The following is a 72,089-nucleotide window of genomic DNA, read 5'->3' as shown; positions in this document are numbered from 1 at the left end:
AACAGAGGTTTTCTTAAGTCTAGAAAAACAAAACATTAAAGAACCAGCAATGTTTTAAGCAAAAAGTCATAAAAAGTTATAATCATCCTTCTCAGCTCATGTAGTTCCATATAATTAATATTTATTCTGCTTGAATCCAGTTTTTTCCATTAGTTATAGAAATTCTCATCCAGTTCAGTTTTATGATCTCAAAGGCATTAGAGACCTGTATTCTAGAATAGTTATCAGAGTCCTTTCCAGGAATCTCCTTGAAGATGAAGCATTAATAGGAACACTTCTACAAAAGCATCAGGGTAAAACAATAACTTTCTGTCAATGACAAAGACTTAAAAATAGTTATGGTTAAGAATCTAATGAGAATTCATTGTAATACAACTGGCAAAGAAATTTGGTTATTTCTTTGACACATGACATTTCAAGATGATCACGAATTACAAGCGATGGCATACCAGGACATGTCAGTTCATACAATTTCTGCAATATTTATATTAATAACATGTATTCACACAAATATAAGAAAATTTAGCCTATTTTACAACTATTTTAACCACCTATTTTACAATGCTTCTCATGTAATTTAAGATACCAAATAAACCTGATTAGTGTAATATCTGTTTTTTTTATAAGGATAGAAAATAAATCTTTTGAGGTGTTCCAAGGACCCTTTGGAAAATCCCTAAGGTTGAGGTCAAAAAGACTTTAGAAGTTGATTTGGGGGAAGTTTGTAGAAAACATCTATATGTCTTAATACACTTAGTCAAATAGAATTATAGGTCATTGTGAGATAATGCTTATTATCCATTTACCCATAGTGACATTTCACATGCAGGGGCATCTGGGTGACTCAGTCAGTTAAGCATCTGTGTTTGACTTTGGTAATGATCTCAGGATCCTGAGACTGAGTCCCACCTCAAGCCCTCCACAAAGCCCCCTACAGAGCCCCATATCTGGCTCCCTGCTCAGTGGGAGTCTGCTTCTCCTTCTGCCTCTCCTCCCATCCCTCTTGTGCTCATTCTCTCTCTCTCAAATAAATAAATTCTTTAAAAACATAAAGGAGCCAACATTAAATACTTGGCTCCTTTAATAGAGAAGACTCAGCTTAGTTCAGTATTCAAAGATTTGATAAAGATAGCAGAAATTATTTGGACAAGACACAGAATCTTTCTTTGTTAGGCAGATTACTTAAAAGATAAAGAAAACCTTTTTACAATCGCTTGTCAAGAGCAGGCCAATAGTTCAAGAAAACATTGTCCTTTTAACAGAGGGAAAGCCAAATTCTAATTTGCACCAGCTTACCTTTGATATAAAATTCATAACTTAATTAAATTCATCCCAATCTTAGCAAGCCCTGACCACTCATAAAATCCCTTTTTGAAGATTCCAGTTCCATAAACCTTCTACAATTTTTTTTCCTCTCAACATAAATTGCATTTCCATTTCTCATGCCTTTTTTACCAAAAACATGCACCCTATTTTTCTCACATATGAAGATGTTTCTCTTCTTACTTTTTAGTAGTTTTAATTGTATATTAGAATTTTTAACCTCAAATCCTTTATTTCTAGTGACAATAAAGAAGAAAACAATTATGAACTGCTTTTTATATTAGCATTCTGTAGCTTGGCAAATTTATAAATACTTTTTATAACTTCTAGAAACATTTTTTATGTAAAAACTTTTGCTATGGCACAGGACTGTTGATTAATGGGCCCAAATATCTTTAATTTTTCTATAAAATGAAGCTTATGTTTAATAATTAATGTTCTAATATTTTATCTTGTTTTGAAATGATCTAGATGTCTAAAGATCATCCATCATTAAATTTACCTTAGCAAAACCTAAAGGTTTCAGGTTATCAAAAATATTTGGGAAGCTCACCTAAAACCGTTTTAGCCTACTTAAATCTATTTAATACACTGCTTCTTAACAATTATGTTTAGATTACCTACTGTCAGGGGTACACTATGAAGACAAACACAAAAGTTTTGTCTTTCCACAATGACAGCTTTATTCAATCATAAAGTAAAGTTAAGTCACAGTTATAAAGCAGGTTCAGGATTCCAGACTGAAAGACAATTCACCATGCTTAATTAAGCCTGGCTTCTTACACAGCACACAAAGCAGGACAGAAAACGAGCTACACAAAAAGATAACGGAAGGGTGTAGGAAGTTAACGAACCAAATTGGAAGTCAGTCTGTGGGCGTGCAGTTGAGATAAAACCTCCGTCTGGTCTGGGTCAGCTCTCAGCACTTGCTGTTTCTGATGTTCAAGCAGGGAGGGATCTCGGTTCTGTCGGGAGATCAACCAGGCAGAGCCTCGGGTGGCAGTTGCCCTTTTTAAGTAGTCAGACAGAAGGGTCATGTCTGAAGAGTCTGAGAGTTTGCTCCCCAGATCCTCCCCTTTTGATGTGATCGTTTTCGAGTCCCCACAGTCCTCCTCTGGTCCTGTCTGTTATCTGTTCTGAGGTGTCAGCTGACGCTGGTCCCAGTGGTATCTCGCAGCTGCCATACCTTAACTGCTTGGGTCACTGCCTGCACCCACCCACGCTCGACCCACCCATGTCAAGCACCCACGCCTCCTTGACAGGAGACACTGCATTTTGCTCTCTGCACCTACAAAGTCTTTATGAGACTTTAGACAAAGCCAACCATCATCCCAAGCTATTCTTTTTTTTCCTTTTTCTGAAAAAATTTATAAGAGATAACATGAACTCATTTGACTAGCAAACCTAGGTAGACGTTGTATGTATCATTATAGTTAATGGTGGTGACTCTGAAGACATGCCTATTTCAATTAAATCAAACTTAAACTATCTTTTATTTGCCAAAGATTATCCCAGATTGTGTGAACATGAAAAATAGTTTAGTTTTTATCGTTTTTGAAGGTTTTTTTGAGTACTTAATTTATATAAGTAAGGTTCTGATTTTCTTTAAACTAATTAAATAGAGGGGCTCCTGGCTGGCTCAGTTGGCTGAGCCACGACTGTTTGTTTCGGTTCAGGTCATGATCTCTGGGTTGTGAGATAGAGCCCCATGTCAGTCTCTCAGCCCCGAGTCCACTGGAGAATCTCTCCCTCTGCCCGTCTCCCAACTCACGGTCTTTCTCTAGCTCTCTCGAATAAATAAATAAATAAATATTGAATATCTATCTATCTATCTATCTATCTATAGATGGATAGATATCAATATCAATATTCAATATATGTATTATATATATAATTTTATATATATGTATAATAGAGTGCTTTTACAAATTAATTTTGACAAAACCATTCGGAGGTAGAAAATACCACACACCTACAACACATGCACATATGATAGATAGATAGATAGATAGATAATAGATAGATATTAGAGACATACACAGAGACCTTACAACTTCCATACACTTAAGATTTCCCATTACCCTGAATTCCAAATGACTTCCCTGCCCCCCAAGAATTAGTTCCCTGGAGTTTGTATTTTAACATTTACATCTCAGAGACATCAGGAAGAATGTAAGTTACAAGCCTTTTAAGATAAATAGGGGAAGATTTGCCCTTGGTAAAATGACAATAGATAAATTCTGAACTGCCTCTAGAGTTGCATTTCTAGTTTTGTAAATATTTGTAATATAAAGACTTGTTCCTCTCATTTCCTCAAGGAATGGGGTTGCAACTTAAATGACCTCCTAAGTCGATCCACCCATAAATCTTTTAACAACGGCTTTAGAAAGTTTTTCTTTGCCTCTCAGTTTATAGTTTTATTTTACCTTGGGGAGAAGGCCTAAAAAAGAAATTTCCTATCAGGCTCTGTAATAGACCAATTTTCTGACCACAGAGTTACTTTGTAGTTTTTAGCCAGAACAAATAGAAAACATTTTTGACAGTATTGAATAACCCCTTGGACTGAAAAGGTGTTCTCAAAAAGGGTGAAAAAGATATTTTATTTTTCTCTTTCTACTGGGTACTATAGCAGAGATCCAGGAGAGCTGACTCTGGTAAGAATTCTCATCCTTAACCTGCTTCTGCCAATTTTGCTAGGATCCCATCTGTAGCTCCAGTATTTACCAGAATTTGGCAAGGTTTTTCATCATTTTTAATTTTAGTTTTCCCTTCTGAGAGAATAACACAGCAGTTTATCAGAAAATCTCTCTGAGTCAGGTCAGTTTTGGGAGGGACCCATATAAGGGCCCAGCTTTAAGAATGTATTTGAAGTCATTTGAATTAATATTGAAAAATTTGCGTAAGCCTTTTGAGCACAATCTTTTTTCCAGCTGATTACAACCGAGGCATGGATTCCTGGGCCAACATTTTAAGGATGGATCCCTAGGAGACTGGGATGTGGGGGTTGGAGAGGCAGGTGTTATTTTATTTTAGGTTTTAGGTGTCTGGCCTTGGAGCTGTTGTAGCTGTAAAACTAATAGTTTGGCAGGCTTTTGTTTATGATTTTGTGTCTTTAAATTTCCATTAGTCTTTTGCAATGAATTTCTTTTTTCTTTGCAATGATTTTTTTTAATTAAGCTATTTTGGAATCTTAAAGCCTTTAGAAGCATATATATACCAATTAAAACAGGAATCCCATTCTGTTTGTTTGATATGGGAGCTCTTACTTTTTAGTGTACTTCTTAAGTAAACAATCCTATCTAATAGGAATATTCCCCATAATGGCCATTCAATTCTAGATTGTCTTTAGTAAAATTTTGCCATTTTTGTGGATATTAATAGCTAACAGGAGCACAATTCTTAGACCTAAACTAAGCAGGTATGCTAGAAGATGGTGGACATAACTTGTTGAATTTTGAGAATACTATTATTGTTGTTGTCATTTTAACTAAGCCTTTGGGTCTCTTAAGCCAAACTAATACCTAAGAGGATGTGTCACCCGGTTGGGGTTATGTGGTGTCTCACAGTGCACCTCATTCCACACAAATTATCTTGAGGTTGGTGGGTGGCCTAGTGTCAATCTAACCCGTTCTGTGACCAACTAATCCCCACATAGGAGTCTTGGAGCTAGCTGGTAAGCACTCTAAGACTGCCTTTAAGTGTTCAACTTTTGCCTGCCAATTTTTGTGGCTTTTTCCTTCCCAAGATTCCCATTAGCAACTGGCCTTTATCTACACAAAACAGGGCAAACAAACATGTAAATCCCAATTAGACTAGCAGTAACTGAGAGATGTTATCATTTCCTGGCCAAGAGAATAAATAGCCTATGTATACCAATAGCAAATTCCAGCATAGATGAAACTAGCAGACTTTAGTAAATGGGGATTATGGACCAGAACTGGAAAAAGAGATTCCAAACAACTGGGGAATTTTGGACAGAACCAAGGGTTAGGAATGCAGATTCCAGATGGAATCATCTGACAGCACAAACTGTCTCCTAAGCCCTGAACCAGAAAACCAATGAGGTCAGAAGCTCAATGTATAGACAATGGAGCTCAGAACCAAGTGGACTTGCCCACGGCCTTCAAAAATAGCGAGAAAGACTGTGAACTCAAAAGGGTTCACAGAGTACCGTGCTTGTTTTTCATTGTCTCTGAATGCCATCAGAAGTTCATTTTAGATCCAGCTGACATCAGCAAATCCATTCAACCAAGTTCAACCAAGTAAATCTGAAAATCTAACTGGCTTTATTCAATGATTCATGAATCATGCCTCATCACATCTAGCAAACCAAAGGAACTCTGAGGAGCTGTACAAGATGGAAGGCTGTTATAGGCAGAGGGGGAAGGGATTAGGAAAGAGAAGTTTCATTTACCTTCTTTTGGGGAATAGAAAGGTTTTATGTGGCAGATTACCTCATCACTGCTGACCAGAAAATTCTGGACTGACTGGTTAAGACTACATTCCCAGGAGAAGGTTGAAAGTAAAATTAGGTTACATCTTAAGCATTGGTTTGGTGACATGGGCTTAGCATAAGTGACTCCATTTGGGGCCTATCATTTCTTCTTAACTTGATGCATAGATGAACCAAATTGGTGGCAGCACTGCTCACATGAATGTGTCCCTGGGTTAGAGGTTATTTGAGGTTAAGTAGAGATTCAGAAGCAATATTAGCCCAGGTGGCTTTGAGCTGTGTTGATGGAATAAAGAAAAGACGTTTAAAAGGTTCAAAAGTGTAAATAGGTATATAATAATGAAAGCTAAGTCTGATGAGCCCAGACTACAAAAAAATTATATCGAGTTCACCAGAATAAAGGGTTAAACAAGAGATTTATAGTCTAGTTTGGGTTTGAGTATGGTTTGTGTTGAGCAGTTGAACACAGCTCAGACACCACTCCCTTTTTCGGAAAACTTCTTTAAGCCTTTATTTCTAATTTTTGTTTTTAAAATTATACTGATATATAGTTAGATTTTGTATTTTTTTGGAACAATTTCAGAGTAGCTTTAAGAATAGTATGAAGATCTCCCATTGACTGTTTATGCAGTTTACCTAAAATTAATATCACCATAATGGCAAAATTCAAACTTGTGTGTCTTCTGATGTAATTCGCTGATAGAAACATAGCATTGTCTTTGTGATATCCTTACAAAAGAAATATATTACATGAACCAAATAATGAGAAAACATCAGAGAAACCCTAGTTAAGGGACAATCTTCAAAATAACTGCCCTGTTCTCTAAATAAATAATTGATTATTGTGTACAGTTGATAATTTTGCTTATGCATAAAATGTTCTGAAATATTTGAGGGTATAGAGGCATCATGTCTGCTGCTAACTTTCAAATGGCCTGTGATCATATAGATACATGCACAGACACATATGTATATGTAGACACGTGAGGTGAAACTGATAATATATAGTAAAATGTTAACATTCTGAGACCCTTTTTAACCTAAAGCCGTGAGCTTGTTGTGGAAATTGCCTTGCTAGGAATGGTATAATCTCTCACTCCTATCCCTTCCCTTTTCTGCTGTAAACACAGAATTGCCTAGGTTGGACTGTGCTTGAGGAGGCTAGGGGCCCTAGTTATGCCCCCTCAGGCCCATAACCTATCCGGTGACCAAAGCTGAATGTCAGGACTGGTTTGAGACAGAGGAATAAGGCCATATGGAAATGTAAGGCATAATAAAGAATGAAGGAAAATGAAACTGATATACAAAGTGAGGGATTTTAGGCAAGAAAGTGATGAGATTAATAAAACTTGTTCTCTGTTATGGACCAAGAACCTCGTCATTCACTTTGCAGCAGTTTGTGGCTTTCTTTGAATTTCCTTCAGCTCTCAGCGGAGCATGTCTTTCTGGGAGGTTTTGAGGGGTGTTTGGCCTTAGCTATAAAAGAGTGCGGTACAGTAGGGGAACTCTTTTAGGTTTGGAAGGGCAAACGACTGGGAAAGTCTAGGGTCAAGGCTATATAACTGTTACTTTGAACACAATGGACTCAAGCAGTGTAATCCAGAAAACAAACCTTACTTCTTCCATTGTCCCATTAAATCTGCCCAATGGGAGCAATCCTTCTGTTTGTGTGAAAACTCAATTCCTCTGACTTTCCTGGTAACTGTGCTATAAAAGAAAGTCCTATGATTTTTTTTTTTTAAGATTTTATTTATTTGTCAGAGAGAGAGAGCACAAGTAAGGGAAGCAGCAGGCAGAGGGAGAAGCAGGCTTCCCGCTGAGCAAGGAGCCTGATGTGGGGCTCGATCCCAAGACTCTGGGATCATGACTTGAGCCCAAGGCAGCCGCTTAACTGACTGAGCCACCCAGGTGTCCCTGATCTTTTAACATGGCAAACAGAAATAACAATGTCTCTTACATAAAAACCAAACCTCTAAATTTGATTTCAACATCAAATCTTCACACTTCCCTCGAGATGAAGCCTTTTTGAGCTGATCGCTGAAGTAGGAAAGGGGACATGGTATTCCTTTTCTCTTTTATTCTGCCCTATTCTTTCTCCTCCTTTTCCAGCTTGCTATCACTCTAGTTTCTCTGGTCATTCCTGTGTTGCTGGGAAAAAGCAGAGAGAAGAAGGAAGGCAGATTGAGGGTGGGGTGGGAATCACAATCCCCAACTTTCCATCCATCAACTTTCTCCATCAAAACCACTTCCTAAAATCCCCTGTCCATCTTTCTACTTTTTCATATTTCTGATATGAGTAAGGAGAATTTACGGTTTTTGTAAATGAATGTTGGCTGTTTCCTTTGAAATCCCGCTTTCAAGGGAGTCTAGCACTTTCTTGAATGCAGCGCCACCTATATTCTGCTGCTTCATCCAAAAATTCCAATTTAACATCCTGTTAGAAGTATGCCATGGAGTATTGGTATCTTAGTTTGGGCTGCTAAAATGAACTATTGTGGACTTATTAAAAACAAAAAAATTATTTCTCACAGTTCGGAGGCTTGAAGTGTGAGATCAGGGTGCCAACATGCTCTGGTTCCAATGAGAGCTCCCTTCCTTTTTTTTTTTTTTTTAAGGTTTTTAAAATTTATTTGACAGAGACAGAGATCACAAGTTGGCAGAGAGGCAGGTAGAGAGACAGGGGGAAGCAGGCTCCCTGTTGAGTGGAGACCCTGAGATCATGACCCAAGCCAAAGGCAGAGGCTTAACCCACTGAGCCACCCGGGCGCCCCGAGAGCTCCCTTCCTATTTGCAGAATGCTCACTGCTTTTTAAAATCTCAGGAGGCTAGAAAAGGAGAGGTGTTCTCTCAGGTCTTTAATCCAAGCCCTCATGATTTAATCATCTCCCAAGGGCTCCACTTCCTAATTCCATCACATCAAGGATTATGTTTCAACTATGAGTTTTGGGGGCACACAAACATTTAGTCTACAGCAACAGGTATACATGAATTCTGTCTCCAAGGAAAGAGGTAATCCTATAACCATGTCTAAAGGATTTGTTTCCCTGGAGACATTTTTCAAGGACCTGTTATATAGTCCATCTAGTTGTTCTAGTAGCAGTGGGCAATGGGAGTATCTATTTGTCTTAAGAGAGCTTTGAGGAGTCCCTGAAAAGACTGACATCAACTGAAATTTTTAAATGCAGTGTGGTTTGGAGGACTTAAAAATAACAGCATGAAAACAGGGGAGAGGATGATCTAATGCAATCAACAGGGGATTATTTTCAAGTGTCAAGAATAAGATAAAAACAGAGGGAGGCAAACCATAAGGGACTGTATAGTTAAGAGAACAAACTGAGGGTTGCTGGAGGGGAGGTTGGTGGGGGGATGGGCTAAACGGGTGACAGATATTAATGAGTACACTTGTGATGAGCACTGGGTGTTATATGTAAGTGATGAATCACTAAATGTTTAATGCTGAAACAAACAAACAAACAAATATGTGAGTTCCCAAGGTGGTCTAAGATAAAGTCTCTGGTTCCAAATCTCAAGGGCACTCAAGTATTAGAAAATCACATTCTGTATATTTTATCATATCTGAGAACAGTATGTTGAATGTAAAATTCACAAAATTTCCAGTTCAAGAGAAGGGAAACCAGCCCAACTTTTACTTCCCTGTCTCCATGCTTTGCTCAAAATAGTTTCTGACAACATCTTCTTCATTTTCATCATCACTTCTTGGGTGACTGATTTACAATTTTATGTTTTCAAGCCATATTTAAGAGTTTTCATTTATCTTAAGACAATGGTGAATTATTGAAAGATTTAAACCAGAGAAATTATATGATCATATATGCCTGTCAGATATCTTATTCTGGCAAGAGTGTAGAGGATAGGTTATAGATAGGTGAGACTAACCAGTACATCAACAGTTAAGAGAGAATGGAGAAAAAGCCAAAAATAAAACTAAGAAAATGAAAATAAAGCAGAAAGGGGAGAAATATAAGAATGGTATCACAAATGCCACAAGTGGAGGGAGTGATAAACAGTGCTTCTAATCATTATATTGCAAATATTAGGAAATCTATTTCCATTTAACAAGGGCATTGTACACTTCTAACTATGCATGTGTCTATTCATGTATTTTTAAACAAAAAAATAAACAGATCAATCACTGTGTCAGGATATTCTATAAAAATTCTTGAATTCAAAAAATTCGAAAATAAAAACCAATGACTATATGAAATCACATTTCTAGAAAAGGTCTTAAGTTTCAATTATTGGTGGTTTTTTTTTTCTTTTACCATTAAATCTTTTCTTCAAATGAAATCTTACTTGAAACCCAACACATGTAAACAATCTGGAATGTTCACTTCCGATTCCCTAACTCTCACTTTGGTTCCTGATACACTCTGAAAGGTCTGTTGAGCTATGTTCTTGTGACCACTCATCACTTAAAACTGAAATTTTATATTGTGAATTCCATGAGCTCTAGGGCCTTTCCTGTTTTATCACTTTATTCCCAATACCTAGTGCAGCACCTGACACAAATACGGTGTCTGGTGGATATTTATTGAATGAATGAGTAAATATTAGACACAGAAAATTAGGTGACTTGGATTAAATCACACAGCAAATTGATGTGGGTCAGACTTAGTATATAGTGAGTGGCTGGGTAGATATCGGTGGCATTACCAGAATAGGAGATAAAGGAGAAGAAATATAGGGAAAAGGATGCTGTGATCAGTCTTGGATATAAGAGCATGAGGTGCCTTTGGAGCATCCAAGTAAACATAACGACAACAAACTGCTCAGTCTGTTTGTTTGTTTGTTTATTTATTATTAGAGGGGGATGGGCAGAGGGAAAGGAGAGAGAGAATCCAAAGCACGCTCCACACCCAGTACAGAGCCCTACATGGGGCTTGATCTCAGGACTCCGAGATCATGACCTGAGCTGAAATCAAGAGTCCGATACTTAACGGACTGAGCCACTCAGGTGCCCCTGATCATTTTTTTAGCTTAGACTCAATGGTCTAGCACTTCAACTCTTCTTGCAAAAGGCTTCCATTCATTTTGCTTTTAAGTACTACGTTTGTCCAGGAAGGTTTCCCACACTTATGTAGCCACCAGAGCAGTTTCCTAAACTTTATTGCACCTGCAAATCACAGGAGGAATCTTGTTAAAATGCAGATTCTAACTCAGAAGGCAGAGCCTGAGCGTTGGCCATCTTTAACAAATTTCCACATGATGCCAAAGCTGTTTATTTACATTTTGATAAGCAAGACACTGCAAATCAGTGAAAATGGCACTAAGAGCTGCTTATCAGATTCTTTTTTGTTTTTGTAAAATTTCACAATCTTTATGATAAGTGGAGACGGGTGAGCTTGCAAAATTTTGAGACAAATGAATTTCCTTTCATAAACCTTGTTTTTGTACTTCAAAAAATATGTTTAGGTGTCTCACAAGTTCGCTTTGAAATATAATATGGCTTTTAATTAATTTAATTCAAGGCAAACTTTCTTAATTTGAATAGTGATCTCATAAACTACTTATTCTTTCTAGGACTTTTTTTTTTTTTTAAGCTTTTAGCCTGAGGCTAAAGATTTCAGGCTGTTTAGCAGCTGTTGGAAGTAATGCAGTAAGAGGGGCACGCTCTGGAAGTAGATAAATTCAAGGTATTTTGAAACATTCAAGAGCTCAAGGTATTTTGAAATATTCAAGAGCTTAAAAAAATATCAATCACAAAATAATAACATAGTCTGAATCTAAGCAGAGGTATGGCCATTCTTTTTATTTTATTTTATTTTATTTTATTTATTTATTTGACAGACAGAGATCACAAGTAAGCAGAGAGGCAGGCAGAGAGAGAGAAAAGGGAAAAGCAGGTTCCCTGCTGAGCAGAGAGGCCGATGTGAGGCTTGATTCAGGGCTTGATGTGGAGCTCAATTTGGGGCTCGATCCCAGGACCCTGGGATCATGACCTGAGCCGAAGGCAGAGGCTTTAACCCACTGAGCCACCCAGGTGCCCCGGTAGGGCTATTCTTGTCCCAAAACATGGAAAGCATCCCAACTGGAAAACAAAAAAGAGATTTTTATTCGGAACCAGTGGCCTTTCTTAGATATCATTAGATTCATTTAAATTGAATGAATAACTTAGGTATCTGTAAGTCATTTCTCTTTTTACTGTGATTGTTTCATAAAACTTCATTATTTGTTTTCTCTTTCATCTATTTAAAAAATCTTTTTAGGATTTGTTATGGTTCTGGACACTGACAGTTGCGAGTTAGACAAATACCTTGAGTTCATCAGACTTAGTTTTGTAGGAAAACAGACAACAAAGAAATAAGTAAATGTGATAGTTTTTAATATGTACTATTAAAAAAAAGAGCAACCAACTAGAGTGATTGGTAATAGGTGGTATTCTTAGACTGGGTAGTCAGGAAAACCCTATCTATGGTGTAATATCTTAGTAGAGAAATGAGGAAAATGAGTTCATAAACCATATTAATATGAAGAGAAATAATTAGAGCAGAGTGAAAATGCCATATATAAAGTATCAGCTTGGTGTGTGGAAAGGAGATTAAGACTAGTGAGATGAGTGGCATAAGGGAGGGGAAAGCAGTAGGAGATGGAAATAGGAGAGAGAAGCAGCAGCTAGATCAAGCAGGGTAAGGAGTCTGGCTGGATTTTATTCTGAGTGACTGCAAATATTTAGAGATGTAAACAGAAAATTACATGTGATTTCTCTCTTTCATATTCCCATTTATACATTCCCTACTATAGTACATGCTTTTATTATAATACATTTCTGAATGAACAAATGGATATTTTAATTGCTCCCAAATTTATGCTTCTGAATGTAATCTTTCTACTGGATTCTAGTCTCATATTTTCAAATGCCTCCTGGCATTTTCAATTAAATATCCAATTTTTCCTCAAACTCAACACCACAAATTCATCATCTCATTCCAACTTCTCTGTATTTATTGGTAATACCAAATTCTTTCTGGTTTCCTCGGTTAGAAATTTTAGAGTACTTTGATTCTTCTGGTGTTGGGGATTTCCTTTACTCTATTACATTGACTCTAACCCTGGTTCAGACTTTCCACACTTAATTCCTGGAAACATGCAACAGACTTTTACTTAGAGGGAAAGCTATTCTGACTTAAATTTCTTTTTTCTTTGCATTCATACAGCATATCTTTGCAAGATCATTGTTGCTGAAGTATCATTTTATTCATAAGTTCATTCATTGTTCTATTTATCAACCATTTCTCACACTAATTTGTGTATGATACGTGCCATTTTCTTCTATAAAAGCTTAATTAGTGCTCACATGAACTAAACGAGATAGTATTTTTTTACATTCCTTTTTTAAAAAAATTTTAATTATTTGACAGAGAGAGAGCAGAAGTAAGCAGAGCAGCAGGCAGAGAGAGAAACAGGCTCTCCCTTAAGCAGGGAACCCCATGTGGGGCACTGTCCCCAGACCCTGGGATCATAACCTGAGCTGAAGGCAGCCACTTAACCCACTGAGCCACCCAGGTGCCCACAATACAGTATTTTTATCTCCATTTTATAGGTAAGGAAAATGAGCGTTAGGTATGTTAGGTTACCTGCTCAAAGTTAACAATTACACCAACTAGGAAATGGTAGGGCTGAGATTTGAACATAGGTCTATTTAACTGGGAACACTGAGATTTAGTTAATAACTGCATTAATGACTGGTATCTCGAGTTCAAATTCCTGTTTCTCTTTGGAGGCTTTCAAAGACACAGCCCACCAGTTTTACTTAACTTCCTATGATGGCTGAACTTGCATCCTGTATTCCACATTTCAAATATCTTTCTAGTTATCTCCCCTGCATTTGACCTTTCTACTTGCAATTAGAGAGTAAGCTCCTTACAATAAAAGACTATGTCTTACTCTTAAGTCCCTATGAAAGTCTGCTACTGTGATGTGAGCAGAATACATTCTCAGTGAGTAACTGATAAAATCTTTAGCACTGTCCCTGGCACATATGCATGCTTAATAAATGGTAACGAGAATTATTATTTATTACTGCTGGAGGGGTTGATGCATCGAACTGAAGATCTAAAAGGAAACGGTAAAATTCTGATCTCTGCCTCATTCCGAAGAATTTTTTGCTTACCAACCTTATGAACCAGAGTAATCGTTTCCCAAGCAGTTAGTTCATTTTACTCCCATCCCACCCTTTCTATGAAGTGGCGTCAACTACCATGTAGACATTGCCATAACATCAACAAACGGCAACATTACGTCCACTATTACCGCTCTTTTTGAGAATGCTTTGGAAAAACACAAGGAATAGTTGTAGTAATTTTTCTGAGATGAATAGTTAATGTGCTTGCTATCTACCGATTTAACTTCATTTAACTTGAATAAAGTTTACTGGAAGTGTCTGTTGAAGATTTCCTGGCTCAAATTTCTTACGAAGAGACTCTCCCCGGTCCACAACCCCTCCTTCAAACCTCCGCTTCGAGTATAATTGGCCCACATCCAGCAATAGGAACGCCTAGCCACTTGAACCCACCACGCCAACCGCAGCTCTAAGAGATAATGAAATCGGCGGGTTTAGGGCCCCGCGAGACCTTGTTTCCAAAAGCCCTGCTCCCCGCTCCCAATGAGCGCAAGCGCGTTACGTCACGTAGTACGCTCCCCCGGAAGTGCCGCTGTGTAAGCGGCGGGGGCGTGTCTCCAGGCAGCTCAGCGTGCAGTTACCGGAGAAACGCGGGAAGTGGGGCCCAGGTGTGGTTACAACCCGCGCGGTTGTTCTATCTTTTCCCTAGCGAGCCGCGAGCCTGTCTGAGGGCCCTGAACGTGAGCCTGACTGGGTCTCTGGAGCGACGCCATGGAAGTAGTGGAGGCCGCCGCCGCTCAGCTGGAAACTCTTAAATTTAATGGCACCGGTTTGGGGGATGGCCAAGGTCAGGCGGTGCAGTCCCCGGGCTCTGTACCTGTCCCAGAGACACGGCCGTCACTGCAGTCGGATGAGGCGTCCCCGGACACCGGACAGGCCGCGGAGTCTCAGCCTGCGGAGGAGCAGCCGCGTGAAGTCGCGCCGCAGTCAAGGCCAGAACCTCCACCCGGAGGGAACTGCGTCACCGCCCCGGGCGCAGCGGAGCAGGGGGGGACCCCAGACTCTATCGAGACTTCGGACTCGGATTCAGACTCGGACAGGTCGGGTGCCTGGGGGTTCTGGAGCTATGCGGGGGAACCGGGGTCGGGGACTGAGAGGGTGCCCGCGTGGGCCTGGGAGAGAGGAGAGGTAGCTGAAGCTCGCTGCGCACGTGCTGACTAGTAACTTGGACCGCCCATTCCTCGCCTTTACTCTGCAAATCACGTTGCGAATCCGAGATTAATAATCAGATCCCTCTTCTTTCCTCAGTTTGGTAGTCTGAAAAGTCTTATGTATAGATCGCAAAAACAAAAACAGACCCTGAGGATATTGGATTATTTCGATAACCACTCAATTTGACGTGTCTTTTTGTGGTTTTAACTTTGAATTTTGTGTCAGATCCTTTTTTTTTTTTTAAAGGCAGGTTTAGAGTGTGGCCTTGTTTTTTGATCCAGATGAATTAAGGACCAGTTAAAGGATTTCATACGTTTCCATTTTGGCTCCTGATAATTTTTGTAGAATCCTTGCAGGGAGCATGTGTTCACGAAATTAGGGAAACATTGTTATTTCGCATTGCTGTATGATCTGGGTAAGTTTTATAGACAGCAGCCCCACGCCGTCAGTGTCTTTTGAATGTGAATCCTATGGAGAGAGAGGACTTAAGATCGTAGGATGTTACTAAATCACACTGAACGTTGTTTACAAGTATTTGAGAGTTTAACGTGGCATACTGAATAGATGAACAAAATATCCCTGCCCTAGATACTAGTGAGAAGGATGAAAAATAAAACTAAATACATCAGTGCATAGATTAGAGGTGGTGAAAATTACAATGAAGGAACGGACACGGCATGGAGAAAGTAATAGGAGAGCCCAGCCGTGTAAGACTGTGTAGCCTTGTTAAAGTTTTAATTCTAAGTGTTAGGGAAGCTACTGAATTTTAAGCAGAGAAATGGCATGCTCAGGCTAATATTCTAATAAGCTTTGTCCTGTAGAGAAGGAATTGGACTGGGTTCAAGAGTGAAAGCAGAGAAGCACGAGTGTAACAAGGCTTAGTGTGGAAAGAGTTGGAAAGATGTTGCATGAGTCCATCAGGTGACCATGGTCATCAGGGTTAAGTATTTTGAAGTCACCATACTAGATGGGGTAATGGGCTTGATAGGGAGGCATCAACTGGGTGGATGACAGTACTGTTTAAGGAAATGGGGAGTAACCTATCTGGGATGAGGGCTGCAGACTAACAGGAGTGTTTAATTTGGGCAGTTAATTTGAGATTTCTTTGACAGCTAATTGGAAATAATAGGATAATGAGTTTAAAGTTGAGAGGACAATTTTAGATTGGAGATATAAATTTGTACAGATTACAGATAGGATTTACTTTAACTTCTTACTATGTGCTTTTTCAAATTCGTTAAAAGTAGAGAGTAATATAATACACTTATAATGAGTAATAAAATAAGTGTACTCATCACCACATTTAAATGGTTTCCAGTATTTTTCTAATCTTGTTTTATCTAGTATTTCTAACATTTATTTTTTAAAGATTTTATTTATTTATTAATTTGACAGAGATAACAAGTAGAGAGGCAGGTGTGGGGGGAGGGGACGGGGCGGGGGGAGGGGGGGGGAGCAGACTCCCTGCTAAGCAGAAAGCCTGATGCAGGGCTTGATCCCAGGACCCTGAGATCATGACCTGAGCCAAAGGCAGAGGCTTAATCCACTGAGCCACCCAGGCGCCCCTGTAATATTTTTTTAACCTGAGATTTTTAGTGCAAATCTCAAACGTATGTCACCTTCTCTATATGTTCTTTACATTCTAACGGATAAGAAAGTACTTGTTATGTAACCACCATGTTATTATCAAACGTAGTAAAATTAACCCTAATTTCTTAATACCACCTAATAGTCAGCATTCACATTTCTCTGGCTGTCTTTTAACAGTTGGTTTGTTCGAATTGGCATTCAAACAAGATTCTCAAACAGTGCATTTGGATGTTATGTTGATGTAGTCTCTTTTAAGTGAAGGTCATATTTAAAACCAGGGAGGGGCGCCTGGTGGCTCAGTGGGTTAAGCCTCTGCCTTCGGCTCAGGTCATGATCTCAGGGTTCTGGGATCGAGCCTCACATCGGGCTCTCTGCTCAGCAGGGAGCCTGCTTCCTCCCCTCTCTCTGTCTGCCTCTCTGCCTACTTGTGATCTCTCTCTCTGTCAAATAAAAATAAATAAATAAATAAAACCAGGGAAACAGGAGAAGATACGTGAGGGTAGAATACCACGGTGGCATAGTGGATGCCAAAATAGGGAAGTTTTTTGGGAAAGGAAGGGGGAATCATGTCAGATGTTGTTGAAAAGTTAAGATGACAGAAAGATGTCCACTGGACTTGACAACATGGATATTGTTGGTGACCTTGTAAAAGAATGGTGGTGATGGAAGCCAGTTTGGGGTAAAGACTGAATGGGAAATAAAGGAGCAGAGATAGCATATGTTAACAACTCTGTCAAGAAACTTACAGGAGAGAAACGAGACCATTGCTGGAGGAATTCAGCAGAGGTACTGTAGAATTTGCCAATAGGAATGATACAGAAAAGAGGAAAAGATTCATAATATAGTAATAATAGTAAGGAGTCCGATTGTGAATGGGATGCCCATTTACCCCTGTAGTAGAAAAAGATCATACTTGCCAGAACTAGTGCCTTTGTTTCAAGCACTTCATAATCCATCTGAAAAGACATGTTTTCCACTGAATTATGGATAGTACAAGACAGGCTGTAGTAGGCAGTTTGAAAAAAATGCTCTGGGAGATACAGAAAGAAGTAAATCTACTTTTGGTGGATAGGGGATGACTTCAGAGGAGATAATATTTGAGTTGAGCTCATAAAGAGGAATGGAATTTTTCTGCCCTAGGGACATTCCAGTCAGAGGAAATAGCACAAGTAGTAGCATGAGATAGTGAAATTAAACGGAATTTGGGATGTTTTATATGCTTCTGTGCTAGATGTGGCAGAAGATGGGATTGTGAAAGTTACCAGGAACCTGATTGCAAAGGGCTCTGAGATAGCCTTTATCTTGTACACAGTATAGCTTTATGGAGAAATTTTTAAAGCTTTCCTCTGTGTTTAATGTTTTCTTAATAAAAAATGGAAAGAATGGTGCAAACATATAGCCATCACCTTGAGTTTATGTATGTTATTGAGTCATTTATAGATATTATGACACTTTCTCCCTAAATGTTTCAGCATGCATTCTCTAAGAGGACATTCTTTTACGTAATCATAGTTATCACACATAACAAAATTGATAATTCCTTCATATCTAATGTCCAGTCATGGATTTTTTTTTTTTTTTTAAACAAGTGTGTAAACTGATTAGGATGGAAGGTCATGAGAGGGTGAAGGAAGGTAACAGCAGTAGGAGGAAGGGTTGATTGTTGTGGGAAGAGACTACGAGTATTGACTTCTGTTATACAATTATTACTGAAAAATAGGTGAGAAATAAGGATTCCTCCCTAAATAGGGTCATAATAACAGTGGAAATGGGATTGAGAAATGGAATAGGAGTGATGTTTGCCATTTGAAGGTAGGATTTTATCATTGACTGAGACAGCATTGGCTCAAAATGATTTCAGGTTTTTTACCTATAGTGACAGGATTGAAGACTAAGCAATGAAATAAAATAGAGGCAGGACAGAAGCGGGTTCAGTAAGGAGAGTATTTTCTTTTTTTAAACTTGTTCCTAGAATGAGGTAAGTGTAGGTTATTCATACAGAGGTGACCAGTATGCATCTGGAGATTAGGGTGGAGCCTAATATCAAGGGTGGAGTTATCAGTATCAAGGCTGATGATTTAGGAGTTACCTATACATGGTTGATGATTGAAATGATTTGAGTGAATGATGTTATCCATGGGAAGAGGATAGAGAGAAGAGAAAATGAGGGTGGGACTTTTAAAAACAGCACATAAAATGGGCTAAGGGAGAAAGCCAACAAACAAAATTTAAACTAAGAGGAGGATTACTAGTAACAATTGCTGTGAAGCCAAGGGCTAAGGGAATTTTTAGAGTTGAGTGGACAACATGGTCGGTAACTTTCAGGAGTTTCCAGGTTGTATGAAGGTAGAACATTTTATTGGCAATTAAGTGATCTGGTTCATTGATGACTAATTAGAAAGGTGTCTTGGCAGACCTCTCTTTTGTCAGTGATTTGTCATGTGCTTAACTATATTAAGACAAACGTGTGATGTATGAGACTTAATAGGATTTGGGTTATAGCAGGGGTTTTGAAAATATCAATGGATTAAAGACTACTTTCCAAATATTATAGTCAACTTCGAAATGCTAGCTTTTGAATTATATCAGCAACAATAACTACATATAAATACTTCCTAGTTGAAAAATTATAATTTAATACCTCAGTAATAATGTTACTGTTTACTTTTTTTTCCCTACAGTGAAACAGATTCAGATAGTTCAAGCTCCTCCTCATCCTCATCATCTTCATCATCATCTTCCTCTTGTATATCACTTCCTCCACTGCTGTCAGATGGAGAAGACGATTTACAAACTGAGAAGGAAAATAAGAATTTTCCTCTTAAAACAAAAGATGAGTTACTCCTTAATGTAAGTACTTAGGATTTGAATATTATAAAATATATGTTATGATACTAATATTGATGTAATTTGGCCTGTATCTGGGTCTGTAAATTTGAAGATTTCTCAGCTTAGCCTCTTATTGGGCATACTTTTTCTATGCCTTGGTTTGTTTGTTTGTTTGTTTGTTTTTTTAATAAAAGAGAAGATTGATCTGGTTGCTAAGGTTTCTAAGGTTGCTTCTGACTGTAATATTTGATAATTGTTCTTGACGGACGTCAACTTTAGCTTGATATTTTTTGGTTTTTATCTTTACTACAAAGATTTCTTATGTAGATTTACAACCTTGGTTTTTTTGTTTGTTTGGAGTTTTTTTGGTCCACAAGTCAGAAAATTTTGCTCAGTAGTAATTGAAATCTTTTTAATTGATTGTGTTTAAGGGAAATAGGAAGTAAAATTAGATGGGTTGAGTTTCTTAGGACTCTTATTGACTTGAAGTTTTGGAAGCATTTTTGTTGCAGATGGAGAAAACTCTTTCATTATAGAATAGTATTTATTGGCACTTGATAGGGTTGGTTTGTAAAGTTTATCTTAAAGTTTATCTTACATGGTAATTTCCTCCTCTTACTCTGGAAGAATGATGGTAGTTTGGTTGAAACCTCATGATCCAAGAGAAACGTCTCCTCAGGATTTCAGAATATAGGCTGTATTGCCACATGTTTATTCTCCCTACACCCACATGTACTTTAGTTAGTACTAATGCATTTTAAAAATTTAATGATCACTAATTACATTTATTATGTAATGTTTAAATCAATGAAACAGTTTAATGCAAGGTTTGAAAACATTTTAAAAATCTTGAGCAAATTGGGCACCTTTTCGTGTCTGGATTCTACCAATATTATTTCTTCTTCTTGTAATGAGAATTTTCCTGTCTCACTCACACTTTATGTATAGAAAACCCCGCTTTATGTATTGAAAACCCTTTGAAATTTACGCAGCTTCATCAGTGGTTCTTGTTTTCATACTACAGACATTGCTGTCCCTTACTAGTCTTTTTATACAAAGACTTTCCCAACTTTTGAATTATTGGGAGACATCTTTGGTCTTTCTTTTATATCTTGGTCACCTTTCTACTTATGTTTTCTCAGACTATAAAAATCAACAAATACAGGACCACAGTACTTTTTTTTTTTCCCATTTAAAATGTCCAAGATGTATGATGGTTTATCAGAATTCTTTTTTTAAATTAATTTTTAAATTTTTTTATAAACATATAATGTATTTTTATCCCAGGGGTACAGGTCTGTGAATCGCCAGGTTTACACATTTCATAGCACTCACCATAGCACATACCCTCCCCAATGTCCATAACCCCACCACCCTCTCCCGACCCCCCTCCCCAGCAACCATCAGCCTGTTTTGTGAGATTGAGTCTTTTATGGTTTGTCTCCCTCCTGATCCCATCTTCTTTCATTTTTTTCTTTTCCTACCCCCCAAGTCCCCATGTTGCATCTCCACTTCCCCATATCAGGAAGATCATATGATAGTGTCTTTCTCTGATTGACTTATTTCGCTAAGCATAATACCCTCTAGTTCATCCACGTCGTCGCAAATGGCAAGATTTCATTTTTTTAATGGCTGCATAGTATTCCATTGTGTATATATACCACATCTTCTTTATCCATTCATCTGTTGATGGACATTTAGGTTCTTTCCATAGTTTGGCTATTGTGGACATTGCTGCTATAAACATTCTGGTGCACGTGCTCCTTTGGAGCACCACGTTTGTATCTTTAGGATATATACCCAGTAATGCAATCGCTGGGTCATAGCGTAGCTCTATTTTCAGCTTTTTGAAGAACCTCCACTCTGTTTTCCAGAGAGGACCACAGTACTTTTTATATGTATCATTTTCTTATTTATCTTACTTGACCTGGAATTCTTACCTTTGAATTTCTTGAAATTTAATGCAAAATCTTAGTCTATATGTTTAAGTATTTTTCTTGGTAGAGTTGATCATATTTTCCTTAGAAAACTAAAAGGGTCATTGTTCACGCAGAGGCCAGGAACCACATTCTGGAGGGCTGAGTTTATATCTGATCTTTGTAGTTCCCATAGTGTCCAGTAGAATGCTTGACAGATAATAGGTTGTCAGTCAGTAGTGATACATGATCATAGAAGGAGTGAGAGAACAACAGGCATCTTACATTCCTTTATTCTTAAACTGTTATAGCACACTGGCCATATACTAGGTGCTGTAAACAAGACCCTCAAGTTTCTACTCTCGTAGTGTCCTGTGCAGAGAGGCAGACGGTAAATAAATTAAAGACATAAAATTTTGGAAGTGCTTTTGAATTGTGAGAGTGTATCTTGGGCTTATATCAGAAAATTACATTTTTGCTGGAAAGGTATGTTAGCTTTTGAAACTTGAACAGTGGGCCAATCTGTTCTTTTTTGTGCCAGTTCCCAGGGATCTTTGGGAAGGATGGAAGAAGCAATTATAGTCTCTGTTTTTCAACTTTGGATTCTTTTTTTTTTTAAAAAAGATTTTATTTATTTATTTCATATATAGAGAGAGATCACAAGTAGGCAGAGAGGCAGGCAGAGAGAGGGGGGGAAGCAGGCTCCCTGCCGAGCAGAGAGCCCAATGCGGGGCTCGATCCCAGGACCCTGAGACCATGATCTGAGCCGAAGGCAGAGGCTTAACCCACTGAGCCACCCAGGTGCCCCGATTCTTGAGTAGCTGTTCACTTTATTTTATATTTACATAATTAGGAAGTCAGTTACTAGAAGTTCCTAGTCCTTTAGACCACTGCTACTAGAGTTAGGTAGAGGAATGAGTTTCCTGGATTGCCATAAATCTTTGATTTGGGGCTGTAAAAGAGTATGTTAGGACTCCTTCAGGATTTAAGGGAAGAGAATAACTTGGCCCTGAAGACCAGGATGATAAGGCTACATGTATTCAGTATCTTTAGGACTCTGCTGCTTTCTTGCTTAGTAGGTTTTTCTCCATGGGGCTGGCAGTTTGGCCATTGATATTCCTGTATGAAAGTCACAGGGAGGATTTGTGCTGGTTTACATGGGGCCTGGTACACAGGCCTGAATACATCATTGAGGCTAGTGGAATGTGTCTTTGGATTGCTTGGGCATGAGTCACATAGTCAACTTTTGTTTGTGTAGGAGAGTATGTAGGAAAGTGAGTACTTTAGAGAAAGCACATGGGCAAGTGTGAGGGCGGGAACATGTAAAAGCCAGTTGACAGAAAGGGAGTGTGAATGTGTGTGTATTTTGAGGAGCATGAGGGTTGGGTGGGTGATACCAGCCCCATGTAAACCACAAGGAATGGCTTCTCTGTCACAGGAAAGGAAGTCTTCTGTCCATTTCAGAAAGGGATGCTGTTTAGTCAGTAATAATAGTAATCCTGTGTAGAGTGTAAAAGGGAAATACTTGGGAGGGGTTATCACATGTGTCTTATGTTGGACTTCTGTGGTTGTGAGCAATGAAGACTCTCCACTTACCTCAAGAGAAAGAGGATGCATTGTGAACTTACTTGGATAAGAAACCATGGGGAATTAGGGTAGCTAGTGAGGACAGTCAGGCTGTTTCTTTTATATGCCTCTTGGATAGGGTCATGGTTTTCTGAGTCTCATTTTATTCTTTCTTTACTCGCTGACTTCTTCTGTTTAACTGTAGATTAATCTTTTAAATTCTAGCTTGCGTGTAGATTGCTGTGACCCTGGCTCTAAATAGAGTGTCTTCTACTTTGATCTTCCCCTTAAGCCAGCCAGTTAGTGCTATATTTCTTTGCTGACTTTTGGGACAATCCTTTTACTTAGTAGATTAGGTTTTTTGTGTGTTTGTTTTTTGTTTTTGTTTTGTTTGTCTGCTATTTGAAAATGACAATCCACTTTTCTTGGGAACTGTCTCCTCTTGTTAAAATCAGCTCTAGCCAGTGTCAAATGTACCATTTTGTTTAGGTCATACTGGTCTATCCTCCTAGCAGGGATTGTGCTTGGAGCTGTTTGATCTATATATTCTATTTAATTTTCTAATGAAATGCTGAGAAAAATTAGTGAAACATTGTGTCTGTGTTGTCTTTGCAAAAAGGTATGCATAAATTAAAATGGGCCAAGCAGTTCTATCAATTTCAGAGTTTGTGCTGGTTCTTTAGAGATGTCTGGAACATAGGCATGTCCAGTTTAACCCAGTTTTATGTCCCAGCTCTTTATAAAGTGTCTTATATCCTGGGCTGTTTCCTGTTGCTGTTCAGGCGTGCTGAGCTTGATTTTTACCTCCAGTTAGTCTGTTTGTCAAGCAAGAATATCCCCGCCGCCCCGGATCTAGCTTTTTAATCTTTCACATTGTTGGAAAGTTAGATTCTGGTCATCTAACTACTAACTACTGCAGATCTTTAACGGTAAGTATATGGGTGCCACAGTGAAGTAATCTCAAGATTGTTCTTTTAGAATTAAACCTTAGAGAGTTGCAGTGGTCCCCTTGGATGACAAGATATGTTATATCTTGATTTAGAAAAAGGGGTGAGGAGAAGAGGGGAAAAAAAGGTAATGGTTTGCTATAGAGGCATTGAAAAGGAGATTAGTCTTAGTTGGCTCTTTTATAATGTCACAGTTATGTAATACATGCTGTTAAATTTAACCAAGTGGAATTATTCTTTTGATCATAAACTCCTCTTTAATGCTGAGAAGATTTATATATAACCTACACAGTAAATGTAAAGTAGCATACGTATTACAGCTTTGAAACTACATTAAACCACATAGGGTTTATTCAATGTTTCAGTGAATTGGAAAATCAGGTCCTTTTTGAGAAATTTTCTCAGCAGTTTATGCCCTAAACTGTTTATTGAAATAAATCAGATGTAATTAAAAATCTAGAATCATAAAAACGTTAATGGGACTGTGACATTTCAGAACCTTAATCAGAAATGAATTTTATGAATTAATGCCTATTATTTTCTATTCTGAAAATCTGAAATGTATTTTGTAACATTTAAAAGTTATGGCTACAGTGCTTATGGGGATAAAAAATGGGTAATACTGCAGTAGGCATGTTAATGTGTATTTATACACATAATATAGCATGACTAAGAAAAAATAATAAGGCTTGTAGGCAGTTCTTGGTACCTTCATAACTTGGAGACTTCCTATATTATATTATAAAAGAAATGCATTTTGTAATTATAATTAGGTTGAGTACACTATATTTTCTTCCTAATTTTGGCAATGCAGACCCATATCATAAAACATCTAACTTGAGGATGTGGAAATACCTGGGCCACCTGAAGTGGTCAGAAGTTACAGCGTATTCTTTCATACTTTTTTATCTCCCACTGTCCATGAAATTACAACGATCATGGTCTTCACTTAATAATTGTTGACTAAATATGTTGTTTCCAAGGCTTAGTACAAGTTTTGTCCTAAGTGCAGGCCTCTTTCAACTTCAGCATTTTATGACTCTAACTCTATTTGAAATTACTACATCGTATCATAGAATAATGATGATGCTTTTTAACATTCTTTTCAAAATATCATATTTAAGACATTATGGCTTATGTACTTGAGATTTTTTTTTTTTTAAAGATTTATTTATTTATTTGACAGACAGAGATCACAAGTAGGCAGAGAGGCAGGCAGAGAGAGAGAGGAGGAAGCAGGCTCCCTGCTGAGCAGAAAGTCCGATGTGGGGCTCTATCCCAGGACCCTGGGATCATGACTTGAGCCGAACGAAGGCAGAGGCTTTAACCCACTGAGCCACCCAGGCGCCCCACTTGAGATATTTTTAAATTAATAGTTGGTGATCTTTAAAAGTAGTGCTCAGATTTTTTAAAAAATTAGAATTTTGTGCTTCGTTAAACAAAATTATTTTAGTAAAGCTTATAACAGAAATGATCCCTTAAACTTCAGATAGTGTTTTATTTTTATTTCTTTCTTTATTTTTTAAAAAAATTTTATTTATTTATTTATTTGATGGAGATCACAAGTAGCAGAGAGGCAGGCAGAGAAAGAGAGGAGGAAGCAGGCTCCCTGCTGAGCAGAGAGCCTGGTGCAGGACTCGATCCCAGGATCCTGGGATCATGATCTGAGCTGAAGGCAGAGGCTTAGCCAGCCAGGTGCCCTAGTGTTTTATTTAGTAAAGTAAGCATGTATGTTCTGTGTGTGTGTGTGTGTGTGTGTGTGTGTGCATGCATATACCATACATATATTACACATAAGCATTCCATTTATTAGATTCCTCTATTCCTCAGTAGATTTTAATAAGTTCTGTTTGCTTTAGAGGTTAAAGACAAATGTGTGTGTTAAAAGGAAATCTGGCTAGAGAGTGAGCATACACACTTTTGCTAATAGCAAAGTAACACCAGAAAGTTAGTGATTGAATGCTAGATGAATGGTACTGGACATAAAAAGTTGTGGGATTGAGTGGAAGAAGAGAGAATTTGCAGTGCAAGGGTCAAGGAAGTTATCCTAGATTGCAAGATGGATAGGATAGGTATGGAAAGGTGACAAGTGAAGAGAATATGAACTTTCCCACTGATTAGCTATAGTCTGCTGCGTGACAGTTGTATTCATATTGTTGGTTACATAGTAGGGGCTCAGGGAGGGTTTCTTTGTTCATACATCATCCATACACCTGATGTTGTCACTTCTAAAATTTGGAACTAATAATTGTTAACATTTTACAGTTACTTGGCAGTGCTTTTATCTTTGTGATAAAGTCACTGTCTTGGATTTGATGAAATATGGACTCCTCAGTTAACATAAAAGATAATGCTTAGTATTATATCATTGGTTTTTTCTTATTGAGATGGATTATAATTTTTCTGTGAGTAACCTTTTAAAGATAATCTTGTAAACTTTGTTTCTGACAGTAGCTTTAGAGAAAAACAGGGTAAGAACATAGTATTTATTAAAAAAGAAAAAATATAAAGACACTGCAAAGAAGTATTCGTTTTTATTTTTTAGGTGAAAGTATTTAATGGGCTAGTCTCAATCTTAAGTTTAGTGTCATACACCTTAGTTTAATTAATAAGGGCAATTAATGTGTATTGAGGTCCATGGAACATTATAAAAGTACTTTTGGATTGTTAAGTTGATGAAGTAGACTAAATGTTATATGTGGTCTTAGTTACCACACAGTGTACAGATATAATCCATTCTTTTTTCCAATATGTTTTACCAGCTATAGGGGAAAAAAAAAAAAGTTTCCAATCATGGCTCTCAATACTCCAGGGATTGGATCCTTCTTTCCAACCATATCTGAAAAGTGAAGGCTCTCCTAATAGGATCAGGTAATTGGCTGCCACATGAATGTCCTCTATTCTTGGGTAATGTAAGGAAAGTGGTCAGATAATTTTATTCCACTTTCTTCACTTTTAAAAAATTTCCCCAGTCTAGCACCAGAAAGTGTTAGTTGCCATTTGTAATGTTTGATTCCTTTCCCATTACCTCCTGCTGCCCTTTTTGTAGATTTTTTTTTTTTTAAATATTTGTTTATTTGACAGACAGAGATCACAAGCAGGCAGAGAGGCAGGCAGAGAAAGAGAGAGGAGGAACCAGGCTCCCTGCCGAGCAAAGAGCCTGATGTGGGGCTTGATCCCAGGACCCTGGGATCATGACCTAAGCCGAAGGCAGAGGCCCAACCCACTGAGCTACCCAGGCGCCTACCCCTTTTCATAGTTTTGTGAGTGAAAACCCAAATCAAAGTTCTTTACATAATTTTGCCTTACTGATTTTTTTTCTTGCCCAATAATAAGTCGTCAAAGAGCTAGGAAATGCAAGGTCATTGTAATGTACAAATGTCATCTTTTCAGAGGGCCTTTTTGACCCATTAGCTCCTTCCATTTTTGCAGTGGAAGTCTTAGGCATCCATTTTTTAACTAGTGTGTCTACAGTTTAATTTCTTAATAGGGAAGATTTTTAATATATGGTACTCATGTGAATGTTTTGCCTAACTGAACAACCTTGTAGGCCATACAGATGTTCAGGAATCAGAATATAATATTCTTGTAATACAATAATTGGTCTTTCATGGATATCTCAGAAGTATAGGTAGGACTATGCATTTCTTTAATGCCATAGTTAGGGGTATCTGTTACCCAGAATTATCGTAATTGTGTTTGAGGCTGGTACATACTTTTCTATCTTAATGTGCTATCTTTTTCATTACACGCAGTTAAACATTTTTAAAATTGTATTAGACATTTGTTTGAAATATTCAGAACTTTTGCTCAGTTTTCTCCCTGTTTAGAGATAATAAAACTGATTTCCAGAAAGAAAGTGATTTGCCCAAGGTAGTATTTGAGTAGGGGCGAGCAGATTGCAGTCTGCTGTATTTTTAGTACTTGTGTAGACATGTGTACATAGCAGCATTAGAATTTGAATTTGATCATTTGAACTTCCTTGATTATTTGGTTTCTGAATAATGTAGTGTATTTTGTCATGGTGATAGTTCATTATATCATAATGTAAGATTTCTTAAATTGCATGTTTGGACCATATTGTCTTTTAATAGAGCCTTTGACTTAGAACTGTAGGTTGTAGAAAATATGTGATTTAATTTCTTTAGTATGGTGAATTTTAGTAATTTATTGCCAAATGGTATTATGTATCTGGGGATTTTTATTTCCATGTGGTCTTTTCTTTTGCTAATGAAGAGAATTAAGTATTTTTCTTCCTTTCCTTGCCTATTCTGTGTTATTACATATAACATTTGTTTTGAATCAGTAAGCATATAGTATTAACTTTATTTAAATGATAGCATGGATATTTATCTCTAGTTGTGTATACTCCACACCCAAGGTAGGTTTTAGTTTCTTTTTAATTTGGGGGAAGTAACAGTGGTAAAAATAGAGATTTATCACAAATCTTCATTTCCCAGGTTAAGTTTTCAGGTTATCATTAAGATTTCATAGGACTATGGTGTATGATGTTATAATGTGGCCTTAAAATTGTATTTGTATTAATGGCTGAAAATAGAGTGGTGCTTTTGATACCGGGGGTATGTTTTGTAATGGAGGGCTTTTTGGATATATGAGAATATAAAGCAGTGCTGTTCTGTAGAGTTTCCTGCAATGGTGGAAATGTTCTATATCCACACTGTGTTAATACTGTAGCAGTTGAGCATTTGAAAAGTGGCTAATCTAACCAAACACTGCCCTTTAAATTTTACTTAGTTTTAGTTAATGAAATTTAAGTGATCAAATGTAGTTAGTGTCTGGTGTTGGATAAGCAGAATAAAAGGGGCCTTTCTTACCCACCATCCATCTTTCCATGAGGGTTGTGGGGTAATCCAGGCTCATACTTTAATCTTCCTTACCTGCAGTAAATAGCCTTCTTGTCTTTTATTTTCAGGACAGTTGGGATTTTGCTTATATGATAGAGAAGGTCTTTCTATCCCAGGTTTCCTTCATCACCTCTACCTTCAGTTTTTTAGTTTGTCAGAGTGCCTTTTACTTCTAATTCTTTATATCCTATGTGTCCCGTCAAGAGTGGTAATGTCCTTCAATATGTTTTCTGGGTATTCATTTTTTCCTTATTGGAGTTTGTATGTTTTTCCTCTTTGCTGTGATCCTTTCCTTACTCATGGAAAAGTAAAGTGTTAGATTTTTATTTCTTGAAAGAGAGTATGCGACTGAGCAGATTTATTCATTACCTTACTGGGAACAGCTGTCAAACAGCTGCCATGTTATCAGGGAGCCTGGTGTTAATCTAATAATTGTAATAATGTTCGCTGCTGCAAACCTGAGGTATCTGTGCATTAGTCCTGGGCAATGAAGCTTCCTTAGAAGCCTGCCTTTTTAACTTAAATTCCTTGAGGATTCTCTTTAATTCTGGGAATTCTGTTTTCATTATCTGATTTTATTCCAATTGAAAAAGACTGTGATTGCTTCTGAGAATTTTGTTTAACTCAGACTAATAAGTCATTTCTTTTAATAAACATATGTTAAACAACTACTATGTGCTAGTCATTGTTGTGGGTGCTGTGCTAATGAGCAAGTCTGACCAAGTCCTGCTTATTGTTGAATTTATTGTCTAGTTAGGGAAATGGACTTTAGGCAAGAAAACACATGGGATGTTAGACAGTGATGTGTTTACAAAAAAGAAAGTTAGCAGGATAATTTAATAAAGAGTAACTAGGCTTGGTGGAGGTGTAATACTTCAGATTTCACAGTTAGGGAAGAGAAAGTAACCTTGACATCCAAATACTAACACAAGATCATATACTGACATGGTGGTCCAAGGAACTTTTCCTTTTAAACCTTCTAAAGTTCTGCCTTTTCAAGCCTGACAAAAATCTTTATGGAAAGCATGCTTGCTTAAATGGGACAAATATATCTCTTCTTGATCCAGCCCCCAAAATGTCTGCCATTTTCAAAGCAAATACACTGCTTGACATAACTGCACTTTCAGAGGTAAATTCCATAATAGGCTTTTGATCTGGAATTGTACTAGGCTGATTTCATTTATTTCTTATAAGTTTTATGTACAGTATTTAGTTCTTTGTGTACCTTTTATATCCTGCAGAGTATTTGGGATGGAGATTTCATGCACACCACTCTTACGGGGTAGGTCTTTTACTATCAAGAGGCCGTTTAATGCCTTCATTGGTCTTTTTTTAGGAATGCTTAGAAAACTGTATATGCATTCCAGTGTTATAGGGTACTGGGATCACTGAACTAGGATTGGAGGTATGGTGGTGATCACAGATATATCTCTGTTTTTTCTCTAAGTTTAATTGTATATGACACAGAGGTCTTCCCCATTTGTAGGCAGTTTTGTCCTGTTAATACATAGGTTGGAAACAGGATAACAGGATTTAAGGAATCCTGACAGACTCTGCTTTTACCACAAAAGTTCGTCCCTATGTCACTACAAATATTCTGGCTTTGTGTATCTTCCCCTGTCTTCCTCATTGCTAGATGTGTCTCATAGACATCCTTAGGGGAGGAGAACATCAGGATTTCATCAGACCCTGGAGCTGACCTGTTTTGCTTGTGGTAAATTATGTAATATTGATCTCAAAAGACGGTGAAAAGGCATTAGATGAAATTCAACAGTCTGATTTAAAAAAGCAGAAACAGGAACACAGGTAGGAATAGAAGGTTACTTTTTAAACCTTTTAAAAAAAGAAATTTCAGGGGCGCCTGGGTGGCTCAGTGGGTTAAAGCCTCTGCCTTCGGCTCAGGTCATGATCCCAGGGTCCTGGGATCGAGCCCCGCATCGGGCTCTCTGCTCAGCGGGGAGCCTGCTTCCTCCCCTCTCTCTCTCTGCCTGCCTCTCTGCCTACTTGTGATCTATGTCTGTCAAATAAAGAAATAAAATCTTTAAAAAAAAAAAAAGAAATTTCAATTAAGAAACATCGTTATGCTTAACATTTGAAACTTTTCTAATAAGTAGTCATACATCATGCCCACTATCATTACAGTTTCTTGACACTTGATATTCTGGACATACCAGCCAATACAATTTGAAAAGCCAAAAATATAATATTGAAAAAGAAGAGGAGGACTTATTTTTTTTGGAATTACACAAGAAGATCATTAGATACTAGTTTCAGCATGATGCTTTCTTGTGTTCAAATGATACCGTATAAAGGATGCATTTATAATAGCAATAAAAGATATTAAATAATTATGAAATTATAATAGCAAATAAGGTATGAGATGGCTTCAAGTAAACCTAAAGATTATTTAGGACCTAAGACAATCTAATTAAGTGTAATTTTAATCAATACTAACAAGATTAATATGACAAAATGATTTTAAAGTTTGTCTAGTGAAGTAAACATGAGAATAGTTAGAAAAATTCCATGGGGAAAAATATGGATGGAATCCATAGAGGAACTAGTCTTATTCCCAAATATTAAACATGTAACGAAAGGCAGTTGTTGAAAGAGTTTAGTACTGACACTGAAATAGATTAGTAGAACTGAATGGAGATTTCAGTAAAAAACCCAAATATATAAGTACATTTAGTATGTGTTAAAGTTTATTTTTCTTACCAGTAGGGGGAAAAGATGGATTATTCTGTATTGTGGGAATAATTGGCCAGTAATATGGATAAAGATAAAGCCCATCTGTGTTTTGCTTTTATATAAGAATAAAATTATGAATGGTCCGAATATGCAAATATTAAAAATGAAATTGGAGAAGCAATGAAAATAGAGTGAATTCAAAAAGTGATTTTGGAATAGGGAAGGTCTTTCTCTCTGTGACATAAGTCTCAAAAGCCAAAAAAAAAAACAACCCTTGATATATTTGACTATATAAAAATTAAAATGCTGAAGTTCATTAAGCAACTTAAATACTAAAAACCATTCTGGGAGGAAAGGGAATGGATATTTTCTTCATATTTGATAAAGGTCAAATGTTCTTTAACCCAAAGTTCCCTTATAAAATATAAATAGAAGATTAAGCCCTCTTAAAGAAAAATATGTAAAATATACAAACAATTCATAAACACATTTGGATAGCCAGGAAACATGCAAGGCTGTATAGTCTTATTGATTAATAAAGAAATTAAAATAAAAGCAAGATGCTGTTTTGTATCATAGGCCTGTCACACTGGCAAAGGTTTATAGTTTGCTTCTCAATGATGGCGAGAATGTGAGAAAATCTCTCATTTGTGGAATTATTAATTGACAACATTTTTGAAAAGAAACTCGTCAGTATCTGTCAAAGTTTGGATCTAGCAGTTACACTTACAGGGATTTATCACAGAAGTTACATGAAGATGTATGTGAAGGATAGTTCTTTTTATCATTGTGTGTAATGATAAAAATTAAAAAGAGGCAGATGTTTTATCAGGTAACTGGTGTTAACAGTCTGTACTGTGGTATACTGTAAGAAAGCTTAAAAAATTAGATGTTTATGTTTTGGTGTAGAAAGATGTACAAAATATAAGTGAAAAGGGGTAGCTTGCATTATAATGTAGATATAAATAAAACATTTTACCATTAGAAATGTGAGGTTTAGGGGGCGCCTGGCTGGCTCAGTCGTTTAGCTTCTGCCTTTGGCTCAGGTCATGATCCTAGGGTCCTGGAATTAAGCCCTGCCTTGGGCTCCCTGCTCAGCAGGGAGCCTGCTTCTCTCTCTCCCTCTGCAGCTCCCCCTGCTTGTGTTCCCTCTCTTGCTAGGTCTCTCTCTCTCAAATAAATAATAAAATCTTTAAGAAAAATAAAAAAGAAAAAAAAATGTAAAGTTTATATCTGCATGGTAAGTATATTTGAAAGATAAACTGTTGACAGCTCTCTGTGGAGAGTTATTGTTTCGTAGGTATTCAGAATTGTTTGGTAGATAACTATCTAAATTCAGGGGACCAGTTGAAATAGAGTCCCCCAAATCCTCCACTATCTTTTCCATTTCCACAACTTTTTCTAATGTAGTTTAAAGTCTGTCAGTGTGATGCCCCCAGCTTTGGTTTTCTTGTTCAACATTCCCCTGGAATGTTGGGAGGTTGAAAGTAATAAGATAGGGGAATTTTTGCTTATTACTCTGAGTCCTTCTGTACTACTAATTTTTTTTTCCCTTTTTAAAAATCAGGAGCATGTATTTTATATTTTAATGTTAAATCCAAACAGTATCAGGGTTGGGGCGCCTGGGTGGCTCAGTGGGTTAAGTCTCTGCCTTCAGCTCAGGTCATGATCTCAGGGTCCTGGGATTGAGCCCCGCATCGGGCTCTCTGCTCAGCAGGAAGCCTGCTTCCCCCCCTCTCTTTGCCTGCCTCTCTGCCTACTTGTGATTTCTCTCTCTGTCAAAATAAATAAATAAAATCTTAAAAAAAAAACCAACAGTATCAGGGTTTAGATCTATACCAAAACATAATTATATTGCATTGACCTTTATTCCTCTTGGTAGAAGATATAGAACAGGAGCTTTTCATTCTGTGGCCAAGTAGCATTTATTTATTTGAGAGTAACAGTGATTTTGTGTTCTATGTGTTAATGGTATTTGGTTTACCCTCCTCTTCAGTTCAGAGGTTTCCCAAAAGATCTAATGACACTTCCTCTTTGGAGACTTCCTTCTCCTTTGTTCTACGTACATGATCCTGACTATTTAACCAGTGAGCTTAATCACAGTCCAAAAGTATGAGAAGTTTTCCTCTGGATTCAACTGTGATTTGGTTGGTCAGTGGGGGAGATTTCAGATTTTATTACTATACTTTTGCGTTAGAAAATGCCATTCGCTACTTCTGAGAGCTACCTCTCCCAGAAGCAGAAGGCAGTGTGATTTGTTCTCTAAAGTGTCATGAAAGCTGTCCTGTCTGCAGTCTCCCAACATTAGAGTTCTCTATTCTTGTATTTAACTGAAAGTGGGGTTTTGTTGGGGAAACTCAAGCGGCACACGGAAATCTGGGAGAACACAGCTTTATTTTCACTGGTGGACTCAGTGGGATCGTTCCCCAAAGACTGAGCACCAGCAGGTTAGAGGTGAGTTTTTATGGTTATGGGTGATGGGGGATGGTAATGGGACCTTTTTTGGGGTTTCTCAGGGCCATTGGCCCCCTTTATGCGGAAGTATAATTTATATGGAAGTGTCTGAGGAGAGCGCTAAGTCATCCCTGGGAACTTGTTTTCTTTTCTTAACCAAGCAGGTTGACCATTTGGTCTTTTCTTCCACCTCAGCAGGAACAATTGGAGAGCAGTGGATAGGAAGGGGTTGAGGCCCAGGGGTCTCTATCCACCTCAGTTTCTTTTGCTAAGAACTTCTTAACAAGGCTGTTCCGTCATGTGTTCTTTACCAGTTCTAACAACTGTACTCCCTTGTCTGTGCTAATACACACATGGGCCACTTTCAAACCATGGTCTTGCCAAGAAAAAATTATCCATGTTTAATATGCAAAAATGACAAATGGTTGTCCTCTCCCTAAAAGTACTCAGAAAAATTCTGACATATAAAATACAATCATTTCCTCCAACACCATCCAAACTAACCGTGCAAAAATTAAGTCTTCTCCGTGGAGTTGGTTGAGACCATTAGTATGGTTGTTTGTAGGTAATTCTTGATCAGAAAATAGCATCTCCCAGACGCAGGTTATACTTTAACTCTGGTTATATGGTTTGTTAATAACCTTGTTTGAGTCCCTGAAGAGGAAAATGATTACCCATGATCCATTCATCTGTAATAAACTGTATTGTTTCAGCTTTACCCATCTTTTTCAACATTCCTTCAAAAGTTCTCTTTCTCTTCCCAGACCAACTCCCAACATGCCAGTAATAGGATCTTCACACTTTCAAGCCTTCTTAAGGAAGAACTTCTTCTAAAAGTTAATTGTGGTCTTTTGGCAAAGGTCAAAAATAGAAAGTTCCATTTGTTTAGCTTAAAGCCTAAGGTCAGTTTTATTCTTAGATATCTCTTCAACTTAATCTCTACTTCAGCATCTAGTTTCTATGGGAACTGAGGTATAGTTAGTAGCTGGGTCAGAAAAGAGGAATTTTTAAATGTAAAGGAATTTAGTTTTTAACATAGAAAGAAGATACTAGGCGACACTTCACAGCTTTTCCAGGTGCAGCCTGTATTTTGTTTCCCAGGAACTCTAGATTTTTTCCTGAAGAAAGCAGACATTTACTCTTTTTCACACAGCCCCAGAAAAGATTGCCTTTTCTCTTTTCAACTACTTAATCCCCATCAAATTAATTAACCAAATTAAGATAGCTAAGAGAGAACTCTTCTTCTGTGGAGAAATTGTAGTGACCAATAGAACTGTTTCTCTGGCAATCACTTAGTGAAATGTCTTTTTTGTTTGTTTGTGTACTTCGGATTCCTTAACAATAATAACTTTTTTTGTTTTTTTTTTGTCTCATTCAAGTATGATTGGAAAAATCTAGGTACTTTTGTCTATGTTCTTAGTCTAGCTGGATTAAAGTATAGATACTGTTGCATCACTCATGCAGGGAGATACTGGAGGTGGAAGAAATACTGTCAGACACTAAAAGGGATAACATCAAAGAGATGGTATAAGTGCTTAATGTTTGATCTTCAGAAATGTTTAGTCTTTAAATGGAAATGATGTCCTATATTTTTTAGTTGTTGAAGCTGGAGAGGAAGATCAATGCTTTTTTTATATTATAGGAGCTACCTTCTGTTGAAGAACTCACTATAATTCTGCCTGAAGATATTGAATTAAAGCCCCTTGGGATGGTTTCAAGTATTATTGAACAATTAGGTATGTAAATAATTTTATGAATAAATTTACTTCTATCCAGATATGCATTCATTAAATCAAAGATTTTATGACTAGTGCATTTTCTGTGAAATGTGTAATAATACTTCATTTTATAGTCATTTAGTTTGAATAGATACATTTATTTTTTACTTATATATGTAACTCATAAATGCAGTGTTTTTTTTAAAATTCAAAGTCTACTTTTACTGACGTTTCTCCAGAGTTCTCTTTGATTTGGTTTATTTGTTATTTATTGCTATTAAGTTGCTACAAATTTAGTGGCTTTAAACAACACAAATTTATTGTTTTATAATTCTGTAGGCCAGAAGTCTGATGTGGGTATCACTGGGCTAAAATCAGGGTTGAGTTCCTTTCTGAAGCCTCTAGGGGAGAATTCATTTTCTTGTGCCTTTCACCTTCTAGAAGATGCCTGTATTCCTTGACTCTTGGCCCCCTTCCTTCATCTTCAAAGCCAGTAATATACCTTCTCTGTGACCCTTCTCCCTTTATCACATCTCTCCCTGACCAAAGCCTGGAAGGATTATCTGCTTTTAAGGACTCCTTAATTTGGGCCCGCATACATAATCCAGGATAATCTCCCACAACTCAAGGTCCTTAACCTTATTTACATCTGCAGAATTCTTTTTTTTTTTTTTTTTTAATGTAAAGTAACGAACGTATTTATAGTTTCAAGGATTAGGGTGTGGGTGTCTTTTGGTGGGGGGAACATTGTTCTGCCTATTGCCTTTGATTCTCTTTTAGAAACATGTAAATTAGAAAGTTCTGTGATTTAATGTCATGAAATATAAAGCTGTTGGTTATAAGAGAACTAGATATTATAGGTTTCTTTAGCCCCAGGTTTTGAGGTAGGTATACTGAAGGCCTTGAAGTTCATGTAGCTACCGTTAGCTCTCATAGTAAGATCCATTTGAAAGTAGAACTCAGAGTTGACAAAGTTGACAAAGGATTTTTGAACTGGATAAAAGACCTAGATTATCCACGAGCCCCCTTAGTTTACAGGATTTAAGGGACACAGAAAAACCTGACTCACTTGCCCTTATGATCAGTGGTAGAAATTGGATTTGACCTTTTTCTAACAGTGTCCATACCAATATTTTACAAAGTTTATACTTATATAATTTTGTGCTTTTGCCATTTATTAATCAAAATTCTGATTAAAGTGAAACTTTTTTTTAAACAAAAATCATTATTATTTAAACTCTTTATGTGATTCTTGCGTCATTACATTTACTGGTATTTACTGGTATTTGGGTTCTCTTACGGCATTTAATAATATGCATAAAAGTAATCATTTGATTAGATAGTGTGAGTTGAGCATTTATTAGACTTCATGTATGTAGAAAAAATGTCATAATGTTTATCAAGAAAAAAATGTGAACTATACAATATGCATAGGATAATGCTTTTTAAAGATAGTTTTGACTAGCATACCCTATTAGACTAACAAAATTCTGGGAATAAAGATTGACTGAAAATCAGCACATGCTTCCCTGTTTTGAGACCCTAAAATAGTGTGATTTGGACCAAATTACAAAAGGGAAAATATAATAAGTATTAATATGCGAAGCAAAAAATATGTGAGTTCAAGTAAGAACCCTAGGAGAGTAAGAGAGGATTTGGCTTTGTACTCTGTAGTTGTTCTCCAAGTTCTGTTGGCTTGTTTTTTTTTCTCTCTCTTATTTAATTTGGAAAATACAAGAGGTTAGTTAGATATTATCCACTTAGGTAGAAGTAGAGAAATTTCATGAAGTTAAGGATCTTGTACTAGTAGTTACTTTGACTGTTGATAGCCTTGGAAATTTTTATCAACGTATGGTACAAACTTTAGGTTGATGTGTATGCAGCTGCCACCTAGAATAATTTAAAAAAAATGGTTTTTTAAGACTGTGGAAGCAAAGTCAGTAGTTGTGTTGTTAAAGGAAGAGCATTGGAACTAGAGATCTAGGTTATTCTAGGTTCTGATGATGACTTGGTCTGGAATTGGCCATGTGATAATGTTACTCTGGTAAGCCCTGTTTTCTCATCTTTCTATAAAATGAGGGAATTGAATTAAGTGATCTTTTATTTTCATGTAATTTGATGCTTCGGAATGGGATTATGGAGGAGAAATGATTGAAAATGAATGCTTTGTTAGTGCTCACTATCATTATCAATCCTTACTCATCATCTTTATCCCAGAAACATATCTAACTCAAAAAATGTTGACCTGTGATCTGTTACTCCACATGTATGTTCAGAATTTAGAAGCACTAACTATCGTAATTAATTGGATATAGTTGAAATTTTTAAAATGAATTTTAATAACATGAACTAACATTTTATTTCTCAAGTGGACACGGCATTATCTATGTAATGTGGCAAGTACTCTTGCTTTTGTTGCTCTAATTTTCTAAGCCTATTTTTTGTTTGTCTTCTCTATTTGCTATGGTAGCTTGATTGTTTTCGCATGTGTGGCCTTTACAGGAATTGGAGGTTATTATAGACTAGTGGGATGATTCTTTTGCATTTTGAGAATGATAAAAATTACCATGAGTTCTATCATTCTTTATCTCTTCAGAGGAAGTTGCTTTTGGGAAGTCTTTAGCTTTTTCATAGATCAGTAAGTACTCAGTGCTTTGTAGAAAAGAATTTCTATAGTGAGAAAGAAGACTAATTTTTCTTAAAACAAGGGTTTGTGACTAAATGTGATTTTACTTTTTTGGGTGAAAATTGCTTGAGAAAATGTACATGACTTAAATTTTGGCTTTTTAGTGGGTGATACCAACTTCCTTTGAAAATTTTTACTTTAGTTTCTATTTCTTAGAGTTGTAGCTTTTTCTATTAAAAATATGTAGAATCTATTTCCTTGTGCCACTTGATAATAAATAGACTGTTGTTTTAAGAGGAATAGTTACTGAGGTGTATTATCTCACCTTAAATTTCATTTTAAATTATGTTAAAAATTCCCACGCAAGTTTTACATGATCTTCTGATTAAATCTTTAAATAATTTCCTTTGTTTCATTTTTCAGTAATAATTGAATCTATGACTAACCTACCTCCAGTTAATGAGGAGACTGTGCTGTTTAAAAGTGATCGACAGGCAGCAGGAAAGGTTTGTAAAAAAAAAAAAACCCAAATCTTACAATTTTCTGTTTCTTTGTTGATTGGTTTTTCTGATTTTCCCTATCTGTCCTAAAAAAAAATTATTAATTTTAGTAGTTGAGCAGTCTAGAGCTCTGGTTTTAGTTTATTCTTGATTTTTTTCAGTACTTCATATCTGTTGGTATGCAGTTTTTTCCTTTTTTTTTTTTTTTTTTTTTAATATTTTATTTATTTGACAGAGAGAAATCACAACTAGGCAGAGAGGCAGGCAGAGAGAGAGGAGGAAGCAGGCTCCCTGCTGAGCAGAGAGCCCGATGCGGGGCTCGATCCCAGGACTCTGAGATCATGACCTGAACCCAAGGCAAAGGCCCTAACCCACTGAGCCACCCAGGTGCCCCAGTTTTTTCCTTTTTGTTAGGTACCTTGTGAAGTAGTGGGTCTACATATTGGATACCTCCAGGTACTCAAAGTTGAGTGTAGCAAACTTTCTATAATGTAGTAGTTATTAGTCTTTTTTAGGTTTGTGAGTTTCTTTTAGTGGGGCCTCTCAAAACTTTCTAGGCTTTGGTTTCCTCAGATGGAATCTGTAGAGGAAAAAAGTAGAAGGGGAAAAAGGTTTCTGTAATAGCTGCAAAGTGTCACTGTAAGCACATTCTGGGGAATTAGGAATATGTATACTTCAGTACTCACCAAAAAGTCACATCCCTAATAACATCCTTCGAGTGGAGTAATTCTGCATGTCCATCTTTAATATGGAAGAATACATAATTTACCCAGTAAATATGCAATTTTGAGCCATCAGCAGAGGATCTAAAACCTCTAAGATCAAGACTATAAATACCAACTAAGTATTCCTTTTTTGGCATTAGGGGTAGTTCTAATTCACCTTACATTCTCCACTCCGTAAAGAATAATGCTTTGTAAATTTAAGTGCTAAGTAAATATGTACTGTGTTGAAAACAATAAAAATAATAAACCAGCTGCTATCTTTGGGGAAGTCACTTTTTGGTTTCTCCTTTTTCCCAGATAACTAACAGTTGGTTTCCTTTTTGTTCTAAAGAGATACAGTTAATTTACATCTAGTCAGGAAAAAAAGCATGTCTTTTTAATTATATTATTGGGTCATTCATACAATTTTTCCTTTTACATGCTATTTCCTACTGTTCCATTCTAATACAGATTAGAAAGAGGTCAGATTTTTATCAGGGTCCTGCCTACCTTGTACTGCCTACATACTTTTTTGGTTTTGTTTCTGTTTTTGTTTAGATTGACAGGCTTATTTACCAAAGAGAAATGAGTGACTTAGGATTGCAAAGCAATCAGTAACAGAATTAATTGGAGTCTAGAGCTAATATATTTTGGCAATTCTTGAGAAAGTTGGTGAGGGGAAGAAAGACTTTAATGCCTAAAGCATGGCATCATACATTTTTCCCTTTCAGATATCTAAGTTCAGTCTTTTTGTTTCAAGGATGAGTTCTGCTGGTGCCTTTGTAAGTGGTTAGAGATTCACTGGGGGGCTTAACCTCAGAGAAGGTTTAGAGACAAGAGGGATGGGAAATGAGTCAGTGACTGTGCCATGAATGTAGCTCTCCATGCCCACTAGTATGTATGCTTTAGGAAATACCAGTATTCTGCTCTGGTACAAAGAAAGGCAAAGCATTTTTTGCTCTCCTCCAGAAAGTAGTAGAAGATGGGAGGGGATGAAGAGGGAATGGAAACTTATTTCTTGGTTTTCTAACTCATTTGAAACTGATTATTTCCATGATTCCTTTTATTTATGATTTTCATGACAGTTGTCTTTTTAAGTAGCTAGCTGAGACAATTTTAATTTCAAAATACCCAACACTTTGCTAATTAAAAACCTCTAAATTCAGATTTCTTATATCCCTCAGTACATTTGAATTTTTAGTTTTTTAATTGTGACTAATAATGTTAATATTCAGCTCTTTTGCCACTTGACTTTGAAAGGAGTCAGATGAAAATGTAACATTTATGCCTCTAACTTTAGTTATGTGACATAAGTCTAGAGGGAAAAATTAAATCTATTTCTAAATTTTACATGGAGAGCTTTGTAAATTCAAGAAGTGACAGGCCTTTAAAAAATATTTGATTATACATCTGAGTTCCTTGACATGATTCCCCAAAATAATGGTGCAGGGATAGGGAGGGTTAGAACTATCAGTTAAACAAATGAGTGACCAGAAAATGAAATTGAATCTGTTTTAGATCTTATCTATGTACTAAATTAGTTTTACCTTCAGTGTCGAACCTTTGTACATCCTTTCTTTTCCCTCTACTCTGAACAGTAGTAATGAGCCACAGTGATACATATTTTGTATATCTTTTTAAATTCATTGGAACGCTAAGCAAATGGAATTATCCCCATTTACTCAAAAATCACAAAGCTTTGAAAAAGGAACAAAATTGAGTTTATAACCTAGTTAGTCTGTCTGACGCATTTCCCTTCCAGCTTCCTCCCCCTTTCCCACTGAATTAAGGGAGGTGACCTTGGATTTGTGTTTCTACCTTTTGCCCTTCAATCCTAATGATGAAGAGTTACTCATGATAAGTGATGAATGAAATTTTATTTTTAATGTTTAGCATTTAAAAATTGACCAACCTATACAATTTATTATCCCTGTATACCATGAACTACTTATTGTTTTGCATTTAATTTTCAGTGTTTGTTAGAGTTGGGCTGGAATTTTTACTGATCTTTTTTTAAAAGAATATATTATAGTTTTGGTTGGTAGGATGTGTTGATTTTCTGAAAGTCTCTATGTTATTTTGATACAGTGGTTTATTTTCTCTTCCCTCAGTACCTTGTGAAATAATAGTAACACACAGTGATAGTGTAAAGTGATTGATACGAGATAATTCTGAATGGCTGTGAGGGGTTAATTTTCCCCTTTCCCCTTTTGGTACATTAGCCAAAAAGTGGCTAAGCTGCAACAACAACCATAAGGCCTTTGTCAGTGGCATTCTTCGAAGGGTGTTCTCAGAGCAGAAGTATGCAAATCTTGGTTCCATTTGCACAGTGTTCCAGCGTTACTCTTGGGTCTGGAGATTCTTTGATCTGTTTACTGTTACCTATAGAAACTAGGATTACCTAGTCCCTCTGAGGCTAACCAGTAAGTATATAACGTACGTGTGGAGAGGGCCGTGTGCAGCTTATTCTCTCTCTTGGAGTGCTCTCTCTGCTTGTCTAGCCAGCTGACTCAGGCTGGCCCCCAACCACTAGAACTTTTGCCATGGAGCATACAAAATACCTAAGCCTAGGCTATGCTGTGCAGTGAGAATTTGGGGGGATGAATTTACTTCTGTGCTTGTCATTTTTTTCCCAACAGACCTTAAACTGTATCTGTATAAGGTGGTAGTGGTGTATGTTTGTGATCTCTGTGTGTGACAAGAATCCTTTAAGGTCCTTTAGCAGAAAGATACTGCTTTTGAATAAGAGATGGTAAGGTCTGTAAGCTAGAGCCAAGTTTATAGACCCTGAAAACTACCTTTCAAAGGACAGGGCAAGTATAAAACATTAGTTGGATTAAATTTTTATGAGTGTTTCTATGGAATATATACTATTATTTAAAGTATAAGGAAAGCTTCTTGCCTACCTTAAAGTAAGTATCTTATACATTATTATCCTGAGTTTCCTTTCTCACACTGTTGTCTCAGCCATTCCTTCCTTTCCTTTTATCTGTAGTCAGGTGGTTTGGAACTTGCAAAATCCTCAAAGCAGGTCTGACGAGTGAGCCAGGATACAAGGTTTAGTGAAACTATGAGATGTAGTGGGCTGACCTGACCCCTGCTTTGTCTGAGGTTGTTCTTCAGAGTTTAGCTCTCAGGTATTAGCCAATCTAAAATCTATACTTTTAGCTGATAGTAGTTTAAAATATTGTTAAACCCTTTTTTTTCTGTAACTCTGGATATAGCTAAATCACTTATGTCAACTCTGTCAAGTGTTTCATGGCTATTTGAGATAGGAGCATAAATACTTCTCAGTTTTGGTATAACCCATGCATGGATTCTCTAAAGTAGCTTCCTGTTACCTGTTACATGTATAGTTATTTTACTTAAAACCTTATAATGATTTTATCATAGGTATGGCTCATTAACACTTGAGATCTTAAGAACAGTCAACCAGGTATGCTTTGATTTTAACTACGTGTTTTAAATGCCACCTTATATTTTAGTCCAAACCAGTTTCTGCGTTAGCCTGAAGCTCTTCAGGCATTTCTTTCGTGAAATCATTGCTCAGTTAGGAAACAGAATTATTTTGTCCAAGAAACCAATCTTTGGGAAACAGCTTTTTGTACCAGGTTGCAAACAGTGATTATTGTACATGAATTTTTTTAAACAAATTTTTATCCCTATCTAAACTTGAAGAATAAGATTTATTGATATTTATCAAAGGAATTTGAAAAAGAATTGTTTTTAAGACTTTTTAAATTAAAAACAATTTTTTAAATTAAATAAACCATTCAACAAACTTTAATTGAACTCCTACCTTAATACTGTTTGAGCTTCAGTGGGTGACCCCACTATTCCAGGACTAACGTGGGTGCTCAGACATTAAACTTGCAGTGCTAAAAGCAGGCAACCCAGGAGTCAGACAGACCTGGCCTCAAGTTTCCTTTTCCACCACCATATGACCTTCAGCATGTTACTCTACCACCGTGAGTCTCACTTTATCTTTGAATGGGTATTAATATAGGTACTTAATTCTTAAGATTGCAGTGAAGATTAAGCAAGATGAAGTGTACAGAGCTCACACACACCTAGCATATAAACACTTGATCAGTAAATGCCATGTGTTATAATTGTCACCATCCCTGTTTGTCAGCTGGCTTACCAGCTTCTTCTCAGTATCTGTCTAGGGAATGCCAGTCTGGGGGAAAGGTTAGGACAAAGACTGCTGAGTTCCTCAGTAGAGGTCGTCATCTAACCTAGTTCTGGCCACTGAGAAGAAAGAGGATGTTTTTGATTGAGACTTTCAAGAAGGCTTAAAATAATGTGAATGTAGGTTGAGTGGGGGGACATGTTGGTATATACATTTCGTTTTTCTTCCTTCCACTTCTTCCTGCCTGGAACACAGGTAGTATTTCCACTGCTTCCTACCTAGAAGCAAAGCAGCTATCCTGTGATGCTAGGGGTGAACAAGAATGTGCTAAGGATGGCTGGTGGAAAGACACAGGGAGTCCATCTCGCCCCTAGCATCATGGAGCCACTATACCCAGTTTAGATTTCTGACTCTTGGACTGAGAAAAAATAAAACTTCCAATTTGCTTCAGTTGCTGTTTCCAGGTTTCTGTTATTCACAGTCAAACAGAATTTTCAACCAGTAATAGGCACGCACAAATAGAAATAGAGGCAACGGATGCAAACAGGCAATTTAACAAACAAAAAGGCAAATGTCATGTTAAGTCTGTGACAAAACTTACTACATCATCATTATTAGACAAATATAAGCATGACACCATGTTTAACTGTCATGTTGACCATAAAGTACAAAGAATAATATTTAGTTATTTATTTATTTAAAATATTTAATTATCTATTTGACAGAGAGAAAGAGAACGAGAGAGGGAACACAAGCAGGGGGAGTGGGAGAGAGAGAAGCAGGCTTCCCGCTAAAGAGGGAGCCTGATGTGGCCCTCGACCCCAGGACCCTGAGATATCATGACCTGAGCCAAAAGCAGGTGCTTAACATCTGAGCCACCCAGGCACCCCCAGAGAATATTTCAAACGCCATATTTAACAATTTACAAAATGTAACAATTGTTTTTATCATGCTGTGTATTCTTCTGACCTCTCTGAAAGAAAGAAAATACAGTGCATGAACTGGAAGCTCTGTTTTCCTTTCTTCCTAATCTATTCACGTCCCTTTATCCCCACGTTTAGCCAGTATCCTGAAGATACTGTGTATTCTCTTTATCTAGATTTTTATACTTTCAGTACATAAGTATATATATGCAAAAAAATACTATATAACAAGTTACCTATTAACGTATTTTTAAAATTCACGTTATAATTCCATTCGTATCTTTTTATGAAATTCTTTAACTCAGTAGTATAATTTTGAGGTTTACCCAAATGTATACATGTCTAGTTTATTCATTTTAAAAATTCTACTGTCTTCCACTGCACAAATATACTATGATTTATTTACCAGTTCTTTGTTAAACGTACATATTTTTCTAGCTTTTGCCATTAACATGACTTTTTAAAAAGTGACAAGTAAGATAATCCATTTCTTTATGTAATGTGAACCAGTAAGAACTGTGTTGCAGTATATCCCTCTGTCCTTTGCAATTCTGGTTGGAAGAGGACTACTCTTTGTTTCTAAATCCTTTCGAAACAAATTTGCTATTTCCTTTTAGAATTAAAAAAAAAAACATTAAATTTTTTATGCTATTAGTGTTGCTTCAGAATACTTTGGCATTTTAATTTTATTGAGTGTTACGAGTTCTTTCTGGGTTACTCACACTTTCAGAATATTGGTACCATGATGGGTGAGCTGTTTTATGCCTCACTGAAAATTAATAAAATCCCGAATGGTGTACTTTAAGAGAAGAAAATGAGAATATTTACTATCAAAAATGAAGAACTGACAGTGTGCTAAAACAGGCACTTTTAGTGCACTGGGTTTAAAATGGTCCAGGCTATTTGGAACGTTACTTAGTAATTTATATCCAGAGTTTTGGTGATAATCATACTCTTGGCTCCAATAATTCTGCCCCTTACAAATAAATTTTTGGGAAATCTGAAGTATAGAAATATATATAAAAGGATGTTTATCAGGGCATCATTTATTTCATATTGCACAAATTGGAAGCTCCCTAAATGTCCTATTAGATAAGTCAAATAGTGCCAGATCTATAAAGGAGTGTGATACAGCTACTGAAATTATACTTACAGAGAATATGTATAAGATGGAAAAACTTAATGCAACTTTAGGTTTTAAAAGGGAACAGTATACAAAGCTACAGTGTGATCTCAGAAGAAAAAAACTGTTAATAGAAAAAAGCCTAGAAAGGTTGACACTGACAGTGGTCATTGTCTAGTTTCTATAACATACGTATATTTATTATTAGAAACATTATTTTTTTTAAAATTTAGGTATTTCTTTTGAGAAGAGTTTGAAAACAAGAGGCTTCCTGTAATCACGCATAGAACATTTTCAGAAATAAAATATGACTGTACTAAAAACAGTTCTTTTACGTAAAAGTTCAAGGCTGTATAAGCTTCTCTGGTTTTTGAGAAATAAACAACTTCAACTTCAAATCTACTTTTCTGAGTTTTGAATTAGAAACAGTTGTGGTTTAACTTTATGAAAAATGTTAACTACTGTATGGAAACAACAGAAATGATTGAATACCAACTAAAGCAGAAGCTTGTCAAGTTTTGTGTTATAAGGTTCCAGGTGACAGTATTTTATTTCTCAAAAGTTATCCATTATAATTCTTTTCTTTATCCTTTACAACTTAAATGAGTAATGATAAAAAAGAAACTTCATAATTTGTATCTAGTTAGTACAACACCAAGATGAGTTGAATTTATCAAGGAACAAATTTGTTACACTTATTTCAAATTCATAAAGGAAATCTTTTCTAAATAAATAAATAAATAATAAATAAAAAATAAATAAAATCATTTATAATCAAAACGTGAGGACTTTGAGTATGCAGAAATGACTTCAATATAAATATAATTTTAATGTTCTGACATGACAGATTTACCTTGTTTTAACAATTACCAGTTTTTTAAAAAAATATGACTGACTTTCTGAGTTATTTCACATATTAAAGGTATTTATGTTTCTTCTATTTTATAGATATTTGAGATATTTGGACCTGTTGCACATCCATTTTATGTGTTACGGTTTAATTCTTCAGAGCACATTGAGAGTAAAGGTATTAAAATAAAGGACACTATGTATTTTGCTCCATCAATGAAAGACTTCACCCAGTACATATTCACAGAAAAACTTAAACAGTAAGTATGTCACAACATTAGTTATTGCTTGCTTAATAACTTATTAGTTATTGTTTGCTTGTTAACATTTATATTTTATGAATAATTTTCAGTGAAGATAGTTTGTTGTTAAATATCGGTGTTCCAGAACATTGATTTATTTTCCTAATAACATCTCTGAAAGCTATAATTTCTTGCCAGATTTTACAGGTTGAGATGATTTGTGTCTTTTACCCAAAATCACATAATCAAGTAGTAGGACTACATTTGGGCCATAGAAAGTTTCTGAATTCATATTTTTTTCCATGGCGTACCTTTTTTTATAAACATGCTACTTCAGCATTAGTAACTACTCTTTTCCATTTTTAATAGAATTATTCCTTGGATTACATTGTAGGCCTAACTATTTAGTAAAACTTGGTAATTCTCAAGGGGAAAAAAATGAGTAAATTTTACATTGCTTATAGATAATAAATTTATAGACAGGACAACAAAAGTGTGTCCCTAAGAAGTTGTGTATCAAGTTGATAAACAGTGTTTATTTATTTATTTTTAAATTTTTATTTCTTTTGAGAGTAGAGGGAGAGCATGCGCACAAGACGGGGAGAGGAAAGGGGCAGAGGGAGAAGCTGACTTCCTGCAGAGCAGGGAGCCCAGTGCAGGGCTCCATCTCAGGACCCTGGGATCATGACCTAAGCCAAAGGCAGGTGCTTAACGGACTGAGCCACCCCTGTGCCCCGAACAGGGTTGATTTAACCAACAAACTACTACTTTCCCTTTTGCAGATGCTAAATGATGCCTGTGGCATATGGATAGTAATATTTCTGCATGTTTATGCTACTTATTAATTGTGCATTTTCCATGTGTTATTTGTGTTGCTAAGTGTTAGCTGTAGAGCTGCTTATATCAGTTGAACTTGTTATTATAATTATATAATTTATTTATAGTAAATCAGTGATATATGGTTCCAATAGAATAGTTTTTTCAGAAAAAAAGAAAGTTGAATGCTTTGGAAAGATGTAATGAATATGAGCCACTAAAAATTTTGTAAATTTTAGTAGGAGTGGAAGAAACACTACAAAAGATTGGGGGAGGGGTGGGTATCCAAAAAAGACTTTGCACTCATTTTGACACACAGGTCTCTTTTAGGTCTAGCTCTCTTTTGATGGGAAACTTGAAGTGTAGTTGAAGTGTTAGGAATGTGGTTTTTGTAGAACATAGAGGGGAACTTCAGTGAATAACCTTAGTGCTACCTCGAAAGTACTAGTCCCCACTGCATGTAAAATCTCTAAAGTGCTTACATATTAAATCAAGTCTCTGAATTTCATTTATCATAATTCATTAAACTCGTGTTTAAGAATCCGTGTAATTATCTGAGGAACATTTTGCCTAAGTTGTTCTCAGGTTGGTAAGGTTGATTTTTCTAAACAACCGCTGAAAAGAAAGGTAAATTAAATAGAAAAGTCCTGTTTTAAAATCATGCCTTAAATAGGTAGCATTTCATTCTGCTTTACTAGGATGTTGCTGTGGATAGATATGTCATTTTTTTGTTTTTAACAAAATATTTTAGCTTATAACAGATAAATTTAAAAAGCTTCTCTAAAGACATTTATTAAATAGATTTTAAACAAAAGAAGAAGTCTTTGTTTTTGATTTGCAAGAATAAGAATTTTTTCCTGGAAAGAGACAATAATGAATTAGGAAATTAGGCCCACGTGGCAGAAGCCCCACCTGACAAAGGTTATTTTATTCTAGACTGCAGTATGGTGTCTGCATGGGCACTCAGTGGAGTACTTTGCCTTTGAGGTAGAGAAGGTCATCTCCTCTCTAGTTTATCTGCCTCTTGTAAGGCTGTTTTAATTTTAGCCTCCCATGAACTTACTCTTGTTGAAAGTGTGTTTTGAAATGTTGCTAAATCTTTTCTTTAGTAGATTTTGATTTTCTGTAGTAAATGCACTAATGGGGAACTTTCCCCATTTATGTCTTTAAACCCCATGCTAAGGGCAACAAAGGCCATGGGATGGCATATATGCAAGAAAGAGTATTGGAGCGATGTTAAATGCATAGGTGTAAGTTTATCATTAGTGAGTAAAAGCTTTTTTTTAAAATGGTAGAAAAAATCATTAATAATGCCATATATACAGTGTCAAAGTTCTGAATCAAGATTTTAGAGCAGACTTAATGATTTTCTTATTCTGCCAGCCCACTGACATTTGTACATTCATTTTCATAGATTATGGTTTAATATAGTAATGATTTTAATGAATCAATTCCTGAGAATCTCATTTATTTTGGGGATCTAGTTTAAAGCAATGAGGACAACATTTACTCCTAGTATTTTTTGTAGTATTTTAATGTAATTGAGTAACAAGACATTGTTAAACTTACAAAATAAAAATGATTAAAGAGCTAAAGATGAACTTTCAGAAATCATAGTCATACTTAATAATATATGTAAAAAATAATATATGTATTTTTGTTGGTTAAAAACTTTCCACTAAATTTAGTTAGTGCTTGTGATTATACTGTCCTTCAGACTCTTCAGAATTCTTTCTCATTACCAAATGAGATAGCTTTTATTCCACCCTCTCGGCTTTGAGAAATACTGTTGGAATAAGCTTTGGTTCCTCATGGAATATTGTTGAGGTAGATAGAGGAAGAAGAATTTCATGTTGTTATCTCTACCATTAAACCTGTAAAATTTTAAGGAAATGCTTCATGGTCATTTTTGTATCCTTAGCACCTGAAACAGTATCTGACCTATAGTTGGTGTAGAATACGCATTTGTTGACATGAGTTTTATGAACCAAGCTCAGGTATCATGAAAGTATCAACCAAAGTCATAGCATCTGGAGATGGTTATGAACTGCAAAACCACTTTCTTCTGCATACCATATAGCCTTGGCTTCTCATTTTGATTACCCCAGTCCTAATATTTGTATGTGTCCAGATCTTGTGTTTTTTTTACAAGCTTTCCACATCTTCTGAAACAAGGTGAAGAACATATACATAGTCCTTTATTTTTTGCTCTTATTTTCATGTATATTATAAAATTAAGGATTGAACTCATGTCTTTTACTTCATTATTTTCTATACTATTAAGTTATAAACAGAATCTTATGTACTTTTTAAGTACTTCATGTTTTCTTTTGACTTTTTTCTCTTTCTAGGGATAGGGGATCAGATGCGTCATGGAAGAATGATCAGGAACCCCCGCCAGAAGTGAGTATAAGTCTCTTTACATAATATTTTAGGAAGAGAAGCAGGATTTATTTTTTTTAAAGATTATTTATTTATTTATTTGAGGAGAGTGTGCACGCATGGAAGAGGGGTTGAGGACAGAGGGAGAAGGGGGACTCGATCCCAGGACCCTGAGACATGACCTGAGCTAAAGGCATACGTGAAACTCACAGCCACCCAGGCACCTCACAACTCAATTTTATAAATTCATCTTGACCTTAAGGAGATCCTTAATGCTGCTTGGCAGTCATACTGCCATCTGTGGGAGCATGTACTTTCCCCTCCTCACCAAGATGACTATTTTATACCCCTCCATAAGAGTTTTTGATTGATCATTTTAGGAAAAAAAATATTTTCTGTTGTATCTTAATAATTACCAGTTTATCATTTTCCTTGTAACTTCCTATTTTTTAAAATCAATTTTGTTGACAGCTGATAAAAGCAGAATTGTCATTATTTAAAAAAATTTTGTTTTTAAATTTAGTATATTAACCGTATAGGACATGAATACATTCAGTGGTGCTTATAATAAGCTGCTTTCTCTTGGAGGTACAAAATCATTAGAATCTACGTGCCTCTCCATTTTTTATAATATAATTACATTCCTAAGAAGAGGATTTTCTTTCTTGAATCCATGTCAGCAAGATTAATTTTATGTCTAAAGCAGCTTGATGCTCAGTTTTTCTAGGGATGTGGAATAGCCAGGAATAATCAGGAATAATAGTTGGGAATTATTTAATGTTCCATGGAGATTTTCTCTTTTTTTAATTGAAATATAAAAATTGTAGCAATGAGTATATACATTTCTTAAAATAGTATGAATTTATACACTGTAGGGGAAAATATAATTTTTATAAGTGAGAGTTTTTAAAGATACTCAGGAATTCTGTTGAAGTTTCACAATATATAAATTCTTGGGTTTGTAGATTTAACTTTGTTCATTTTAGATGTTCTCAAGCAGTGCTGATGATTCATGTTAATTTCTAATTTTGCTGAGGTGTGAATCAGGTAACACTAACTGAGAGGGCCACTTAACCAGTGAGTGATCCTAGTTTAGTATCCACATTGTCATGGGATTATGTTTTCTAATTTATATTATGTATACACATGATTTCTGTTAAGGCTCTGAAGATTCACTTAATATTCTTAGTTATGTTTAGGTCATCTTATTATTGAAGTTACATGTTTTTAAAGTATTTGAGAAAATTCACAAAGGTCTTAAGACATTTCTTGGGAAATGAAAATATTCTAATACATTCCTGTTGTTTTAGACCTAAGCTTTGAAGTTGCTAATTATAGTAATGTTAATTGTTTATAAAATTGGTGTGATTAGGTTAATTTTAAAATTAAATCCCAGCATACTTCATGGTTTTGTTTTGTTTTTATTTTGTTTTTTTGAAGTAGTTGACTGAATGTCCCTTAATTCTGTAATAGGGGAAGACTTTGGAAAATTTTAAAGTTTATTTTATTATGAAATTTTGTAGTATAGAATTATTGCCTGATGTTAATCATAGATTATGTATAAGGCTTGAGTCTTCTTCATTTTGGTATTCATTTCAAATATATGAATATGTGATTTGTAATTGAATAAATGTATTTGAGTGCAGATTTATTATGCATACAAGAAGCATGTGAATTTTTTTCAGACTTAAGGAGGTGACAGCAAAATATTGCCAAAGCAATCTCTCTAAAATAAAAAAAAGAAAAGCCAATTAAAATCCTTTAATACCGCCCTCCTACTCTTAGGAGGTATACTCTTATGGCCCAATGACTGGGCCATAGAGTTCTTTATTCTCCAATTTCATCATCTCTGATTTCACTATATAGGAAGCTTTTGCTTTGCTTTACAGAACCAGTTTTATATCTCAAATATACCATTCCTTTGCACATATTCCCGCTCCTTGAAATTTTTCTTTCCTTTGTGCCTTGCTAATTCATCATTAGGGATTTACCTGACTTTTTGTCTTCTAAAGATAGAATGATGAAGATACCTAAGCCTTTCCCTGCAGTCCAGTCTAAATCACATCCACAGTGATTTTATCTTCCCTTACTTTGCTTCTTTATTTATTTATAGCCCTTACTCTACTTGACATTATATTATTAAAAGAATTAGTACCTGTAAAGTGTTTAGAACAGTGCTTGGCATATAATGGGCATGTATAAATTTTTGAGTGAATGAAAGATGTGATTTTTCTTCTATTTTTATATTAGATCTGATCATTTATGTTATTTGCATATTCCTCACTGTTCCTTCCCTTTAGCATTGTTTGGTAGCTGATGCTATGATGAATCTTGATTCTTAAGCGTAAGGCAGTCTTCTGGCTATGGAATACCCATATCTGAAGGTTGTTAAAGATTGGCATTTTAAAGTTACCATCTGTGTATAGAGAATTCCCTATCTGAAACTTTCTAAGGAAAAAAAAAAAAAGCCTTGAGTACTCTGGCCTGTGTTAATTAAGAGTCATATGTAGTTAATTCAGATATATACTAGAAAATATTACACATCAAAAGGTAGTATTCTTTCAGGGTCATTGTTAAATAATAGATCTGTTCTTCTCGCTTCCAAGTACATAACAATGAATTGGTAAATCCATGTGACATAATCTGTATATTTTTCCTCTTAAGGCCTTAGATTTCAGTGATGATGAAAAGGAAAAAGAAGCCAAACAGAGGAAAAAATCTCAGATTCAAGGCCGGAAAAAATTCAAGTCTGAATCTAATGAATCAAGTGAGTAAATGCAATATATAGCAATTTTTTATCTTCACTTAACATTTATATAAGTTGATAACTAATAAAATTGAAGGAAACATGTGGGATCTCTTTTACCTCCTGGCATCCATCTAACATAGGAGGCCTTACAAAGTACAAGATGTGGTAGAAGAGAGTCATGAGGAATAGTCAACGTTAGTTTTTTAAGCTTAAGATGTAAAAATGGCATCTAGAGGTAAAACTAAGCCTCGTTATTCATTTGTGCATATGGGTACTGTTTTTTTAAGAAACCTCTTTGCTTCCATGTTCAGAATTAAATGCTATAATACTTAATACCCAACTCAAAGTATTTTATTTATTGAAGTATTTTAATAAATTTATAAATTTATAAATAAATTCAATAAATAAGTTAAAGTATTATTAAAGTATTTTATTTCTTAACATGCATTTCCATTTATTATACCTTTCCTATTTTTTTAAAAATTAAACTTTTTATAGATTCCCATGCAATTGTAAGAAATAATTGAGATTTTCTTGCATGTCCATTACCCCCTTTCCTGAAATAGTAACATCTTGTAAAACTATACAGTACAATATCACAACCAGGATATTGACTTTGAGGCAGTCGAGATACAGAATATTTCCACCACAGAAAAGGATCACTCATATTGCCTTTTTATAGTTACTCCCACTTCCCTCCCTCCCACCTCCTTAACTCTCGGCAATTACTAATCTGTTCTCCATTTCTGTAATACATTTTGTCATGTCAAAAATGATTACATAAATAGAGCCATCCAGTATGTTACCTTTAGGGATTAGCTTTTGTCACTGAGCATAATTTCCTAGATATTCATCCAGATTGTTTTATTTGTCATGTTTATTTCTTTTCATTTAGGGATATAGTATTCCATGGTATGAATATACTAAAAGTTGTTTACCAGTCAGGCATTAACATCTGGATTGTTAACATTTTTTGGTTATAGGAACAAAGTTGTATGTATTTTTGTACAGGTTTTTGTGTGAACACAACTTTTCATTTCTCTGGAATCAATATCTAAGAATAATTGCTGGATTGTACAGTAGTTGGATTCCCATCACCAATGTACTCAGTTTCTTTGCATTCTCACCAACATTTGGTATTGTCACTATTTTTTATTTTAGTCATTCTGATTTTAGTCATTCTGATAGGTGTGTAGTGATAACTAATTGTGATTTTAACTTGCATTTTCTTAATGGCTAAGGATTTTGAACATATTTCCATGTCCTGATTTGCTATCTCCGTATCTTCTTCAGTGATATATTTGTTCATGTCTCTTGCCCGTTTTCTAACTGTATTTCTGCTTTTTGTTCTTGAGTTATGAGATAATTTGTTCTAGCCTGTAACTTGTATTTTTTCCTCTCAAGAAGGCCATTTGTAGGACAAAAGATTTTAAATTTGTTAAGCCCAGTTTATTGTTTTCCTTTTGTGGAGTCTGAGAATTTCTTGTCTAGACCTACATTCTGTAATTTTTTTTCTAGTTTTTTTTTTCCCTAAAAGTTTTCAGAGTTATTTTAGCTGTTCTAGTTCCCTTGCTTTTCCATATGCGTTATATAATAATCTTCTCTATATTGGCAAAAGTCTTGCTGGGATTTTTTTTTTTTAAACTTGCTGGGATTTTGATAGGAATTATATTAAACTACTGTATTGATTTGGAGAGAATTGTTAATTAACTATATTGAGTCTTCCATTGCACAATAATGCTGTACATCTCTATTAATTTAGATCTTTGGTTCTTTTCAGTAGCATTTTGCATGTTTAGAATACAAATCTGTATTTTTTTGTTATTATACACCTAAGTATTTCATTTTTCAAATCATTGTAAATGGTTTTACATTTTTAATAATGTCCATGTGTTTGTTGCTAGAGTATAGAGATAAGTTAATGTTTGGTTATCTTCTATCTTGTGACCTTCCTGAACTCACTAGTTCTAGGAGTTTTTTTCTTTGACATTTTCTGCTTAGCCAACTATGTCAGTTGCAGATAAAAACGGTATTCTTTGTTTGTTGTTCAAACCATATATATATATACATATATATATTTTTTTTTTGGTCTCTCTTTTACTAGGTCTAGTCTCTTGCACTATGTTGAATAAATGTGCTTTGTTCTTGATTAGAGGAGGAAACATTGTCTTTCATCGTTAAGTATAATTTAGGTATCGGGGTTTTGTAGATGTAGTCAAGTAAAGAAAATTTCCATCTACTCCTATTTTTTTGGAGCTTTTTAAAAAAATTTATGAGTATTAAATTTTGACAGTACTTTGATAAGATGACATTTTTTGTCAGTAGCCTGTTAATGAGGAGATTACACTGGTGTTAGAATATTGAACCAGTCTTTGCATCCCTGGAATAAACCAGATGTGGACATAGTGTATAATTCTTCATATGTATGTTGTTGAATTCTCTTGTCTTTATCTTTCCCTGATGATTTTCTTTGTTCTGAAATCTATTTTATCTGATATTAATGTAGCTGCTCTTTTTTTTTTTTTCCCCAAGATTTATTTGCTAGGAGAGGGAGAAGAGCAGGGGGAGGGGCAGAGAGAGAGGGAGAAGCAGACTCCCTGCTGAGCAGCTGAGCTGGGAGCCCAACATGGGGCTTGATCCCGGGGCTCTGGGATCATGACCTGAGCTGACGGTAGATGCTTAACCAGTTGAACCACCCAGGCACCCTGCTACTCCTTTCTTCTGATTAATGTTTGCATGTTGTATCTTTTGCTCTCCTTTTACTTTCAACCTGACTATATCCTTTGAAATGAGTATTTTTTTAAATCTACTTTACCAGTCATTCCCTGTGTCTTAATTGATGTATTTAGACCATTTGTATTTAATGTAATTATTGATGTTAAGGATTAAGTCTGCCCTTTTCTGTTCATTCTCTCTATATTTCATTTCTCTGTTTTCTTATATCTGCCTGCCTGTCAGTACTATAATATTCTTTAGAATTCCATTTTGATTTATCTGTAGTGTATTTGAATGTAAATCTTTGTATAATTTTTTCAGTGGTTGTCCTAGGTATTAAATTGTATATATGTTACTTATCACAATCTACTGGTGTCATTGTTTTGCCAGTTTGTGTGCAGTGTAGAAACCTTACCTCTTAGAAGGTTTACCTCTTTATGTCCCTTGTTTTCTTTTGTTTATAACATAAATTGCCTTAAATAGTTCATATATAGAATTAGAATATTACTTATTATAATATTTGTTTTAACCACCAAACATAATTTAGAAAACTCAGAGAAGGACATTTTATTGTATTTACTCATATTTTTGCTGTGTTCTCTCTTCCTTCCTGGTGTTTCAGGTTTCTTTATTGTTTCTATTTAGAGAACTTGCTTTAGTCATTATATCAGTATAGGTCTGCTGGAGATAAATTATTAGTTTTTTTTTCATTGTAGATGTCTTTAGTTTCCCTTTTTTCCTAAGGATATTTTCATTACATTTAGAATTCTAGATTGAGTTTTCTTTCAGCACTTGAAAATGTTGTGCCACTTTCTTCTGTTCTCTCTGGTTTCTGATGAGACATTTCTTGTCCTTCCTGATCCTCTGGCCTTTTGGATTCATTTTTAATTGATAATTTTAAGGCTTTTGCTTTTTTAGTTACCATAAGACAATACTGGAAGTTAAAGAAAAGACATTATTGAAATTTTCTGCAGTGTTTTTTGATGTACTAAAATTAATTTCAATTTTGTTTTTATGCTTTTTTTCTCACTCAAAGGTGAAAATTTTTCAGAAGTACATCAGAACTGGAATGTTCATAGCTCCGCTTCAGAGCATTCAAAAGGATATCGTAACAGAGAATTCACACGAGGATTTTCCCGGGGTAGATATCCTCGACCTTGCCACGGCAGGCCTCAGTCACCACAGTTTCATAACTCAGAGCATATGGTGTTTCAGGACACTTCAGGATTTCCACCTCAGAGACACGATAATCCTATCATGCCACAGTATCCCTTCCCTCCTCCAGTGTTTGACATGCACGGCTTTTCACTCCCTCCTCCTCTACCTCCACTCCCTCCACCACCACCACCTGCATCTGTAAACCTGGGGTGGGCTGCCCCTAACATGGCACCTCATCCATTAATTCCCTTACCATACTCTATACCCCCACCCCCTCCACCATTGCCTCCACCCCCTTCTTCTGGGGATAGTAATTCTTCCCATTTTGGATCCTACTACTAGATGACTGACTGTATGTTTCTGGAGAAATCTGGACTTTTTATATTATATGAGAAGGATTTTTTTAAAGAAAGCAATTATGGAGCTAGATTTTTTGTAAAATACTAAATATTTCCTTCAGTTGTAAGTTGATATATATTTGTAACCTCTGTGAAATTGTATCCATATGAAAATTTTACTTTTGTGGAGGAGAAAATCCAACTGTGTAATATTTAATTAAAACTGAATCCATGTTTTCCCTATCCCTGCTCAATTAAACAATGTATATAGGTCTAATAGATCTGGAGCAACTGTCATCATGGGTTAAAATTATTGAACACATTGATTGTCTTCTTAGTATATTTGAAAAGAAGATATTGAAGTCCTACTGAGAGTCTTTAAAATAAACTATTTTTACAAATGCATACTTTGAAAAGTGATTTTGATTGTTAATGCAAAAACATAAATTTATATGTCTTATTTTTTAAAAAATATTTATTTATTTTAAAGAGGGAAAGTGAGAGAGAGTGATTGTGAGGTGGAGGGGTGGAGGGAGAGGTATTCCCAAGCAGACTCTGCACTGAGCGCACAGCCTGAAACGGGGCTTGATTCCGTGACTTCAGGTCACAACCCAAGTTGAAACCAAGAGTTGGACATCAACCCACTGTGCCACCCAGCTGCTCAAACCACCCCCCTTTTTTTTTTTAATAAGTGAAGGGTACAGAGAAGAAAAGCCTTCAATATTTGGTAGATGTTCTGACTCTAATTAAAGTTCACATTGATTATGCATAGGCAAGCTTTATTATCTATGTAGGTTTCTAGAACTTAGCATTATTCAGTAGACTTTTACTATTTATTTAAAGGGACACTGGTTATTCATAAAATATGTTATTTATTCCCAATAAAGTATATTTAACTCCATATTAGGATACTGTATTCTATATCTGTTTTCCAGATTCTCACATTGCCTGGCACAGATTAGGTGCTTAATAAGTATTTATTGAATTACTGACTGAATTTAGAGCTTTTAATTAAATTACCACGGAGTGTTATTTTACATCATGAAGTGTAAATACAAAGGGAGATTATGGAATTTTAGAAATCAAGAGGCCTTAGAAGTGGTTTAAACTATTCCTCATTTAACAAGTAATGAGGAACCTAACTAAGGGTTCCAAGTTAAGTAATTTAAGATTACTCAGTGGGATGACAAGGAGTTGAACATAGTTTTCTTGATTCTCACATCAGTACCTCCTACTAAATTGTTGCTTCCTAATCTTTAATTCCTTGACGCTCTTAGAAAATAGTACTTGCATGCACATCATTGGGGTAATCTGGAGATCATTCATTACAACCCCCATGGACTCTGGTTGCATCCAGGCCCCTCACATCCCTGAGGCTAGGGAGACTCGTTAAGGTACCTGGGACCCAACTGAGAAGTTCTTGCTTTGGTATATGTTGACTTCATCATATGTTGTACTTTATTATTGTTTCTTGAAATGTGTTTGTAGTTTCTCTTTAAGAGTTAACCTTCATAGTCTATGGCAGTCTTCTTTTTTTTTTTCCTGGTTGATAGAATATTGTTAGAATTTTGAGATTATATCTGGAAGTACTAGAAAACATTTTTTCTACAAGAACGGAAAGAGTGAGACGGTAACATTCAATTACAGTATATCAGCAAGCCATTGTAATTGCCATGGCATTTAAAAAAATCTTGGAACCTCTGTGCCTCAAGTACTGGTGTCTGACTGTAGATATGTATTATCTGAAGAAACAGAACTGAATGATACCATTAAGTTGCTACGTTAAATACTTATAGCCAATGTGCTTCTTCCTTATACTTGAGGGATTTTGAAACTTCAGGGCGCCCAGAAATCACCCACAGTAATCACCTAAGGTTTGGAAAGCTTACTAAAAATGTACATTCTTGAAATTTATCCCCAGATTCCAGTTCGGTAGATGTAATGTAAGACCTAGGAATTTTTTTTTTTTGGTCTTCTGCTTTCCCAATGTTTTTGGTTTTGTGTTTTTTTTTTTCTTTAAATTTTATTTTTAATTTCATTTCTAGGGTAGTTAAGATAACAATGTTATATTAGTTTCAGGTATATAATATGGTGGTTCAATAATACATTACTTAGTGCTCATCATGATAAGTGTACTGTAATTCCCCTCCCCTATTAACCCTATTCCCCCACCCACCTCTTATGGTAACCATCAGTTTGTTCTCTGTAGTTAAGAGTGTTTCTTGGTATTTTCGCCTTTGTTTTGTTTCTTAAATTCCACATATGAATGAAATCCTATGGTATTTGTCTTGCTCTGAATTATTTCACTTAGCATTATACTCTCTAGATCCATCCATGTTGTTGCAAGTGGTAAAACTAAAATGATTGCCTAAGCTAATATATTTGTTTTACTAACATGAAACTCTCCTCTCCCCGCCTTTTTTTCCCCAGAAAGGATAGTGAAGTTCATGATAACTGGATGACTTGTCTACTTAATAGAAATAGCTATTGAAAGAACTGGGTTCTACACAATAGACTGTGTAGTTCAGAACCTACCAAAGAACTTCTCTTAGCCATGTACTTAATTGTTAAGTTTAAATACTAAAATGTATCTTGTGCAGCTAAATATTAGTAGACCTAATTGTCAATACTACTTGGACATAGGGAAGATGAAAGGAATAAGGGTGCCTGTGTGCCAAGGTCTCCATTGTTTTGGGTCAGTGAGGAGTATAGAATGCTTTCCCTTCTTTCTCCCTTTTCCCACCCACATTCTAATTTATTCTTCCCTGCCCTCCACCTCCACTGCTTTATGTGCTACATTTTTTTTGTAGTTGCTTGCTTCGAGTTGGTATACACTAAGTACATTAAAAAATTCAGAACATTTGATGAGTAAGACATGAGTAGAATCTAAGTTCTAGTCTACTATAATTTTAAACTAATAAATAGAAGTGGTATTTTAAATCCCCAGGTGCTAAAGTCTTAGTGTATTTTTGAAGGACAAGGTTTCTTAAGATTACAATTATAACGATTTAGGGAGAGACAATCTCAGACATAATGCCTTTTTTTTTTTTTTGAGAGAGAGAGAGAACATCAACATCAGTGGGCGGGGAGGGGCAAATAGAGAATTTTTTTCTAAAGGATTTATTTGAGAGAGCTAGTGAGCACTGTGGAGGGGTGGTGCAGAGGGAGACAAAGAATCTCAAGCAGACTCCCTGCTGAGTGCAGAGCCCAGGCTCCATCTGGCAACGCTGAGATCAAGACCCAAGCCTAAACTCAAGAATCTGTCACTTAACCGATGGAGCTACCCAGGCGCCCCCATAATGCATCATGCTTATATGTCCTTTTGGACAATAATGTTAATGTTTGCATTCAATTATGTAAAATTTATATAAAAAATCATAACTGCTTTCAATGCTTTCTGCTAGTTCGTTTATAAAGTGTACCATTACTGAGATCTTTTTTGTTGTAGAAAAAGGCAATCCTGCCTCTCCTCTGGGTGACACAAGTCAAGGAATTCAACCACAGGAAGAGCAATAATTCCTTATTTGTCTACTTCTTACCTATTCCCAGTCTCTCTCACCAAGGGACCTGAGGTTGACTTGAGAAAATTTTTTGCTTAGGATGCTATCTTCACATGGTTACGGTATTTAGAATTTTTGAAAATAGTTATGGTCTCCTTCAATTAAGTACTAGAAAAATAAGTTAGTATATTATTAAATAGTAGATCCTTAAAAAAAATTACAAATTTAAAACAATTATTTTTGTATGAATTTGTGTGTTCACGTTATACATTCACAACATCTTTTCTGACACTGCAGAAGCTCGGCAGTATAATTATAAAAGGACAATTTTAATAGAATGTAGACTGGATAAAATAGAATTATTTATGAAAATTCATTGCCAGGTAATGTTGCAGCCACACTATTTATGATTTAATACATTCTACATTATAATTTAATGGAGTTAGAGTAAAAAAAAAAAATTTTTTTTTTCCTGCAGATAAATTACCAGAATTCCAAAAGCCTTTCTTTACTTCTTACTCTGAGTCCTAGTCTGATCCCAGACTTACATGGCAATTATGTTCCAGAAAACCAAGGAAACACTTACTACAGTGTGCCTGAAATTAAAGTTGAGAAATATCTTCTTAATGTATTCTATCAGACCAAAGTACTTGTTTTGAGCTGCTTGCAACAGTGAAATTGCATCTCATTTATGACTCTGTGTGCTCTGGACCTAAATTGTTATCATTGGTGTATTAGACATGTATAGTCACTTAGTGCCCTGGAAACAAAGGGCAAATTTGTTTATCAAGCACTAAAATAATGAAAAGTAGTCAGTGAAGAAAAATATCAAAATTTTCTTCTGCACATTCAATAAAAAATATATAATGTACTTATATGTATTTATGTACATGTGATTTTTTGAAGGCTAGTACAAAAAAGCCTGATTATTATGCGTATTTTAGTACCTTTTGTTTCTACATAAAAGGTTGATAACATGTGAATAAATGGTTTATTTTGTAGTTAGCTGCATGACACCTACCCTCCCCCCCTGCCCCGAACAGAACAAACTAACCTTATATGGTAAAAGCCTTTTATTTATACTGAGGATATATGAGCTAAATATTGTTTCTAGCAAGACATATGACCCAAATAGTAACAAAATATAACAAATACAAAAGAAGAGAATCTATTGGGATAGAATCCCTGTTAAAATGTGATAAATAGATGATGGTGGTCTGTGATGTTTGGATGATAGAAATGAACTTCTCAAATGTTCTCTTAGCATCAAAAGCCACTACACTGTGCAGAACCTGTTATTGCAGCTTTTAAAACTGTTTATTGTGCGCTCCCATGACACACAGGAGTGCTGGGAAAACATTTGCTCTCTCTCCCATCTCATTGCTCTTGCAAATATCTGTTTGACTAGGAGTCATGCAGTGTTTCATCTTAAACAGAATTTGGGACTATGAGGCTTATTTATGTAAGCTGTGTTAGTAGCTGATTCATGCAAAGCAAATAATTATTTTTCCTTAGTGTCAGTTTGCTTTTTGACTGAGTATACTGTATGCTAGTATATTTATTGGCAACAACATAGGCTCAAATGAATTCTGTTTGGCAAGATTATGAACAGAAAAAGACTTAAGGGACAAAGATAGTAACAAGGCATTAACTTTATTAACATATTCAAATACAGTTTGAACCATATGAAATTCCCTACTCAGTAGACCTTTTACATGGTTCAATGTAATATATGGACTATAAAATATAGTCTATATAGACTATAAAGTATAAAATGTATAAACATATATATAAATATATAAAATATAAAATTGCTTCTCATATTTATTCTTCTTCGTAGACCATATCTCTGTACCATTACTTACCAGACATATTTAGGGAAATACTTGTCATGGATGACAGCTGGCAGAAATTCATGGTAGTGAACGTTTCTCAGCGAGATCTCTAGCCTTGCTAAGAGGACAATCTGAAAAGACCATGGGGTCCAGAAAACTATTAAAATATTTTGTATTAGGTTAGAAAAATACTTTCTTTAGTGTAGACTTTGTGGTTCTTAACCTGAGGTTTGTTTCCGCAGTGTTCTAAAAACCTGTGAGATGTACATTTTTCTAAAAACCCACTAAAAACCTGTGAGATGTACATTTTTCTAGGAGAGAGGGTCCTTGACTTTCATCTTGTTTCTAAAGTAATATATGAAAAGAAAGAGGATGAAGAGAGAGTCTTTCAAAAGGTTTTCTCCTTTTAGAGCATATATAACAATACAAATGTTTCTCAAATTTGATAATGCACAAATCCTGTTGAGGAGGGGTGCTTTAATGGCTCAGTCAGTTGGGCATCTGCCTTCTGCTTGGTCATGATCCAAGGGTCCTGGAATCAAGTCCTGCATCAGGCTCCCTACTCAGCGGGGAACCTGCTTCTCCCATTCCCTCTACCTGCTGCTCCCCCCTGCTTGCACTCTCTCTCTTTGTCAGATAAATAAATAAAACCTTAAAAAAAAAAAAGAAAAAGAAACATGTTGTAGATCCCCAAGACTACAGTTTGGGAAACATTGAGTTATGAAACTAAATTTCTTTCTATGCAAATCTCCCTTCAATTTCTTATAGAATTTTTATACCTGCAAGAATGTTATTTATGGACCTCAACTTAAACAGTTGCCTTAGACAATGTTGGGTTTCAAATGGCTGTATAGGAAAAACTTCCAAATGATTATGGCCAGGAGTAGAGGAAACATTTAATGGTCTTAGTTGTCTAGAAAATGTATAGCATGTATGTTTCTACCCAGTGGGAAATTTCTTTATGATTTAGACTCTAGATAGGAAGTCACTCTTACACTATAAGAAAGGCACAGGATCTTCAGTTTAACGAATTTAGTTGTCTATGGCCCCATTCTAAGCATATTGTGATGAGAGGTAAAATTTGACCAAATTAACAAAGTCTAAGGACATTTCTACAAATACTGTAATGTCCATACATGGGAACAATTGAAAAGGGAAGGACCTGAATGGAACACAGAAAATGATCCAGAAAAATTTCTGGAAGCAGAAATGGAGATTAAGCCAAGATGAGACCATCCAGGCATAATCAGTAATGGCATTTCTCCATTTCTTCAGGACAGAGGATGTGGAAGATTATATATCACCATCTGTTTTAGTTGTATAATTTATTTTTGTTAAGGAAAATGTATAGCTTGCTCGTTAAAATGTGAATTCAGTCATGCTTGTTGATATACTTCTTTAGTTTTCATAAATTTTTAGTCAAATAATATATCTAGATACGTTTACATATAGCTGTCTGAACTGAGTGCCGTGGACCCTAAGGGCACTTAAAGACTGTTCCCAATGTAGTCAAGCAGCATTATCTCTTTCAAAATGTTCATTTTAAAAGTTTCGTTTTTGTGAACGTAACATGATGTATAATAATAGGCTTAATTCTCATACTCTACTTACATTGTCGTAATATGCATGACATTTCATTGTAACCGATTATATCGATCTCCCATATCGAAGTATAATTTCCTTGAGGACCAGCACTGTTTTATCACATCTGTCTGTATTCTGAGCACACAAAAGGTATTTAAGAGAGAGTAGTTTCAACCTTGTTGCCAGATGCTTCTTGCTGATTCATAACCTGTGGGATTCTCTTTTGTGTTTCTAGAATACAGTGGTTTTTATGTGTTCATTCCAGATGAATGCCACAGTATTAGTGATAATTCTTTTATTTAATGACTTCAAACTATTTCTCAGGATATCAGAAATCTATTTTGGCAAAGATTTTCAGGTCAGATGTACCTCAAATATGGCCCAGAGAGATCAGTAGAAATGGATTCACTTGTTTTTAGAACTGGTTTTGATAACACTCTATCAACACTAATGTGGAAATGATAGCACTTTGGCAGCAAAATTAATGATCTTTTTTCTCGATAATAAATATGCTTAAAATTCATATTTTAGATGATATCAAAATATGGTTATCAAATTATGAAGAATGATATATTTACTGTGGGGTTTTTTGACTAATCTCTGTATTGGTCATCCAGTAAGATTGTATAAATGCTGCTCTATCCATAAATATACTTTTTAGAGAGCTAATCTTATAGATAGCTAAGAATAATGGATGATATACATATATATAATAAGGTTTCCAGAGAATTTAAAACTCAAGATTAAGAAGAGAAGGCTTAGTATTCTAGGAGAGATTTGCTTTCCCCACCAAATTTTCTCTACTTTGTAAAATGGCTTCAGGATGAGAAAGCCACTTGAGATCATGCACTAGATTCATTTGTAAATGTGAAAAAAAAACAACAGAAGCACAAATCTTGTGAATCTCTTGTAACAACTGATAAAGAAGTACATATAATTTGCTGTTAATATTTCTTTAGGTTAACCACCCTAGTGGAGTTTGGGGTTACAGAGCCATTAAGCTTTCCTTCTTTCTTTTCTTTTTTTAAGATTTTTAACATTTTTTTTTTAAGACTTTAGTTATTTATTTGAAGAGAGAAGAGATAGCAAGAGAGGGAACACAAGCAGGGGGAGTGGGAGAGGGAGAAGCAGGCTTCCCGCTGAGCAAGGAGCCTGATGTGGGACTCGATCCCAGGACCCTGGGATCATGACCTGAGCTGGAGGCAGATGCTTAACTGACTGAGCCACCCAGGCGTCCCGAGACACTGAGCTTTCAAATGCTTATTTATTTAATAAACATTTGTCTTGCACTTATTATTGATCATCCATTTGATGCTGGGTCTACAACCATTAGAGCAATTGTAGGAAATACACAAATAAGGGTACCAGATGCTGTATCATACAAGTGTATGTTTGTACAGAGTATGTGGGAACATAAAGAAGTGAAAGAGCTCAATTCTACCTTGGGTAGGAATGGGGAAAGGGAGAAAATAGGGAATAATTTACAGAGGACATGATTCTGGAGCTGATTCTTACAATATAAGGAATAAACTTGAGAAAAACTATGGAAGTGTGAAACAGGTCAACATGTTCAGAAGCCAGCAGGCAGATGGGTATGATGGATGTGGAGGGTATGGCTGGAATGGAGGAAAACAATCCCAAAAGCTGGAAAGGAACTGAAGGCCAGATGACTGAGAGCTCTGGGGGCCTTAACGGGGCGATCTCACCCCGTAGCTTCATCCTGAGTTACTGATATTGTTTTTTCCTACTAAATATTATAGGGGAAAAATATGCAATTTTACCAGAAAATAGAAAAAGAAGCAGCAATGTGAGAATTTCTGATTTTGTGAGACTAACATAAACTCGATGCCAAAATCTGACAAGGACATTACAAAAAAGGAAAATTATAGGTAGGTCTCGTTTTTAAAGACAGATATAAAAATACTACTACTCACAAAGTATTTTGGCAATATGAATTCAGCAAATATAAAGAAATAGATACAACAACACTGCCAAGCAATGTTTATTCCAGGAATGTAAGGTTGATTTTATATGTGAAATCAGTCAATAATGCTCATCCTCTAAACAGAATATGCTGAACTTGTCCGCTTAGCACTATTACTCCTAGTTAAGCCTGGGAAATACATTTTCTAGGATCTCCTTTCTGCAAGGTTCTGGATTGTAGTTGAACAAAGGGGCACTCATGCAGGACAGGACGAGGGGAAGTGAAAGAAGGTAAATGCTCTGTTAGCCCCTGGCCCCAGACATATTTGAAAGACACAGAGATAGGTCCCAGCTTCTAGCTCTATCCAGCTCCTGGCCCAGCTGCCACCAACTGCTTTATTACAGTTTCCTCAGAGAGGGTAGCTCCCCACGAATCCACAGATCCCCCATTGTGGTTCCACTTCTGTGCTTAGACATACACAACTTGAGTTTTCCTGCGTGCTCCTACAATCCTTGCCTCTGTCCTGTTAGTTACTTGCTATTATTATTTTTATAATTCTTTTAATGGTTCTGTTTTCCTGACTGAACCTTGAATGGGATTGAATTTGAGTAGAAGCAATAGAAGTTTAAGGATAAAAATCTGGAGTTGCTTTTCTAACGAGATTTAAAGGTAACATTGGCCCACCTATTGTCATGGTCAATAAAACAGGAGTAGCCCTTGGCATGCAACAATTAGCTCCTGTTTAGAGAAGTTTTAAGTGATCAGGTAGTTGCTGCCATAAAACACTGTCCCGGGAATGAAGAATAAAGTCTTTCCCTACAGTCAATTTGCTTCTAACTGCACCTGAGGGTTTGGAGAGAGGAAGAATTGAGCTCTGGGTTTTAACTTCTGATCTCAAGGGGAAGCCACAAGCATCTGCCTTGGGCTCAAGTCTTGATCCCAGGACCCTGGGATGGGGTCCCTGAATTAGGCTCCCTGCTCAACGGGGAGTCTTCTTCTCCCTCTTCCTCTGCCCCTCCCCCTTGCTTATGCTCTCTCTAGCCCTTGCCCTCTGTCTCTCTCAAATAAATAAATAAAATCTTTAAAAATAAATAAATACATTCATTCTAATTTCACAATCTGGGTATGGACTCAGACTACTTCGATGTTGTCCTGAGATAAAAACAAAACAACTCCCTCCACAAAACTATCTTCTGTAGCTGCAGGTTTAGAAAATTTCTGAAAACCAAACCCAAGTCTGATCCCGTGGTTGGCTGAACTTATAAATGCAACAGCATGAATGAACATAGTGTTGACTAGAAATGCCAGACACAGAAAGAATGGGTTGGATGCCATTTATGAGAAGATAAAGAAAGAAAAGTAGAAACTAGCTAACCTAATCTTTAGTGTCTGCAGATACAAGGTTTGATAGCACAACTATTAAAAGAAAAAGCAAAAAAGTAATACTATAAATATCAAGAGAGTAAATACCACTGACAGCAGGGAAGGAAACAATAATTGGGAGAGGACAAGAGTGGACCTTTCATGGGGCTGGCCATGCTGTTTTCTGACCTGGAGAGGGTTATATGGGTGATCCCCTTGTGATGATTTAACGAGCTGTCCATTTATATTCTATGCAATTTCCTATATGTGTATTATTTTTCAAAATAAAAAGGATGAAAATAACACTGAAATGGCTTCTTATCTCATTCAGAGTAAGAAGACAAGGGCCTTAAATGGCCTGCAAGTCCCTCAATGATCGGGCCCCCTATTAACTGTGTGTGATTTCTCTATTCTTCCTCTCTTCCAGTCTCTCACTCTTTTCACATACAGAGTTGAACATGATTAGAAAAAACTAAAGCATCATGACTCTGAAACATAAAATGGTCTCTTTAAACTGCCTGGAAATGCATAGTATTTCCCTAGTCCATTCACTGGTCATTCACCTGGGCAATAGGGTCACTCACAACTTTCCTCTAGTGCCAAACCCTCCACTTACCCCACTCCCAATTTCACTGTCCTTCCTCACTTCCAAGTATCCATTTTTTTTTTGCTTTTTTGTTCTGGAAAAAAAAAAGAAAGGATTTTATGCAAAGGACATTGAGATTATTTTCCACACCCTCCCTTCAAGGAGCAAGCCATTAGCCCAGCTGCTGGGAGAGGCTATGCTTCCCTGCAAGCAGCTACTGTGGGGTCCACCTAACAATAGCCCAAGAGTGCACACTTCCAGAGGGACCTCAGATCCAATGTCTGTTTAGGGACAGTGGAATGGGGGTGGCATAAAGGCACCGAGGGACAAATTCAGAGCTCTCTCTGGGAGTTGGTTAAGGCTTTGTTCAGAGTGCATTGTACTTTGAATTTTTCTTCCAATCCAATCCTGTATCCTCCCTCTCCCTTCCATAGGTCTTGATCCCTAATGCACATTCACTATTCCAAACTTCTCAGTTTTGCCACCAGAGAACCCAATCTGTGACACCTCCCAAAGCATTCAGATTCCCATCACCATGTTCATCTATCAATCTGCATCTGTTCCAGGCCCCTGTGACTGTCTTCTTTAGAGGCTGCTTGTATTTGAATGATATCATGTCTTTTTGCACCATATTTGATTACTAAAGACATCGCTCCGACAGCTCCCCCTCCTTGATCCCACATCACCAATCTTTCCTCCCTGGAAATAATATAAAATATTACATATAATATATAATATAATAATAATAATATGTCTTACTGGAATAACAATAGATTATTTCTATTATTTCTTCCATCCTATAATTTAAAAGAAATCATTCTTTTTTGGCCCAATTTACCTGCTGCAGCCCTATTTCTCTGCTCGCTTTTGAAAAAAAAAAAAAAAAAGTCTATTTAAAAATGATCTATAATCCCAGTATCTAATTCTTCTTCTGTTTTCTCCTTAGTGCATTCTAATTAGGCTTTTGTCCCCAACTGATCAGAGGCAACTGCTCTTGTCAAAGGTATCAGTGACCTCTGCAAAGCAAACTACGATGGTCTAATCTCTGCCTTCATCACACTTAACTTCTACTCTTTGAAGCTTTTTCCACTTGGGTTATAGAATATCAGACTCTCTTGTTTATTCTGCCTCACTGGTCATGCTTTCTCAGATGGGTCATCAATTGCACAACTCCAAGAGATGCCGTTCACCCAGACAAAAATACAAATGGTCTCTCCGGGGTGAGGCAGTGAGGTGGCTCTGCTTCTTGGTCTTTTGTTCTGGTTTGTTCTCTTCCTTTCTTAAAGTGCAAGGGCCACAGGGCTCTGTGCCTGGTGCATTTCTGTTTTCTAATTACACTCATCTCTTTTCCAGACTTTGCTCAGATTCAGAAATCCACAGGCTACCTGACATCTTTACCTACCCGACTAACAAATATCTGAACATGTCTGAAACGGGGTTCTAAACTTTCATCCCAGCTTGCTCTACTGGAAGTGGAGTTGAAGACAACTCTTTCCTTCCAGTTACTCAAGCCTCTGACACTGCCTTCAAAACAAAACAAAATAGAAAAACAATAGGATTGCATATTGCTTTTACCTTAAGCTCAGAGATGAGAAGGGAATAGTAGTAATCAAAGTAGAGAATTAACCTACTGGAAGTTTTCTCAGGGTAGCTCTCTGAATTAAAAATTTTTTTAAAGATTTTATTTATTTATTTATCTCAGAGAGAGAGAGAGCGCACGCCAGCGTGCACAAGCAGGCAGAGGCAGAGAGAGAGAAACAGGCTCCCTGCTGAGCAAGGTGCCCAATGTGGGACTCAATCCAAGGACCCCAGGATCATGACCTGAGCCTAAGGCAGCAGCTTAACCCACTGAGCCATCCGGGCATCTCTGAATTTAAATATTTTAAATGGGTTGACAATGACCAAAGAAATGTGCCCTCTGCTTCCTCCCTTTCTGCTGGACCTCATTCCTTCCTCCCTTGATTCTGATATCCATCAATTTTTTTTTTTGAGATTTTATTTATTTATTAGACAGACAGGTAGGCAGAGAGGCAGACAGAGATAGAGGAAGGGAAGCAGGCTCCCCATGGAGCAGAGAGCCCAATGCGGGGCTCCATCCCAGGACCCTGGGATCAGGACCTGAGCCGAAGGCAGAGGATTTAACCCACTGAGCCACCCAGGTGCCCCTATCCATCAATTTTTTAACATCAAGTCAATCTTTCAGCTTTCTAGCTAGCATATATTCAACACTTGCCACTTTGTAAAAACCCACAAAGGGTATGTATGCAAGAGATGGAGTCGCATCTGGCTATTCCATACATAAGATTTTTTTTTTGCGGGATCCACTTCAGACAAGTAATTCCCTAAGGAGCCTTTGAAAAGTAATTTCTTGGGTTTAATTTACAAAATGTGAAAATCAGCGCAATTTCTAGTCATCGTAGAAAGGAAAAACAAACTCAGGCAGCTCTGTAACTCTTATGGGTAGAAAAACCAAAAGTGAAACTAAAAGTCACATTAAAATCTGTAGAAATGCACTGGAACACATAAGCATCGCTTTTGCTTGACCTAAGATTTCCAGAACAGTGAGAAGATAGACAGAGTCCATTTACCATGCAAATTACTTTTAAAGTCAAGATGGTGGTGGGATTTGCAAATGTTGCCATGGCCGGTGATGGTAACAGCAAATCTTCCAGCCTGGTCAGGCATTCTTTCATATAGAATAGTTTCCATGGAAACCCTGTCTGCAACCCACAGATTTAACGTACTGTATGTTCTGGCTAAATAAATAATGAAAAGCTGTCTTCTTTCTTATTTAATGTTCTGCAGATCTGCATACTCGATAGGCAGGATGCCACCTCACATGTGATTTGTAGTGAAGAAAGACAAAATGAGGACATGACAAAGAAAAGACTCCATCTCTACATTTTAAAAGCACAGTCTGTGTTAAGAAATTATATTTTCATTTCACCTCAGATCACAAGATCAGACATATATCATTGGCCATTCCTACCTCCCCTGGTCCTAGTTATGGGCCACTCTCACTCTCACTGAGAATGGCAGTCACCTGGGGACATATGCAGGAGTTGTGAGGTGTCCTGACAAACACCTTTCTAAGTAGACTGATGTTGAGTTTTAGCTCCCTGTGAAAGAACACTCTCCTTCCCAATGGCAGATGTCACAGAGCAAGTTGGGACATGCTTTTCTGTCTCGGTGAGGTAGGGTAATGTCATCATTCTCTGTTACCATCTGTGTTCTTTCTATATGTCCCTAAATGTTAACTTTCTCTGTGTACTAATTCATAGAAAAATACTTTAAACAAATCACCTCATAATAAGAGGGGTTTTTTTTCTTCCTAGACAAATTGAAATGTTTTAGACACAAGAAAACAAGAGTTTTAATGAATTCAGAGTAAATTCTTACAACTTGTTTTTCTCTTTTCCCAGTATGTATAAACAACAATCATGGGCCAATATTTCAGTATGGTCTAGTCAGATAATATTAGCTTTTTAGCTATGAAATAATTTTAAGCACTTCATTTTGAGGTAACATATAAACTATAAATTTTATTTCTTGATAGAAAATATAAAGCTAGGAGGTAGTGGAGGGAGGAGAAAGAAGTATTCTTGAATTGTATATGAAAAGAGTAATTTTTCTAGTTATAGGCTTTCCTGTCTTGCGAGGTTTCTCCATGGGTGAAAAGAAGTGGGAAAGGAACGCATTAAACCGTGTATAACTGGGGGCGCCTGGGTGGCTCAGTGGGTTAAAGCCTCTGCTTTCGGCTCGGGTCATGATCTCAGGGTCCTGGGATGGAGCCCCGCATCGGGCTCTCTGCTCGGCGGGGAGCATGCTTCCTCCTCTCTCTCTGCCTGCCTCTCTGCCTACTTGTGATCACTGTCTGTCAAATAAATAAATAAAATAAATCTTTAAAAAACAACAACAACAACAAAAAAAAAAACCGTGTATAACTGGAGTGTTTTATTGAAAAGCTTATTTCTTTCCCAAACAGAAATGTCCTGGCTATGATAGGTTCAAATGGAGAATTCTAAATAATTTGTCAATTTATGGCACAGATTTGGGGAGAGAAAAGAAGGAACTGTATCTTCCGGAGCCTAATTTCATTGAGGAAATACAACCAAAGGGAAAAGACATGAAGTTCTTCTCCAGTGAGGATATAACCTGGAAAGGGGGAGCTTTGCAGATGGGCAAGAATGATCACCTAACGCCAAGTTTCCTCTGGTGCATAACCAGGCACATGATGCCCACGGTGACTATTTCTTGAATGAACAAATGAATGAATGATAGCATAAATCCAAGAGTACATTTTGGCCTGCTACTTTAATTGAATACACCTTAAGAACAATATTTCATTACACCTTTAAATCCCCATATTTCTTCTTTTTATTACTGTGCAAGGCATA

General features: G+C 36.2%; 1 protein-coding gene across 1 annotated transcript; it reads left to right on the top strand.

Moving 5' to 3' along the window:
* The first annotated feature begins 14,450 nt into the window (after positions 1 to 14,450).
* NAF1 (nuclear assembly factor 1 ribonucleoprotein) lies at positions 14,451 to 57,306 on the top strand. Its single transcript, XM_080831579.1, has 8 exons — positions 14,451 to 14,956; positions 19,340 to 19,508; positions 35,569 to 35,662; positions 38,694 to 38,776; positions 46,601 to 46,761; positions 49,911 to 49,962; positions 52,606 to 52,708; positions 56,442 to 57,306. The coding sequence occupies exons 1-8, from the start codon at positions 14,628 to 14,630 to the stop codon at positions 56,903 to 56,905; spliced, it is 1,455 nt and encodes a 484-aa protein (XP_080687705.1). The 5' UTR covers positions 14,451 to 14,627; the 3' UTR covers positions 56,906 to 57,306.
* The last annotated feature ends 14,783 nt before the right edge of the window (positions 57,307 to 72,089 follow it).

Source organism: Martes martes, assembly GCF_963455335.1.
Source record: "Martes martes genome assembly, contig: scaffold_147, whole genome shotgun sequence".
Classification (NCBI taxonomy): Eukaryota; Metazoa; Chordata; class Mammalia; order Carnivora; family Mustelidae; genus Martes; species Martes martes.
This window is presented reverse-complemented; position numbering and strand designations above follow the sequence as displayed.

Excerpts from the sequence above, each read along its gene's own strand:
- NAF1 (XM_080831579.1), top strand. The coding sequence starts at position 14,628 with ATGGAAGTAGTGGAGGCCGCCGCCGCTCAGCTGGAAACTCTTAAATTT. Across the intron at positions 14,957-19,339 it reads TCGGATTCAGACTCGGACAG|TGAAACAGATTCAGATAGTT; the intron begins GTCGGGTGCCTG and ends TTTTCCCTACAG. Across the intron at positions 35,663-38,693 it reads AAGTATTATTGAACAATTAG|TAATAATTGAATCTATGACT; the intron begins GTATGTAAATAA and ends TTCATTTTTCAG.